This window comes from Lactuca sativa, chromosome 1, assembly GCF_002870075.4.
Source record: "Lactuca sativa cultivar Salinas chromosome 1, Lsat_Salinas_v11, whole genome shotgun sequence".
In the NCBI taxonomy this organism is placed as follows: Eukaryota; Viridiplantae; Streptophyta; class Magnoliopsida; order Asterales; family Asteraceae; genus Lactuca; species Lactuca sativa.
The window spans coordinates 52,933,268-53,005,356 of record NC_056623.2 but is presented as its reverse complement, the minus strand read 5'-3'; the positions used below and the strand labels follow the sequence as shown (position 1 = coordinate 53,005,356).

Below are 72,089 nucleotides of genomic sequence, written 5' to 3'. Positions count from 1 at the left end.
ATTTACTGAAGTTATTGAGGAAAGCCCAAAATCAGAAATTTTTGCTTTCCAATCCTCACCTAATAGAATGTTTGGACTCTTGATATCCCTATGCATCAGCACCTCTTGTGTTGCACCACCCCCATGAAGGAAATCCAAACCACATGCAATATCAATGCATATTTCAAGCCGTTTCCTCCATGTAAGATCCTTGTTGCCCAAATGCCAGTCGAGACTTCCTTTTGACGCATACTCATAAACAATGATTTTTTCACCAGGTTGGTTGCAATAACCTACAAGACCAATCACATTTCTATGTTTGTACTCTAAAAGAATTTCAAGTTCTGTTAAAAATTCAGTTTCTCCTTGACCACCAGCTGTATCCAATCGCTTTGCAGCTATATTGGTTTGACGTCCATCAATGCTTGTAACTTCTCCTCTGTAAACCCTCCCGAATCCTCCTCTTCCAATGCGATTGTTATTACTGAAGTCATTTGTGGACAATTTAATGTCTTCAAGTGAAATTTGGAGGTTATCCTTTTGGTTTTTCTGTGAATCATGAGACACCCCAATCAATATGAAAAACTCAAAGATAAAGTGAAAGTAATTCTTATCTAAAACTGATTTGATTAGCTATCTTGAATTTTAGGTTCTCAATTTTGTGTCTATCGACGTGTTCAATGACCATTGAAATGTCCAAGTTAATTTTTTTTTCTAACAATGCATGAAGGATCAAGTATATATGAAGAGAAAATTGACTTACTTGAAGTTGTAATGCATTCTTGAGTTTCTCGACGACAATTCCAATTTTTGGACGCTTTTTATGAGTTTCTGCCAAACATCGATATGCGATATCTAGAAATGTCTCCAGAGAATCTTGATTCGGCCCTTTACTTAAAGTAAAAATGTTTTCATCAAATTCTTCCATTATTTTAGAATCTAGCATATCCTTTTGTGCTCCTTTCTGAAAGTGTTGTCGGACAAAGGGTGCGAGCCCCTTGTCATTTTTATTCGTGTAAGCTTGAGCATATGCCAAACTCCCAGACAAGATCTCAAAGAAAACTACCCCCAATGAATAGATATCTGATGCTTTTTTCAGCTTACGCGTCTTCTCATATTCTGGATCCAAGTACACATTTGTACCTGCAACATTTGTCTCGAGATAACTAGCCTGTTGAGACAAGGGACTGATTTTGGAGAGCCCAAAGTCAGCAATCTTTGCCACAAGATTATCAATGTTGTCACTCTTTATGTCTCGGTGTATTATGCTTTGTTCGGTGTGAAGGTAATTTAGTCCTTGTGCAATATCAAGACAAATCTGTAGACGTTGCTCCCATTTAAGACTATTCATTTTATCATAACTTCTTAAATGGTCATCAAGGCTTCCATTAGAGACATACTCATAGACAAGGATCAGGTCAGAACCTTCTTCATCACAAAAGCCAAGAAGAGAGACTATGTTGGGATGCTTACAACTCGTAAGTGTGTGAATCTCTGCAGAGAACCCTTCTTCTGCTTGTGTGTCGTTTCTTTTGAAGAGGCATTTTATAGCTACGGTGCTGCGTATCTTTGGCAGATCACACTTATTATTCCCATCTATCTCCAAGGAATTTTTTCCATCAAAATGTTCGAGTTCTGCTTTGTACACTTTACCATATCCACCTTCCCCAATGCATTGTGTCTGAGAAAAATTATCGGTGGCCACCCCTATATCATGAGAGCTGATCTTCAAGTGTTCCAAGTTTTTCCACTGCAAGACAACATTGTGTGTTATTAATGGATATATTGTGTCACCGACTATGATTATTCTTTTTTTTTTATTTAATCTTGATTTATTTCCAAAAAGTTGAAATATCAACTCTCATTCAATTTTGTCAAATCATTTTTGCAATGAATCTTAAACATCAATCCAATTTCAAAAAAAAAATCGAAAATGCTTCCTACTAATATATCAATAGCTGAAAAAAAAAAGTAAATTGATTGAATAAAATAAAATAGGAGTGTACTTTCATATAATAAGTTAATAAAATAGTGGGAGTAAGGCTTTCAATATTTGCAAATTAAAGGATATTGAAGACCTGTGTAGATACTCAAACTTGCTTGCGGATTTCAGTTTTGACGCAAACTATATCGGATTCCCATGCGTTGGTGTTAATTTATTAATCATACATAACTTCATTTAAGGGATAATGACTTAAAAGGGTAATATATTCTTCGATTTGTACACATTTGGTCACTGGGTTTATTTTTTGTTCACATTTACCCCTTCAACTTGTTAAACTGTACACATTCAATTCTTATGACCGGTTATTTCAGGTTAGCCAGTAAAAATGTCTTAATAAGGTAATATATTTCTCATTTTGTACACATTTAGTCCTTAATATTTTTGTACACATTTAGTCCTTAATGTTTTTTGTTGCAAAATAATTTATTTTTGTTTTTGTACTCATTCAATACTTATGAATGTTTTTTTTAAGTTTTTCTCACAACATCTTACATGAAACAATCATTAACGAGGTGTTTTAGGCTTTTGATGCTTATGTCCATCGCGATCTTGACTACTTGGTTGCTTAGGTCATGTGTTTTGAACGTCATAACTTTTTCATACTATCTCGGATTTTAACAATCTTTATATCTATGCGTTTGTATTTCAGTCTACTACAACTTTCGTTTATGTTACTCCTGTTAAAAAATAATATATTTTTAATTACGATCTTTATATCCATACATTTTTTATGAATGCATGTATGGATGTTTTTTTTTCATAAAATCGTAAGTAAAAACATATTATATTTTAACGGGAGTAATCTGAACGAAAGTTATAGCAGACTTAAAAAACGAACACGTAGATATAAAGATCGTTAAAATCAGATATCGTATGAAGAAGTTACGACGCTCGGAATACAAAACCTAAGCCAAACCACAAGACCTATACAACCAATCAGTCGAGACTAGAATGAACATAAGCATCAACAGCCTCAAACACCTCATCAATCAGGGACGGGCCCAAGATTTGGTAGTAGGTGTTGCCGGTCCGTAGTAGGTGTTGCCGGTAAGTAGAAGAAAGAAAAAAATATCGAAAAATATTGAAAATTTTACACTGCGTATAGAGAAAGCAGGGGTTGTCAGTGCCACTGCGGGCACCCAAAGAGAACCGTCTCTATCATCAATGATAGTATCATGTTAGATGTCGTGAGAAAAACCATAAATAAATCATTTATAAGTACTGAATTTGTACAAAAACAAAAAATGACTTATTTTGAAACAAAAAAAAAAAATATTAAGGACTAAATGTGTACAAAAATATTAAAGACTAAATGTGTACAAAATGAGAAATATATTACCCTAATAAGACATTTTTCCCGGCTAACCTGGAGTAACCGGTCATAAGGACTGGATGTGTACAGTTTAACAAGTTAAAGGGGTAAATGTGGACGAAAAAAACTCAGTGACCAAATGTGTACAAATCGAAAAATATATTACCCTTTTAAGTCATTATCCCCTTCATTTAACTAATGATCTCTTACACATAGACAATTTTTTTGTATATTTTGTATTACACCGAGTCTATTACTGTAAATATCTTATATTAATATGAACCACTATAATTAATATAAATTAAATGGGAAACAAAAATGTAATTAACTCATATATTTATAAAGTACATATAAAAAAATGTTACGTGTCTTTAAGTAAAAATAAGACAAATTTTAGATAAAAATCCTCACCTCATAACCTTGTGTAGAATTGAAAACAACTTACTTACAGTCTTAGAGTTAATACAAGAGAAAATGTATAAAATAGCAATTTTCTTTAATATATTTTTTAAAAAATAGCCAAAAACAAGGTAATCGTCTCGTCTACTCTAATAAATGAAGCTTTTTTTGTCATATGTCTTGTTCTTCTTTATTTTGACACATGTCATTTTGTAAGAGTTTTAAAATTATTATTTTCCACTTGTCATTTTTTGGGAATTTGAATTTTTTTAAAATAAAATTCCATAAAATTCTAAAGAGTTTATAAGAAAAGAGAATCATTCTATTAATTTGATAATAAAGTTTCGTAAATGCTTCAAAGAATTTTTGATTTCTTTTATAAATGTTCCAAGAGATTACATTATCTTATATAAAAGTATTATTTTATAAAATATTTAATGTTTAAATATTGATATTAAATTTTTATTTTTAATAAACTTATGTAATGCATAGGTTTTTTAGCTACTTTAGATAAATCATTGAAACTTGCCTGCCAATAGAGGTTTCTTGTTTTGTAGTGTTAATGGGATGTAGTTTCGGCTCAATTACCAGGCCCAAATGTGAAGTATCTAAGTCAAAAAAAAAAAAATTATAACTTTTTATTTAAACGGATTTTTTGTTGAGCAAAGCATAGATAGAGAAACATATCTAGAGATGGCAAAAAAACCCGTACCCGATGGGTACCCAAAACCCTAACCCGAGTTGACCGGGTAAATTCCCGAGTTGACCGGGGATGGGGACGGGGATGGGTATTACCCGAATACAAAAGACAGGGATGGGGATGGGGATTGTTCTACATGTCGGGTACCCATACCCGTACCCGAAACCGGCCCCGATGGGTACCCGATATTATATATATATATATATATATATATATATATATATATATATATATATATATATATATATATATATATATATATATATATATATATATATATATAGTGTTACTTATGTTTTTATTTTTAATAATGTATAAGCAAATGTTCAGTAGACAAAGTAAGCTTTTTTAATAATCAAACGTATAGTTTTGGGAAGACTTTTAATGTCTTTTTTTGCAAAAAATGATTTAATTTATAACCTTGAATGTTATTATTCGTGTTTGAAGACATTCAGTGATTATAGCGTTTTATATTAGGTCTGATAGTTTTTGTTTTGTTGGTTAATATATAATTATGAGTTATTTTTCATAAAATTTCAAAAATTTGTAATGGGGAAAAATCCCGGATTACCCATTGGGGATCTCCGATACCCATTAGGGATGGGGATGGGGATAGATTTCTAATCCCCGATGGGGATGGGGTCGGGTATGGGGATGGGGAACACGAAACCCGATATACCCGTACCCATTGTCATCCCTAAACATATCTACGGTTTCCTCTCTCATCTATGGTTTGTTCTTCAATTTTTGGATTTAATAAAAAACAAATTCAAGTTTTTTTTTTTAATTATTTATTTGTTTGTATTAAATGGAACAAACAACACGTACAATTTACCTTTATTGATTCAATGATTTGTTTATTACATAAATTTTACTTTGTTTTATTTTCATTAGAATGTATTTGGAAAGAATGATTTATTATAATTAACGCAATCCTAAAATAAAACAGTTTTAATTTACTGGTATAAAAACAAATAAATAATTAACCATCTCAAAACATCATTTTGCTATATAAGTTTCCTACAAACAAATAAATAATTAAAAAACTAAAAAAACGAAACTGAACAGAAAACTATATATGAAAAGGAAACTGTATATGCATTTCTCCATCAAAAAAAAAAAAAAAAAAAAAAAAAAAAAAAAATTCAGAAAAAATTCAGAAAAAATGCTTTAAATATTACATATATATACATTGGCATGAGCTTTGGGCCGAAACCACAGCCCATTAACACCACAAAGAGAAACCCTACTTGGAGGCTAGGTGAGGCCGTGAGGGGTTTAAAACTTTAAAAGGCTATTTTTAAAGAAAAATCATAATTGAATGTTTAATGGGATATCCTCTTTAATATAAATGAATAAATGAAGATTTTTTTGTCACATATTATTTTCTTTTTTATTTTGACACTTGTCATTTTGTGATATTTTTAGAAATTTTATTTTTCATTTGTCATTTTTTAGGGATTTTCATTTTCTTAAAAACAAAATTCCATAAAATTGTAATGGGTTCTATAAGGAAATAAAATCAACTTATTAATTTGGTAATAAATTATCATAAATAATTCAAACAATTTAGTTTCTTTTGCAGATTTATTACATTGTGTTATGTAAAGTATTACATTATAAAATATTTCATATTTATATTAAAATTTTATTTTTAATAAACCCGTGTAATACACGGGTCTTACTCATAGTGTGTGTGAATATACGTGTGGGGTTATATACAGAACCAAAATGGATGGTTTTGCCTCATTTACACATATCCCATCATTAAGGGGTTTTTTTTATAGCAACATCCTTTTTAAGTTATCCTACGTTAGCTATTTTTAAAAAAAGTAATTAATTGAAATGGATGTTTTATGCATTTTCTCTTACTATCGCATAGTTTGAGAAGATGCTTTTTCTGTAATAAATAATTTATATTTCCGGTCTTCATTAGCAAAGGCATTGAGAATTTGACATGAATCATATATCATATGTTTTAAAATTAGTGTACGATAACAAAATAACCTGAAAATGAATCAGTTAATTACCTCCAATCGATTGGTTGATGTCCCTTCAACTTCACCAGCAGCTTGAGAGTGTTGATTCAGTATACCCTGCAACCGATCCAATTAATGGGAATTCGATATATAACTATATCGACAGATGAAAGAAAACAAAACAAAAAGCGGGGAAGGGAAAGAATATAATTAGAATAATGGGCTTACAGGATTTTCATGTTTCCATTGAAGATCCAGCGCTTGTCGAAGTCTAATGAGAATATGATCTATATCTGGGCGATCTGACCGTTGATCCTTCAAGCAGTCATATGCTATTTTTGAAAAGACTTCAAGTGATAGTGGGTCCATGTTTTTCCGTAGATCAGGATCGATGAGATCATGTAGTTTTTTCTGTTTATAAAGAGATATGGCCAATGGAGCTAATAAACGTTCTTCTGGAATACACAGGTGCACAAGCCTCTGTTCATAATGGAATCTGGCAGACGGAGCTAAGGTAAACATGCACATGTCAAGGGGATTTAGTGCAGGACGTCGTTGTTGCGTATGGACGTTAGAATCAGATTCTTTCTCTCGGTAGTATGCATCAGGGTCGTTAAACTTCTTGAACTTCTTTCCCACCAGACTCATTCCTGCAAACTCCATTTGGTCTGGAAAGCTGTTTGATGATTCGTTTGTATTTGATCGGTTTCCAGGTGCTAAGTCGACGAATGATGTGGTGCGTGATGCTACTGAAAAGTTCCTTATAACGTCGGTCAGGGATGGTGGCGCATCTGGACTTCAAATAATACAACCCCTAAAGAGTACACGTCGGACTTGTGTGTGACGCCTCCGGTCTTTTCATATCTTGGGTCGATATACCCTATTGTGCCACTCAGACGATCAAGGAAAAGCCGGTGTCTTCGAGCTGTTGTATTCTTCATGGATAGTTCAAAACCTGATAACTTGGGCTTCCAGTTGTCATCTAGTAAGATTTTTGAACTCTTGATATTACGATGTATCACGCTAAAATCGCGTTGCTCATCGTAATGGACGAACTTCAATGCACATGCAACACCAACACATATCTCCAGTCTGCGCATCCATGTCAAGGTCGGGTCTGCCAGATATCTGTCGAGACTTCCATGGGTCTCATACTTGTTTATTATGATCTTCTCACCCTTCTCATCACAATACCCAATGAGAGAGACAAGATTGTCATGCTTGAGAGCAGAAAGCAATGTAACCTCCATTAAAAACTCTTTCTTTCCTTGCCTGTACTCTGGATCTAACCTTCGTGCAACAATGTCGATTGGTTGACCGGATCGAAGGAGTTGTCCTTTGTAAGCCTTTCCGAATCCACCTCGTCTGATGAGATTTTCATCAGAAAAGTTGTTGGTGGCGGATTCTATATCTTCAAATGGGATTTTTAAGTCACCGTTTATTTTGGAAGATGAAGAAGACATGATGTTTGTGTGTTATCATCAAGTAAAAAGGAGAGAGGGCAACAAATGCATTATGTGAAGGGGAAGACCACTTTCGATGTGTATATATATTAAGTCCAGCGAACCTAATCCATCCCTAGTTTTTGTATTTTAGTCCAAATAGTAGATCCACAAGTTGCAGTATACTGTAAAAAATATAAATTATCAGTCTATAAAACAAGATTAAAAACTAAAAGTATAAATGCAAGCAGGGCATGCGATTAAGATACTTGAAAGTTGCTTATTCAACTCTGACATCTTCTACCTATCACAAATACAAACAAGTCAACAACTATTAACAAATAACAAACGTTAATAAACCAAATTTAGTAGACTGTGTTTTATTATATTCCCTCATCTTAGATTAGATGTTGTTTATACTATTTATTAGTATACATCGATCTTTAAATCATTAAATAGATCGAATCAAATATAAATATATGCTGAATTAGGTTAGGATGACTATGGCCTGGTACCTGCTGGCTGCTACTACGTACCAATGTGAAGTTTGACACGTCAACTTATACTCTTATACAAACAATTTTGAATATTAATAAACTATTAACTAAAAAAAATAAACTATTAACTAACATTGATTCTTAATGTTCAAATCTATTGCCCAAAAATGACCTCCATCTGGGGTTGTATAAAGTTGACCATTCATTTCCCACTAAAATGCTTTACGAAATTCCACACTTCCAAAATATCATTTCCGTTTTTAAGATACTTTCAGATTTTTCTCAGGGTAATATTTATATTCATTTTCACGATGTATTATGAAATTTGAAAAAAAAAATATTGTTATTGAAAAAATAATTATTTTAAATTTCATTCAATTTGATCTGTATAAATCTTGGCAAAATCACAGCCTTTTTATGATAACCATGTTTTCCTTAAAATGGTGGCCGGTCTCCTAATCCTTTTCTCTCTTAAAACACATGACTCTCTCCTATCATCAACTCTCATCTTCATCAGCCATCAACGCCACCACATGCATACTACCATATCACGCAAAACTGTGTCTAAGAAAAGAAAAGAATTCTTGAAACTTCATAATTCGAAGTAAGTCATGTTCACCTTTGAATCTTGATTCCATGAAATCTTCATCTCCAAAAAAACCCTATTCTTCAAATATGGAAGACATGTATTTTAATTTTCTCCCGACAGCAACATAGTTTTTTTAATAGTTAGCCATAAAAGCCTATAAACAATGACTATTTCTATTTAGGGCTTTCTGAAGGTTGTTGATTTAGTTACTAACAATATTTGTGTGTGGATTTTGGGTTCTTAGCTCGTTAGATTATTTAAGGCATGAGACATTGGAACAATAGTACTTATTGGTTGGTATTAGGGCTTCTTTTCCATTACTTGATTTAATCTCAATTAATGGCTTTTTGAGGGATCATGAGTGTAACATCTCAAAATACGACCCAAAAAATTTTGTTTAATCATTACTAAAATCATTAGATCAATCCCATAAAATAAAACCCATAAGTCAATGTATCCAAAACCATAACAAAGTATCACAAGAAAACTGTATCAAATCATGTCAATGGAAATCTAATCAACTCCCAGGACAAAAACTGTAGCTGTGATGTGTGCAATGTCATCATCCCGAGCTCTTCCCTTTACTTGCGGAAGTACCTGAAACCAAAACTGAAACTGTAAGCACGAAGCTTAGTGAGCTCCCCCAAACTACCACATACCATACAATAACATATAAAGCACATACTGGGCCTTGCCCACTGCATCGGACCGAAGTCCGGAAACTGCATCGGACCGGAGTCCGGAAACTAACCAGGGCCCTGCCCACTGCATCGGACCGAAGCCCGGAAACTGCATCGGACTGAAGTCCGGAACTAATCAGGGCCTTGCCCTCTGCATCGGACCGAAGTCCGGAAACTGCATCGGACCGAAGTCCGAAGCTGACTGCACATAACATAGCATAAACATATCAACTAGCATGAACACATATACTGCATACTGCATCGGACCAGGGTCCGAAACACATAACACAAAACATGCTTGAATCACAAAGACATCAAGCAATCTAACTACTGCATCGGACTGAGGTCCGAAACTACTGCTAACTAAACGGGTCGGCATTGTGGCCGTAGACCCGTTCCTACTGGAAGGAAGACTCACCTCGTAGTCTAGCTGCTGAATGAACTGCTCTGGAATCTGTCTGATGCGGCTCCGGTTTCACCCTGGCTACAATTTCCATAAGTACACTTAATCAATTACTGATAACCATACTGAGGGTAAAATGACTATTTTACCCCTAGTCAAAGTCAACCCTCTGGTCTAAGTCAACATACAGTTGTCCTGACTCGTCGAGTTGGGCCGCCAACTCGTCGAGTCCCTATTCTCTACTCTTAATCCTGCCCGCTACTACTCGTCGAGTTGGGCATAGAATCGACGAGTTCCTCTTCGATACTAACATTCAGTCAATCTGCATCCAACTCGCCGAGTTGTATGAACAACTCGTCGAGTTCTCCTTCATCAGATGGACACTCTGGCTGTGACTCGTCGAGTTGTATGAACAACTCGCCGAGTCTGTTCTTGAGATATGAAGATTGTCTTAGACTCCCCGAGTCAGGGCATTGACTCGCCGAGTCCCTCCATGAATGAGTCTGGTCTCCGACTCACTGAGTCCATCTACAATCCACTGGTTCCACTCGGCATAACTCACAAAGAGAAACATCAGGGACTTGCGACTCGACTTGCCGAGTCCGAAGAACGACTCGCCGAGTCGGTTGCATGCAACTTTTATACAATCGATTCTGTTCGAATCCTGTGCATCCAACTTATAGATCTGGGTACCTAAGGCTTGATTAACACGTAAAGTTTCCAACTTTATGTGTACATAGGCATCCATAAAGGTTTAAAGGCTCAAAATGCACTAAAAGGGGTAGATCTAGGGTCCTCATGCAAAATGGTTCCATAAAGGCAATAGATCTGAGCTTCTAGAGCTCCAATCTGGGTAGATCTGAAGGCTGTTCGACACCACATGCTCTCCATAACACTATTAAGCCAAAATGGAAAAAACAAGCTACTTATGGGATCTACTTGAAGAAGGATAAGGGTTTAGGGCTAATACCTCAATGAAGACTATGATATCACCAAGAACTCAGATCTACTTGCTTCTCCCATGATTCCTCCTCTTCTCTTCTCTTCTTATAATCCACCAATCAATCACAACTTCACAAAGTGAGAAAAATCACACCAAAATGATAAGGGAGGCTAGGGTTTTTGTGTGAGGCTTTTCTGTGGGTGAGGGTGTAACGCCCGTAGATCAGGGCTAGTCAATTTAGAGACGATAAGCATCAAAAATGACTTTTTGATGGGATATTATTTAGAAGGATTAATCTTAACTAAGTTGTAGTATATGTTACAAGGATTCCATACATATAAAGAACGCCAAAATCCGAGTTATAACGAAGAAGTTATGACCTGTCGAAGTTTCGCGACAGAACCGGCACGACCCAGCGCGACGTAAATAGTGAATTTACGTTAGAGCGATATTTAGACGAAAGAATCTAAATGAGAATTGAAAATCTCATCGATAGTAGTCCAACGATAAAAAGACAAACGAAAACGGAGTTCAGATGAAGGAGTTATGAATTTCGAAAGGACTTTTCCTGTCCTGGCTTACTAAAAATAATATATAAGTAATATATTTGTAATATATTAAAAATAAAGTCAAAATTAGCCAACGGATTCTAAACGAGAGTTGTAGAGCATAATCTCACCTTTGCGTCGATATAAAGAACGTCGAAAACGGAGTTCGTATGTGACAGTTATGAATTTCTAAAGTTCGGGGCGCGAAACCCCAAAATTGTCAGATACCACGGTGTGGCAAGCAGTGCCATGATGTGGCCAGTCTTCTGACACCTTCGGGAGTCCCCCAGATGCAACTTGCGATGACGCATGCAGTGATGACCAAGCCCACGACGTGGAAAAAGGTGTCACGACATGGCAAGGGCCAATTTTGCCCTATAAATAGGTTTGAAGGGCCAGCCGAGTTTGGTTGCTCATTCTCTCATCTCTCACCCATATTACCTCGATTTACATGCAAAGAAGTAACCCTGAAGCCCTAGTATCATCCCGAGACCCGAATCGAGTCCTGAAGCCCGAAGATCCCGAGAAGTGCAATTCACGAGCCGAAGCTCTGCCCGCGAGGAGCCCGGTTTTTGTGAAGATCTTCCAGATCTACCGAAGAATACTACTTCTGCAAGTCGTAGTGCTGTCCGATCATCTTCTAATCAAGTGAGTGTATAGTCACTTTCATCTTACACATAGATATGAAGTATTTTATAAACTACGTGCTATGTGTACATATAGTGTTGTTTATATGTGTGAGTGTATAGTTACTTTCTTCTAACACATAAATATTAAGTATTTGCTACGATATACATGTTATGTGTATATATATTGTCGTTTATTTGAGATAAGTGTAAAATGGATGTTTTATATAGGTTTTAAATGAGTTAAATTGTATATGTATGTTATGTCTACAAATATGTTAGGTAGAACATGGGTAGACGAATTAGTTGGTGTGTGATGACGGATGAGTTTGAGTATGAGACGAATGATGAACCTTGGTAGCTATGGATTTAGTACTGTATAGATGAACCTTGGTAGCTATGGATTTAGTACTGTATAGATGAACCTTGGTAGTTATGGATTTAGTACCGTATAGACAAACGTTGGTAGCTATGGATTTAGTACTGTTAGATAGACGATGGTAGCTATAGATTTAGTACTGTTAGATAAACATTGGTAGCTATGGACTTAGTACCTATACCGGTAGCTATGGATTTAGTATTGTTAGATAAACGTTGGTAGCTATGGACTTAGTACCTACACTGGTAGCTATGGATTTAGTACCCGATGAATGAACCATAGCAGCTATGGAATTAGTGCTTTACGAAGGAACCTTGGCAGCTATTGTCTTAGTGCCTAATAAAGAATCCTGGCAGCTATTAACTTAGTGCCTAATACGGAGTGAACGAATAGATGATTCTTAGGGTAGACCCTTAAGAGTAAGGAAGATAATGGGGATGGGTAATTGGGTTGATTGTTTGATAATTAAATATAATAATTATATTATTGTGGGTTGAAAACCCTATATGCTCACCAGGCTCCAAAGCCTGACCCACTCAGTTTAATTGTATCACAGGTATCGATACGAAGCTGCTTTGCACTGAGAGATTAAAGGAGATGTAAATCCCTAGAGTAAATAAATGTATGTTCTGTTTATGTTTATGTGTCTGTATCGGAACATCACATCCCGAGGTTTTATTATTTAATGAAAATACATTCTCTTTGAGAAATGTTTTGATAAGTTTTTATCATATCTTGTTTTGGGAACAAATTCCGCAACCGTTTTCGTTAAACGATTACTCTGATTTTAAAAACAAAGCATAAACAAATCGGTCTTTTCTGGCCGTGAAATTGGTGATGTCACAGAGGGGGGCTAATGAATGCCCAAAAAGTTGTTTAAATAGGGTACAAACCCGTGGATTTAGGGTTTCTTCCAGATTGGCGGACTCACCGAGTCCCGAATATGGACTCGTCGAGTCGCCTAACTACACGTGCTCGGAAACCCGTCTCTACTCGACGAGTCAAACTACTGACTCGTCGAGTTCCTCTTGAAAATTGACTAAAAACATAATTAAATAACATATCAGAATTTGGGGCGTTACAACTCTCCCCCACTTGTCTCAGACTTCGTCCTCGAAGACTGCTGCTGATGCATCTGGAAACAACTCTGGGTAGTGCTCCCTCATCTCCTCCTCTGCCTTCCACGTCCTCTCAGACCCCTTCCGGTGCTACCACTGCACCTTCACCAACTGAACCACCTTGTTCCTCAAGGTCTTCGTCTTCCGATCTAAGATCGCTACGGGTCTCTCAATATAATTCAGGTTGTTATCAACCTGAATGTCCTCTAAGGGTACAACTGCTGACTCGTCCACCAAAAACTTCCGCAACTGAGAAACATGGAAAGTGTTGTGGATCTGACTGAGTTCTGTCAGGAGATCCAATCGATAAGCAACCCGACCCACCCGGGCCAAAACCCTAAAAGGTCCAATGAACCTGGCGCCCAGCTTGCCCCTTTTCCAAAACCTGATGACACCCTTCCAGGGTGATACCTTCAGGAGGACCATGTCGCCCACCTGAAACTCCAAGTCTGAACGCCTCCTGTCGGCGTAACTCTTCTGCCGACTCTACGCAGTCTACAGTCTACTACGAACCTGCTGGATCAACTCAGTCGTCTTGAGCACCACTTTGGTGCTCCCAATGACACGCTGACCGACCTCACCCCAACAAATCGGGGTCCTGCACTTCCTCCCGTAGAGCATCTCGAAGGGAGGTCGATCAATACTCACACGGTAACTGTTGTTATACGAAAATTCCGCTAACGGGAGATACGTATCCCAACTGCCACCGAAGTCTAGGACACATGCCCGAAGCATGTCCTCGAGAGTCTGAATCGTTCTCTCGCTTTGCCCGTCTGTCTGAGGGTGGAAAGCGGTGCTTAAATGGAGACGAGTACCCATCTCGTCATGAAACCGCTTCCAGAATCTGGAAGTAAAATGGACATCTCGGTCTGACACTACTGAAACAGGCACTCCATGCCGTGCCACCACCTCTCGCACGTAAATATCGGCTAGCTTCTCATCTGATATGCTCTCCTAGATCGGTATAAAATGAGCACTCTTTGTCAACCAATCCACTATAACCCATATAGAATCCACTCCATGTGTGGTCCTGGGAAGCTTAGTGATGAAATCCATGGTGATATCCTCCCATTTCCACACTGGAATGTCTAACGGCTGCATCTTGCCGTGGGGCCTCTGGTGCTCTGCCTTAACCTTCCTGCAGGTCAGGCATCTCTCTACATACCAGGCGACATCCCGCTTCATGCAGGGCCACCAGTAATCGGGTCGAAGATCTCTATACATCTTCTTCGCCCCAGGGTGGATGAAAAATCGAGACTTATGAGCCTCGTCCATCAGCACTTGTTGTACTCCGCCCCAGTACGGTACCCAAACCCTCCCATGAAGGGTCAACAATCCTCGACTGTCATAGTCAAAGGAAGCTACTCGGCCCACAATCCTCTCACACTTTTGCCTCTCCTCCTTGAGGCCTTCGACCTATGCCTCCCTGATCTGCTCCAACAATGGAGTAATCACTGTCATCCTCAAACAAATATCTCTGATCGGGGCCGTTTCCGCCTAGCGGCTCAGGGCGTCGGCCACTACGTTGGCCTTTCCTGGATGATAAAGGATCTCACAGTCGTAATCCTTCAACACATCTAACCATCGCCTCTGCCTCATGTTCAGATTCGGCTGATCAATGAGGTACCTCAAGCTCTTGTGATCCATGTAAATTGTACATCGACCCCATAGAGGTAATGTCTCCAAATCTTGAGGCCAAACACCACTGCCCCCAGCTCTAAATCATGTGTAGGATAGTTAGCCTCATGAGGCTTCAACTATCTCGAGGCGTAAGCTATCACACGGCCTCGCTGCATCAACACTGCTCCCATACATGTGATCGAAGCATCACAGTAGACTACAAAATCCTCTACCCCTTCTGGCAGGGTAAGGATCGGTGCCTCGCATAATCTCTGCCTAAGGGTCTCAAATGCTACCTGCTGCTCAGACCCCCAGCAAAACACCACCGACTTCTTAGTCAGTCGAGTGAGCGGTACTTCTATCTTGGAGAAATCCTGAATGAATCTCCTCTAGTACCCTGCCAAACCTAGGAAGCTCCGAATCTCAGATGGAGACCTCGGGACCTCCCACTGCATCATGGCCTCTATCTTGGCTAGATCTACCCGAATTCCCTTCTGGTTGACGAGGTGCCCAAGGAACTGCACCTCACGCAACCAGAACTCGCACTTGGAGAACTTCGCGAAAAGTCTCTCCCTCCTCAAAATCTCTAGCACCTCTCTCAGGTGCTCCTCGTGCTGCTCCTGAGTCTTGGAGTACACCAAGATATCATCTATGAATAGTATCACAGATCAATCCAGGATCAGCCTGCATACGCGGTTCATGAGGTCCATGAACGCGGCTGGAGCGTTGGTGAGTCCAAACGGCATCACCACAAACTCATAATGACCATACCGGGTCCTGAAAGCAGTCTTCTGCACATCCTCATCTATGACTCGCATCTGATGATACCCGAAGCGTAAATCGATCTTGGAAAACCAAGACGCTCCCTGCAGTTGATCAAACAAATCATATATCCTCGGAAGTGGGTAACGATTCTTCACCGTTACCTTATTCAACTCCCGGTAATCTATACACATACGGTGCGACCTGTCCTTCTTCCTCACAAACAAAATCGACGCTCCCCAGGGCAAACTGCTTGGCCTGATAAAACCCTTGTCTAGCAGCTCCTGCAGCTGCGTAGACAACTCCTGCATCTCTGGGGGAACCAACCGATACGTTGTCTTGGCTATCTGAGTCGCACCAGGAATTAGGTCAATCTTGAACTCGACCTGTCTCTCGGGAGGTATTCCAGGAAAACCCTCTGGAATTACATCCGGGTAGTCTCGCACCACCAGAACATTATCAACTATCGTCTTGCCCTTCTCCCGGGCATCTAAAACATAGGCTATATAACCTGCGCAACCCTGCTGGAAGTAACGCTTCGCTCTCGCTGCTGAACAAAGAACTGGTCCGCGTTGTGGCCTCTCGCCCTGAATCACTAACTCTCCCCCACTGGGAGTGCGAACCCTCACTAACTGCAGTTCACAATCTATCATCGCCCCATTGGGGCTCATCCAATCCATGCCTATTATGACTTTATTCCCTCGCAGGGGAATAGGGACCAAGTCCACTAAAAACTGCTCATCGAATAACTGTAGAGAACATCCTCTGTGTACTCTCGCGACCCTGACGGTCCTGTCATCTGCTATCTCGACCTCAAGTGGACAATCCAGCTCCCCCGGAGCTCTACTAAACCTCTTGCTAAGCGCAAGTGAAACAAACGATCGGGTAGCCCTCGAATCAAACAATACTGTAGCTGAAATGCCGTTCACTGAGAACGACCCTATACAAAACATATAACCATAAGTAACAATCAATAATAAAAGCAGAGATAAGGGAAAAATACATACCCGTCACCACATTAGGAGTCGCTCGTGCCTCCTCTGCTGTCAGCTGAAAAGCCCTAATCTTCGCCACCGACGTCTCACCCCGGCCCTGACGGCCGACTGTAATCCTCAAAGTAGCAGGGGCAGGTGCTGCCACCTTCCCTGCTGCAGCTAAACCCGAACACCGGGACTTTTTATTTCCCATCTGATTGCACTGGAAGCAAATCAGATCTGATGTCGCAATGGCGGTATTAGTGGCTGTACAATCTCTACTCATATGCCCAGTCCGGCTGCACTTGTAGCAGCCGGCACTCCCTGCCTTGCACGCCCCATCGTGCAATCTCCCACACTTGCCACACTGACAATGGCTCTGCTGACTCCTAGCTCTATGATTTGAAACCTTGGGCTTTTTGCCCAAACTCCCTGTACCTAAAGCCGCCTCCGACTTCCTCTTTCTCTCCATCTCAAGGTCAATCTCTCTCTCTCTCTCTCTCGCCCTAGAAATCATGTCATCCAGCGTTTTACAGCTGGACCGGCTCATAAACTGGCAGATATCACTCTGCAGCATCTCATGATAACGGGCCTTCTTTATTTCCTCATCAGCTGCGTACTGAGGAACGAGAAGTGCCCTCTCCCTGAACTTGGCGGTGATCTCCGCCACTGTCTCTGTCGTCTAGGTGAGGTCCTGAAACTCCCTGGCTAACTGTTGCACCTCAATAACCGGTGCAAACTCAGCCCTGAACCTGGTAGTAAAATCAGCCCAGGTCATGGTATCCAAAGCTACGTCATCCCCGATGACATGTCCGACCTCCTCCCACCAATCTCGTGCCCTGACCTTCAGGAGATAGGATGCCAATTTGACCTTGTCCCCCTCGGGGCACCTGCTAGTGCGGAAAGCGTTGGCCACATCTGCCAACCATATAGTGCTCGCTATGGGGTCCCGCGCCCCGTGATAATCTGGATCTCCACATGCCCGAAACTCCTTGAACGTAAGCATGCGCGACCCCATCATGGCCGCCACCTCGGCACGGAAAGTGCCCAACCTCTCATCCATCAACTCTAAGATCCCCTCCTTGATCGAACCGAAGATCACAGGAGTCTGCTCAAGTATGATACGAGTGATCTCTGAAGAAAGAAACTCCCTAGTCTGCTCATCTAGATGCTCGGCTCCCGAGCCTGATCCCGATCCCTCTCCGGCGCCTGAACTGCCGGCTACTAGTCTAGGTCACAAAACCACCATTCTGAAAACACATCATGGCAAACGTCATAACACTGAAACATCTCAAGGGATCACTACTACTACAAGTTTCCCGGTCTCATCTCATCCTTCCTTGATTCGAGTACGGATCCTCTGCTTTTCGTAGTACGGGCCCATACTACCTTCCACATCTATCCGTACTTTCCTCAATAGCTACCTTGACTCCACCTAGTCACTCTACTGCTACTGATATCTGCTACTCTCATTCTAGGCTTGCCTTAGGGTAATCACCATCCCATTCTCCGCCATCAGTTGCATAAGAAGTCCCTGCTTTCTTCCCCTAACTAGCTCGCGAATACTATTACATATCACTCAGACTAGATAATTCTTCGAATGAGAGATCCTACCCTATAACGGTTGGACTCAAACGAGAGCTGCGAAATAGAGCTAGACCTAACCTTCTAAAATTATTTAGTCCTTGCAATATGTAACTTAACATATTCATTTACTAGTTAGTGAAAGACAACTAGAACCCCTAAAAGCACAAAGCAAGCAGCATTCGGGCATTGAGTACATAATCAAGCATATACCACTCTGGCTATCATACTGACTAATCTACACTAGCATACAATGCTAAGCTCATACTATCAGGCATAACCTACCCAGGCTATCTTACTACTGTCTACTTAATAATAGCATGCAATTCTCATAAAGCTGAAACACATAAAGCAGGCACATAAGGCATCCTCCTAGATCCTTAGTCCTATACTAGCATGCTGTTCTACTAAAATTGAAACTGAACTGAAACTGATAACATAAACTTGTATGGGTAATTTGGGAGTACTTACTTGAGCTCGACTAATCGCATGCACTACACCCTTTTCTCGTTTCAAAGTTCCTTTTCTTTCAAAAAACTCTTTTCACTTTTCTAAAACTCTTTTCTTTTGAAAATGTTTTACCACTTCCTTAGTTTGAGTTCAGACACACCCGAAAGTGTGCCCGAATCCTTCAAACCAAGGCTCTGATACCAACTTGTAACATCTCAAAATATGACCCAAAAAATTTTCTTTAATCGTTACTAAAATCATTAGATCAATCCCATAAAATAAAACCCATAAGTCAATGTATCCAAAACCATAACAAAGTATCACAAGAAAACTGTATCAAGACTGTATCAAATCATGTCAATGGAAATCTAATCAACTCCCAGGACAAAAATTGTAGTTGTGGTGTGTGCGATGCCATCATCCTAAACTCTTCCCTTTACTTTCAGAAGTACCTGACACCAAAACTGAAACTGTAAGCACGAAGCTTAGTGAGCTCCCCCAAACTACCACATACCATAAAATAACATATAAAGCACATATTGGGCCTTGCCTAGTACATCGGACGGAAGTCCGGAAACTGCATCGGACCGGAGTCTGGAAACTAACTAGGGCCCTGCCCACTGCATCGGACCGAAGCCCGGAAACTGCATCGGACCAAAGTCCGGAACTAACCAGGGACTTGCCCTCTGCATCGGGCCGAAGTCCGGAAACTGCATCGGACCGAAGTCCGGAACTAACTACATCGTGTAACAACGAAATTTTCAATACAAATTTTTGATTTCTTTAAAACATGATTTCATTCCAAACCAACCATAAAAATCCAATGTAACATAGTCATGATACAAAACATGTCAAATCCCAAGATCAACTAAATCCAAATCCGCCTGTGGGAGTGTGTACGAGTCATTCTGGCGCCTTCCCACGGTCCTCGCTAGTACCTGAAACACATAACACAACAACTGTAAGCATAAATGCTTAGTGAGTTCCCCAATATACCACTTACACACATACACCCTTCCAGGCCATGACCTTCCGGTCCATGTGTCTCAGGTGACTTCCGTCCCAACCCGGTAAACCTTCCGGTCTTACCCGTGTCGACCTTCCGGTCCATAACTCTCTGACCATCCGGTCCACATCATAATGCCTTCCGGCCCATATCAACATAGCATACAAATCACATACATAGCGCATACGAAAAAGGCAACTCATACGATGCATATATCACATAGCATACCAGACCTTCCGGTTACACATAGGTACCCTTCCAGGTACAGTATAGTGAGAAAACTCACCTCGTATGATGTCTAAGTCTCACGTTCTCGATATCTCTGAATCTCGTAACCTCGACCTAGCCTCACCTAATCACATCAAATAATCATTCTAAATCATTAACGGCTCGCAAGGCTATACTATATTCCTTCTAAAATTCCACAGAAGGGTAAAAAACCTTTTTACCCCTCCCTGACCCAATAGTCCACATGTTGACTAAAACCCTAAAAGTCAAAAAAGTCAACAGCAAGCAGTACACGGGGCGTACCAGCTCCTGTACGCGGGGCGTACTCTTGCATTCCAGAAACGGGGTACGCAACCCCTTACGCGGCGCGTACTGGGATTACGCCCGGTGTAATGCCCAGTTTCCTTGTTCAGCACATTCAGCTCTTAAACGGTTAAGACTTGCATCCAAACTTCAGATCTGACTCCTCTAATATGTCTTAAACCATAAATTTGGAACCTTTAAGCGTTTGCAAGGCTGTAAAGGTCACATTGTGCTCAAAACACCTTTCCTCTTTCCATAATGACACTATAACTCATGCATGCCACAAGATCCATGTCCAAGACTCGATTTTTATGACTCCTCAACACATATTACACTAGAAAAAGGTCAGATCTAAGCTTATGGAGACTCTTTGCACATAAAGTCTCCAACTTTGAACCAAAAACCCTAAAAATGGTCCAACAAGCAAAACTTATGAAGAACAAGGAAAGCTTTGAGCTTTTTACCTTAGGAAGGATCTCCAACCACTGTAGAACTCGGATCTACACTTGTTCTTCAACTTCTAGCTCCAACAATGGCTCCTTCTTCTCCTTCTTCACCTTGAAAAGACAACTTCAAGCTCAAAAACTCACACACAAGCTAAAGCATGAATCTCATCTCTTCAAGGGCTCTCTCAAGGGTGTATGGTGGCTAGGGTAAAGGACTACATGTTCCTTTTATAGCGCAAGGCCACAAATTAGGGTTTTGCATCTGGGCCGGTTATGCCCAGCGTAACCTTGGGTACGCCCAACGTACCCGGATGACCCACGTACAAATTAAGCGTGCGACTACGCGCGGCGTACACCCTAGTACGCCCAACGTACTCACCCATTACATCATAACTTTAACGGACTAACTAGCCAATTCTCCAAAATAGAAAGGTTATAAAGCTAACCTGGATTTTGTGCTGTTACACATCGGACCGAAGTCCGGAGCTGACTGCATATAACATAGCATAAACATATCAACTAGCATGAACACATATATTGCATACTGCATCAGACCAGGGTCCGGAACACATAACACAAAACATGCTTGAATCACAAAGACATCAAGCAATCTAACTACTGCATCGGACCGAGGTCCGGAACTACTGCTAACTAAACGGGTCGGCATTGTGGCCGTAGACCCGTTCCTACTAGAAGGAAGACTCACCTCGTAGTCTAGCTGCTGAATGAACTGCTCTGGAATCTGTCTGATGCGGCTCTGGTTTCACCCCGGCTACAATTTCCATAAGTACACTTAATCAATTACTGATAACCATAATGAGGGTAAAATGACTATTTTACCCCTAGTCAAAGTCAACCCTCTGGTCTAAGTCAACATACAGTTGTCCTGACTCGTCGAGTTGGGCCGCCAACTCATCGAGTCCCTATTCTCTACTCTCAATCCTGCCCGCTACTACTCATCGAGTTGGGCATAGACTCGACGAGTTCCTCTTCGATACTAACATTCATTCAATCTGCATCAGACTCGCCGAGTTGTATGAACAACTCGTCGAGTTCTCCTTCATCAGATGGACACTCTGGCTGTGACTCGTCGAGTTGTATGAACAACTCGCCGAGTCTGTTCTTGAGATATGAAGATTGTCTTAGACTCCCCGAGTCAGGGCATTGACTCGCCGAGTCCCTCCATGAATGAGTCTGGTCTCCGACTCACTGAGTCCATCTACAATCCATTGGTTCCACTCGGCATAACTCACAAAGAGAAACATCAGGGACTTACGACTCGACTTGTCGAGTCCGAAGAACGACTCGCCAAGTCGGTTGCATGCAACTTCTATACAATCGATTATGTTCGAATCCTGTGCATCCAACTTATAGATCTGGGTTCCTAAGGCTTGATTAACACGTAAAGTTTCCAACTTTATGTGTACATAGGCATCCATAAAGGTTTAAAGGCTCAAAATGCACTAAAAGGGGTAGATCTAGGGTCCTCATGCAAAATGGTTCCATAAAGGCAATAGATCTGAGCTTCTAGAGCTCCAATCTTGGTAGATCTGAAGGCTATTCGACACCACATGCTCTCCATAACACTATTAAGCCAAAATGGAAAAAACAAGCTACTTATGGGATCTACTTGAAGAAGGATAAGGGTTTGGGGCTAATACCTCAATGAAGACTATGATATCACCAAGAACTCAGATCCACTTGCTTCTCCCTTGATTCCTCCTCTTCTCTTCTCTTCTTCTAATCACCAATGAATCACAACTTCACAAAGTGTTAAAAATCACACCAAACTGATAAGGGAGGCTAGGGTTTTCGTGTGAGGCTTTTCTGTGGGTGAGGGGGGCTAATGAATGCCCAAAAAGTTGTTTAAATAGGGTACAAACCCATGGATTTAGGGTTTCTTCCAGACTAGCGGACTCGCTGAGTCCCGAATATGGACTCGTCGAGTTGCCTAACTACACGTGCTCGGAAACCCGTCTCTAATCGATGAGTCGGACTACTGACTCGTCGAGTTCCTCTTGAAAACTGACTAAAAACATAATTAAATAACACACCAGAATTTGGGGCGTTACAATGAGGAGACATCTCAGCCAAATTTAGGATTGGGAAAACTCACAACTTATGTAAACTTTTTTTGGGCAATGGTTAAATAAATAATTTTGCCGAATTTATTCGATTTGGTAATTAAGAAGCATATGTCATAAAAGTTTTACAAAGACGTAGCGGATAAATGAGTAAAAAGCTGATTCAGAACCTTTTTTGGGTGGTTTATGGGTTTTGAACCTCAATTAAGGAAGATTGTAAATGAGATACCTCCTCACAGGAAAACTCTCATGTATACTGCATTATACACTTTATGATTTTATGAACTATAGAAAATTTTAACAAGGGTTTGACCAAAAACCTATGGTTAAAATAGAAAAGTCAGTAACTTTATTGTGTGAGAATGTATATGATGATCATTCATTTATAGATACTTGGTAATCATTATCATTGGTGTAAATTTAATATTCAAATATTGCATAATTTGAACCGAACACTGATTTTCAGGAATATTAGTTTACTTGACCACTACAATTAATAATCTGTTAAAATCAAAGGATTAGTTAACTTATCATGATACTAGTCATATTAGAAATCTATAACCAACGAACTTGAATCCATTTCACTATTAACGAAATCAACCATAGGAGAGAAGTGAATCAAATTTTAACAGAAATACACTTTATTATATTGTTTTAAAAACGTCATTTGTTTTGTTCTGCTTAGTTTAATATAATTGTTTGCTATAAGTTGTTTTAAGTGAATGTTAGAAGTTTCTGAACGTTAAAATCAGGAAAAAAAAAACCTTATTTTTATAGATTTTTTTTAGTTTAATTAGTAGTAGACATTTTTAGTTGAATCATATATGTTCCCCAAGTGTTCGACAACTTGTTCTTACCATCTCTATACTGTCAAACAAATATGTACACTTTCCTAGTATAGTAGTCCCTAGTTGTGATTAAGTCCATTTTTATAAGTATAAAACTAGTATAAAAGACACATCAGAACAATAGATATCGACTAAGGAGTTAATCGAGAGAGAAAAGAAACTCTAAAATCAATAGAATGGGAGAAAATTATGAGTGTCTATGAGAAGGTATTTATAGCTTCTAGTTGCTTGCAAAGAAAATGGATTTTAATAATTAAGTAATCCAATTTAGGGGCCGTTTGATAGATGCTAACTGAGTTAGTGTGGTGGTGAATGATGGAAAATGATCATATTACCTTTATGTTGTCTTTTGTATATGTAACATCCCGATTCTTAGGTATGAGAATTTTTATTAAAAAAATAGGCAACTTTCCGTGGAACTCGTCGAGTTGACGACCTCAACTTGACGTGTTGAAAGTCTTTGGGTCACGGATCTTTTTAGACCAACTCGACGAGTTGGAGAGGAAAACTCGACGAGTTGGTGGCTGATTAATAAACCCTAATTTTTAGGGTGTTGCACCCTATTTAAAGGCCTTATACCCTTTAGGTGGCCTCCTTACCCGTCTCCCCTGTCTAGAAACCCTAGTCTCATGTTTTCTCTCCCATATTTGAGTGTGTGTGTGTATGTGTGAGTTTGAAGAGTGTTTTCATGGTGTTCTTTTGATGAGCTTGAAGTTGGTGGTGCATGGCTTGAAGGGGGGAGTTTTAGATCCAAAATCTTCTTGAGTTTAGCTACTCTTTTGAGGTAAAAAGTCAAAAACTTGCTCATCTATTGCTTAGATCTCTTCCTTGGAAGATCATTGTCATTTTTGGCTCATTTTGGGATCATTCTTGGGTTTGGGCATTTCATGAAGTTATTACTTTAGATTTGGATGTTTGGTGGCCTCTTTGGGCTTAAAGTTTCAAGCTTTATCAAGTTCTAAGCCCCCTTCATGCTTTAGGTCCCTTATTAAGCCTTCTTTGAGCTTTGAAGCCTCTTGGTGACATGTATGGACGTAAAGTTAGCAACTTTACGTGGTTTTCCAGCTCTTGGGTATTAGATCTACATTCTTAAGCATTAGAAGGGATGAAAAAGGACTGAATGAGTTAAGCTGGGAAAACTCGACAAGTTTTCCTGACAACTTGGCAAGTTCGCTTGGGTTTTCCATTTCTCTGGATACTATAGGAACTTGACGAGTTTTCCTGACAACTCGGCGAGTTTGCTCGGGTTTTTACCACTTCTCTGAGTACTGCAGTAACGCAACGAGTTGGTATGTGCACTCAACGAGTTTGGTCAACATGGACTGTTGACTTTGACCTTGACCATGGTTGATCAAGTTTGACTTTTAGGGCATTTTGGGTATGTAGGGGTTTTGCTAGAAATGGTCGCATGCTGTTTGTAGGCTTTAGAGTCTAGAGCTGAGTTTCGGAGTTGGATTTTATCGGTTCAGTGCTACTTGTGACGTGAGTTTTCCTCACTATACTTATGGTTCGAAGGCACCAATGTCGGCCCCTTTTGATTTTTATATTGGTTATCATAGGATTGAATGTTGTTATGATCTGTTAGATCAGTATCCTGGTAGATAAGATGTTGCTATGTTTTTAGATTTGTTAGATCGGTATCCTGGTAGATAGGATGATGTTATGCTTATTGATATGTATGATTTGTGCTTGCCTGTTGATTGATTATGTGTTTATGAGTTATGTATATATCAACATGTATGGGTGTGGTTAGGTTGAGGCGATCCTGCTTTGTGCTGAAGGCCAACAAACCCAGGGTGGCTCGGATAAACTGAAGGCCTACAAGGCGGTCTAGCTAGGCCGAAGGCCCGACGAGCGGTCTGGATAATTTGTAGGCCCTTCGAGGCGGTCCAGTCATGCCGAAGGCTCGGGAGCAATCCAGATAGGCTGAAAGCCCTGCGAAGTGGTCAAGTCAGGCTGAAGGCTCATTTATGCATGATGTAACATCCCAAGTTTTTTCATTCGTAGTCCCTGCGGATGGAAGGGTAAAGCCATTGAGAGCCTAAGGGCTAAATTGTAATTTTGTGACCAAGAGAAAGTATGTTGCGCATACATAAGGGTATGCTGAGAGCACTAGGGCGCGCCCTAGTACGCTGGGCGTACACTTGTGAGGTGAGTTTTCATCACTATATCAATCAGGTTTTTTGGTATGAGACAACGATCAGAGGTTTTGGTGCAGCAACACTACTTTCGAGGTGAGTTTTCCTTACTATATCAACAGAGTCTAAGGAACCAAGGCCGGCCCTTTCTCGGATTGTATACTGGTATTTGTTTGATATGCTTATTGATCTGTTAGATCGGCGTCCTGGTAATTAGGACGGTATTATGTTTAGTGACCTAGTTTAGGTCGGTATCCTGGTATATAGGATGATGCTATGTTGGTGACCAGTTAGGTCGGTATCCTGGTTAGGATGTTGCTATGATATATGATCTGCTAGATTGGTTTGTTTGTCTATGGACTGTTATGTGATTATCTGTAATATGTGTACATGGTTGGTTGATTGGGATTGGGTTGAGGTGGGTCCTGCTTTGTGTTGTAGGCAACATACCCAGGGCGGACCAGATAGACTGCAGACCCAGGAGGGCACATAGTCAGGCCAAAGGCCCGACGAGCGGTCCGGATAGGCTGAAGGCCCCCAGAGGGCGGTCCAGATGTGCCGAGGCTCGGAGAGTGGGCCAGATAGATTGAAGGCCCGGCATGGGCCGTCCAGTCAGACTGTAAACTCATAGAGTGGACCAGGTGGACTGACGGCCCAGTACGGGCGGACCAGTCACACTGTAGACTCGAGATGCATGGTTGTTTTGTTTGTTTATATGATATGATTATGATTTTATGGCGTTGGTATTTTGGGGGAAACTCACTAAGCTTCGGGCTTACAGTTGTTGACTTTGGTTCAGGTACTTCTGATGATCGTGGGAAGGCGAAGGCGTGACCATACACTTTCTCATATTTTGATTTGGATTTCTGGGATACTTTGATATAAATTATTTTGGAAACCTTTGTGTAATAACTTTGAGTATTTGAAAGTTTCAATTTGGCATGAACTTTATGGATGTTACAAGTTGGTATCAGAGCCTTGGTTTGAGTGAATTGTAGGAACACTCGTGTGACTCCAGTCTCAAATAAAGGAAAAGATTTTAAAATGATTTTCAAATGGTTTTCAAAATAATAAAGGAGGATGCAAGTGTACGATCAGTCAGAGCCAGTAAGTAGAACCCAAAATACCATACAAGTTATTTGATATTATATGATATGTTAGAACAACATGCTAGTACTAAGATAGGGATCCTCAGGAAACGTATGATAGAATTGCCTGATCTTTGATGCCTTATCTTATGTAGAGTACCTCATTGATTGTATGTGGCTCTTTCATGTGTGAACTAACTATTGGATGAATACTCCAAGTCACATGCTGCAGGGGTTAAATGGTCTTAGGGTGAGGGATTTGGTCCTGCTGCGCAGCTCTTGTCTGAGTCCAACCGTTGTGGGATTAAATCTTTTAGCCTAAGATTGTTTAAGCTGTGCGGCATGTGATTTTTTTCATGCAATATAGTTAACTAGCACCAATGGAAGGTCGTGTGACAGTTGGTGGTAGGGTGGGTTATGAGAGGCTGGGAGGTCAGACAGGAGATACTTAGCATTCCTCTAGGAGTGAGGATTGAGCGCTCGCTATGTTTATGTATAGTTCTAGGGCGTTGTGATGATACTTGGGAAAAATATGGGTAGGTGTGGAAGGTAGTATGGGCCCATACTACTAAAAGCACAAGACCCATACACGTGACAAGGAAGTCACAACCCCTAGGGTTTTTGGTTGGGAGTTGGTTCCTGGATTGTTATGAGGAGAATCTGATATATTTTCGTAATGTTTTTCAGCATGGTGGTTACACGACGATTCGTGACTGGATCCGGGTCAGGATCAGGAAAGGGTGGACAGGAGGCGCTGACAGCACCCGAGACTATCGGCCAGATGAGGCCAGATAAGATGGATGACAGGATCCGGGAGATCCTGGAAGATGAGGTTGATGTTATGTTCTAGGCTCAGTTTCCAGAGATGTTTGGGTTTATCAAGACCGCTATGGTAGAGTATTTCGATGATCATTATGCAGCCCTCACTGAGGCGGCTGCCTCCGCAGCCACAGCAGTTGTATCGGCGGCAAGGTTGGGAGCCAGTCAAGGCTTCCAGTACCGAGACTTCGATAATACAAAGCCCCTGACCTTCGATGGAATTCAGGACCCTATCATAGCCATGAGTTGGCTGTCGGACATCGAGGGATGCTTTTTCACATGTTCCTTCCCGGGTCAGGTGTGCCCTGAACATGCTGAGGTCCGGGGTGAAGGACTGGTGGAGCTTGATAATGGGGTCTTATTCGGATGAGCAGAGAGTTGTAGTTTCTTGGGATCAGTTTAGGGAGATGTTTTGCTCCCACTACATTCTGTGGATCGAGCGTGAGCGGCTAGCTTAGGAGTTCCTGGAGTTGAAGCATGATTCAGAGTCGGTGACATAGATCGCCCGTATGTTCACTGAGAGGGTGATGTTCTACCTGGAGTTTGCTTCTGAGAAAGCTCAGATGACGTGCTACCTGATCATGATCAAGACTGACATTAGACAGTTTGTTGCTACCCAACGATGTGATACATTGCTGGACTTACAGGATGCCGCTAGGTAGCGTGAGATGGAGATTGAGTTACAGTTGCGAGATTAGAGACAGGCCCCGGTGTAGTCGCAGCCGGCGCCGAAGCGGTCCAAGACTGTTGATTCTAGGGTTGGAGGTCAGAGCGGTCGCACTTGTGAGAAGTGTGGGAAGGGTCATACTAGAGTTTGTAAGACTGGTGGTGTGTGCCACAAGTGCGGAAAGGAGGGGCACTATACGAGGGATTGCCTCCAGTTGGCCCCGGTTCAGGATGTGAGGATTTGTTATCACTGCCATCAGGTTGGTCACGTGAAGGCCAACTTTCCACAGCTTGCTACCTTGAGGACTACTGTCGCGGGTCAGGGTAGAGCAGAGCCTCCGAGGGCTCAGGGACGTGCCTTGCAGCTTACATCAGAGGAGGTCAGGGCAGCGCCAGATGCAGCTGCTGGTATGTTTCTATCTTTTATCTTATTGTTTATGATTATATAGTTAATATTTCCATCCCTTTCTGCATGTGTCATAGGGACATAGGAGAGTTTGAGGAATTTAGTATCGAGGGGTTGTAGACGGTTAGTATCTAGGGGTGTTGGTGATCAGAATTTAGGATATAGGATCTCTGTTCCAGGACTAGTAGCTGTGAATCGGAGATGCAGAAGTGTTCAGTTGGGATTCAGGTTTCTTTTGAAGTTCAGTTGCACCATGACGGAAGGGTTGTTCTACGGAGGTTGTTCACTCCAGGGTTAATCGATCCATAGTTAAGGATGATAATACGTAGTAGGGACGGTTAAGCTATGTTGGTTTCGCCGCCATCAGGTAGTAGCTAGTGTCCTAGGTGGGGGATAATTGGAAATTCTTAGATGAAGCATCGGACATTGAGGTTTCTGTTAGCTGCCAGGGTTAGACAGTACTTTCATCACAGGTATGCGGGTATTGAGTAGGTTGTTATGCTATAGCAATCAGTAGGGTTGTCTCAGGTATTGAGCATGTTGCTGGAGTGGACTGAAGACTCCGGTGTATTTTTGGTTTGATCGGAAGTTGTTATTAGAGATCAGATGGAGTACAAAGGATCTTGGTGATCTCATCAGTTCGGAGTGTCTCCGAGGTTTCATCTTCTTAGATCAGGTAATACTCCAGTTGGGGACTGGGAGTAGATTCGGATGGGTATTCATCACCTTTAGGAAGGCTTGGAATTAGAATGTCCTGTCAATCAGGTTCTGGGAACCGGGTAAGATCTTTCTCCTGATCGTCTATGGACACATTGCATGTGGTTATGGTTGAGGCGGTCCTGCTCTATACAGTAGGCTAAGATACCCGGTGTGGGCCGACTAAAAGTCGTAGGCACGGAGGCTCAAGGGGAGCGGTAAGGTTGAGGCGGTAGGCCAACAAACCATGAGAATTTCAACTTGATGGTTGAATTTACTTGGCATATTGGTATTCCAACCCGAAGGGGTGATATGGACTAGTTTAAGTGTTGTATTGGTTGACCGGTAAAGGTAGGTATGTTTTTGGTGGTAACCGCTTGCGGGACTATATTCTATGGAAGTGGTGGGAGACGAGGGGTGGCATGGTGGATTATTGTCGGTATAATCTGAACATCTTATCTTGATGGTCTATTAGATGGCAAGTTGTGCTTGATTGGGCTGAGGCGGTCCTGCTCTATGCAGTAGGCCAAGATACCCGATGCGGGCAAACGGTAAGTTGTAGGCACATAGGGTCAGCAGAATATAACACATTGTTCTATATATGGTTAGAAATCTCAGGTTCCCAGGGATGACTAGTTCGTTAGTAGTAATCGGAAGGGAACTAGCGAGGGTTGGTATGTGTGGTCTGTTAGGGAGACGGAACGAGTTCAAGTTTCCAGATGGCGGATTTTAGGAGGAGGTGGGTTGTGTGCCGCATGGGTTTATGGATTCGTTTTCTCTGGAAGGAAAAATTCCCATTGGGTTTAGTCTCCTTCGAAAGTCGTCGGATGTCATGGTTGTGGTGGTGCCCCTCAGGATGTCGGGTTACCACGGATGGTAAGGAATGATTTCGAGGACGAAATCAAATTTAAGTGGGGGAGAGTTGTGACATCCCAAGTTTTGTCATTCATAGTCCCTGTGGATGGAAGGGTAAAGCCATGAAGAGCCTAAGGGCTAAATTGTAATTTTGGGAACAAGAGGAGTACATTGCGCGTACATAAGGGTACGCTAAGCGCACTAGGGCGCGCCCTAGTACGATGGGCATACACTTGTGTACGCTGGGCGTACTCATAACAAAAGGAAAACCCTAATATCTCGGGTTGGGGGCTATATAAACATCCTTATGGATCATTTTCTCTCCTCCTTCTCAGCCTCCATCTTCCAAAAACGTCCCCAAACCCTAGTTCTTATGTGTGAGAGTGAGTTGGTGGTTATTTGAGCTCTTAAAGGTGAATCCATTGCAAAAAATAGCTGAAGAAGGAGATTGGCTTGTAGATCTAAAGTTGTGTCGTGACCTAGAAGCTCTAGAAGGTAAAAAGCTTCAAACTTTATACTTGTAGGTCATAGATATAGCCTTTCTAGAATTATGGAACCATTTCATGTCCCAAAAACCCCAATATGGTGCATGATGCATTTTGGATGAGATAAGTTGTCCTTTCTGGACCTTGAAGAGGTCTTAAGTGATAAAAATGAGGTCCCAATGGCTTAAGATATCTCATGCATGTAGTAGAAGGGTCTTAATGGATTAAGACCTTCGATTAAGAGCTTTATGGACGTCCAAAGTGATAAAGTTCGAGACTTTATGAGTCCTGGGCACATTTGGTCACTAGATCTGGAGTTTGGGCTTAAGTGCTTAAGCCATTAAGCACTTATTAGGGTTTTGGTGAAACCCTGCATATGCCCAACATAAGGTTCTGTACGCCCAGCGTACTGAGTCAATGACCCCATTTTTCAGTCAATGTGGGACTCGTGTATGCCCCGCGTAGCCTTGGTGTACGCTCAGCATACGCCTTATGTGGACTTTTGGTGTTTTGGGCTTTAGGTTTGGGCTACTTTTTGGGTTAGTAGGGTTTGGGCCTTGCTGGACTTTATGAGTAGATATGTCTCGAACCAGTTTTGGTGATAGTGGATCATGGGGTTAAGCCGAATAAGAAAGTTGGGCCCAATTTAGTAAATTGGGCCAATAATGGGCCTTACATAAAGACTTTCAAGGTTATGGACTTGGAATTGGGCCTTGGCCCAATAAAAGAGAATGGACATGATGGACAGAATGGACCCTTAGCCAAGACTGTTATGTTGTGTATTGACTCGACATTAATTATGTGATAGTTCGGGTTTTTCCGATGAGACAAAGATCAGAGGTTTCGATGCAGCAACACTACTTGCGAGGTGAGTTATCCTCACTATATCAACAGGGTCTAAGGCACCAAGGCCGGCCCTTTCTCGGATTGTATACTGGTATTTGTTTGATATGCTTATTGATCTGTTAGATTGGCGTCATGGTAATTAGGACGATATTATGTTTAGTGACCTGGTTTAGGTCAGTATCCTGGTATATAGGATGATGCTATGTTGGTGACCAGTTAGGTCGGTATCCTGGTTAGGATGTTGTTATGCTATATGATCTGCTAGATCGGTTTGTTTGTCCATGGACTATTATGTGACTATCTGTTATATGTGTACATGGTTGGTTGATTGGGGTTTAGTTGAGGTGGGTACTGCTTTGTGTTGTAGGCCAACCTACCAAGGGCGGGTCGGATAGACTGCAGACCCGGGAGGGCACACAGTTAGGTCGAAGGCGCGGCGAGTGGTCCGGATAGGCTGAAGGTCCTGAGAGGGCGGTTCAGGCGTGCTGAGGCTCGGAGAGTGGGCCAGATATACTGAAGGCCCGGCGCGGGTGGTCCAGTCAGACTGTAGACTCAGAGAGTGCACCAGGTGGACTGAAGGCCCAGTGCGGGCGGACCAGTTACATTGTAGAATGAAGATGCATGGTTGTTCTGTTTGTTTATATGATATGATTATGATTTTATGGGGTTGGTATTTTGGGGGAAACTCACTAAGCTTCGGGCTTACAATTGTTGACTTTGTTTCAGGTACTTCTGATGATCGTGGGAAGGCGAAGGCGTACCCATACGCTTCTTCAAATTTTGATTTGGATTTCTGGGATACTCTGATATAAACTATTTTGGAAACCTTTTTGCAATAACTTTGAGTATTTGAAATGTTTTGAAAGTTTAAATTTGGCATGAATTTTATGGATGTTACAATAAAATCGTTTGCTTTAAGCCTTTTCATGGCTAAGAAGAACCCAATGCAAAAAAAAAAAAAAAAAAAAAAAAAATAGCTTCTAACACAATTTAAGCTACTTTATTCATGCATGAGCCAAAGGGAATGATCAAGCAACCATTTTTATGAATCTATAGGTCCTAAAATGCATGAAAGGACCGCTACAATTTCTTGGAGCGCTCCAAACTCATAAAGGTCTAATCTTGGGGGAAAAAGTTCATAAACATCAACCATAAAGATCTAATGAAAAGTTTACCAATGTATAGACTTTATTAAGTTCTTAAATGGTTAAGCCACTAAGTTCACTTCTCAAATCTGATCCTAATAAAAGTCTTAACATGTAAAGTTGGTAGCTTTACTCCTTTGCATGCCTTAATGGGACCCAAACTAGTTTTTATCCAAACTAAGAATCACCAACTTTAGCATGCTGCAACAAAAACCTTCAAGATGACATCTTTGTAACTTAATAACCTCAACAAAGGCCAAATATGGGGCTTAAAGGTTTTGGAGTAGCTTCTACTCACATGAACCACAACCTTGGTACCAAAACACGATAAAATACCACCCAAAACTAGATCTATACAAATAAGCTACCAAGATTGAGACTTTATACCTCCATAGGACAAATCAAGATGCATAAAGTCTAGATCCAAAAGCTTCAAGCCATCCAATACTCCTTGAAGAAGCTCCTTCTTCTTGAATAAGCACCAAAACACAAGAAATCACCCCAAGAACTTAAGAACCACTCAAATATGGGCTAGGGTTTAATGGGATGGAGTACGAAGGTAGGAAGGTTTGGATTTAAGTTAAGGACATTAAATAGGGTCTAAGACCCTAAATTAGGGGTTGCATCTGACTGGACGCCCTGTGTACTCCTGGTATGCCCAGCGTACTCAAGAGGGCATCCACGATCATCCTGTCTAGTACGCCCCGCGTACTAGGCATAGCCGTAAACGACCAAGATTCTGAAGGTTGTAACATCTTCATTCTAAGTCTGTTTTCGACGATCCTTATATCCACGGAAAGGTAATGGGAAGCTCTACACTTTTACCAACTCTCCGTTGCCTTAAAACTTCATGACTTGAACCCAAAATTCATAAAATGGCCGAACTGTCACTTTACCGATATACCCTTGGGCTTCGAAACACAAACCGAACTCCCGGGTCATCCAATCTACATTTCCCACACCCAAAGGGGGGTCTAAGACTCTCATCCACAATGGCCCTAAGCCTTATGATAATTGTTCATCGGGTCACATCCCTGAATTAGGAAATGATTCGAAACAAGGTGTTATAATTCTCCCCCATTTAAATCAAACTTCGTCCTCGAAGTCCACTGATGCAACGAACCCAAAGGTGTTCACACATCTACACCTCGGTCCACTCAGACGGTCCTCCCCGGAACCTGATCTGAACTAAAAGTCGGCTCATTCAAGCTACTACATTCTTGTACTATCCTTAACCCAATCTTAATGAAACTCATGCACCCCGACCAATAATGAATCCTTGAGCCGCTAACTCTCACCAATAAAGAAACCCATCACAATTCTCCCAACCTTTGGAAATCTAATACCTCGACTGAATCTCAAGAAGACAAAACTATCTCGGAACGTAGTTATTATGACTTCTATTTATAATTAGAATCATACATAACCCTTCCGACCCTGAATTACCTTGCTAATGCCACTGGGAAACAGGACTCCTGACCATTCACTGTTGTTGAACCATCCGAAAACAAGGCGACACCCAACTCAAGCCTCAGCTAGATAACCATTGTAGAAAAATACATACAACGCCAGCATATTCCACAACTTCTTTGGTATAAGACCTAACTTCTAGCGAGAACCACAGAGTTGGGGTCTCTTAAAACTACAATCACCGAATGAACACTATCAATATGCTTCTCGAGACCGGAAACCCATCAGATCTACACTTCAGAACCCATATTCCATGATTGATATTAATCCATTCGTTGAACCCACCCCTTTTCTATGACTAATAACACCACAAAACACGCATAATGAAGTACTCAAAACATATCGATCACAAATTTCAACCAATTCCAAGTCCAAAAGATGTACCAAAAACCTTAAATAAACCCTTGACTCCCTAACATGCCATTACCAACCACTGCTCCTACAATCAAAGATAATCAATCCAAGAATTCTCACATTGCACCCAAACCTTATCAGTTCGGGTGTACTCCCAACCTAGAAAATCACTGGAGGCATTCACAGTGAACTTCATGACTCGAGACTCCATAACTGATACCTAACCTTGGTAACCAATCCCCTAATAACAGCTCACAAACAAACGGTATTTCTATTGCAAACACTCTGCAATAGACCTTTTAAGTCATGATTGATACTCCCAACAACCTTTAACTGCTCACTTTATCCAAACCAGCTGGTTTGTGAGTCTCCCGACTTCCAAAAATGCACCAACATTGAAAGTACCATAGGCAGAAGAAATAAACAATCATGATTACTAGGTTTACACCCTATGTCTGAAATGCTCCCAGTATCATGTCGGTCTCATAAACATTCCATCTCTCGCCTGAAAACTCACGACCAACGACGCGGGGCCTAAAGATACTCAACCACAATCCACCGTCTTGCAAGAACCCGATCAACATCCCTCACAATGGTAACCGAGCACAAAAATGCCTTACTCTTTTACCATGCATAATTCCTTTCATTTTACAAGCCGCTACCAACGCAAAATCTGATGAAAACATGGTCTCACACGAACTGAAAATGGGATAGACAGTCGCACTCTTATTCCAATTCAAAGGCTATAACCCAAATATGCATATAATTCAAACCAAGTGCTCCATTGCTATCTTGCCCAGCCCTCATACACCCTCACGAAAATATCTAATGAACTCACCATAATACACACCCTTAGGGAACCCATAACCTGACCCAAAAGGGGCGAGCTACCAAAGTTCTAACGAAATGATGAACCTCGGTCATTGACATAATACATCCTCATGAATGATCGCAATGAAACCCCATACCTTGATTGAGACTGAACAGACCCCATCAATACATAACTATTTTGATAAAACTTTTATGGTTATCCAGAAATGTTGCTAAGACTCTAGTCGGATCCATCCAAATACTAACTCTGCCAGCATGACATGCCAAAATTAGATTACACGCAGATCTAATGTCCCGTCCGGAAAACTGAGCATCACTATCCCAAATTCTAGACTCCCAATAACCATGGGCATCTTCCAACTTGAACCGAAATTGAAGATAGGTTGATGAATCCATTGGACTTCAACTGATATAGCTCAAAGCTTTTGAAAAATCTCCACTTTGATGATGCATGAAATGACCAATGATCAAGAATGAATTGACACCTAATCCAGTGAACCAAGACACATGCGGAGTTAAAAAAAAAGCTCCTTGACCAACTAGTTCCTTCTACGAGACAGCTCGTGTATTTCCTGAACACATACACCCGATAGCCACTTGCTCTACACCCCTGAGTTGACCAAATCTCGAATAGAAATCCCGCATACCCACATCGCAGATCCCTATGAACCATTCTTCGGGCACCACAAGCTTGAACAGATCAATGATCCTTCAAGCAAAATGCCTAGTTCTCCCCCACTTAGGGTTCAAACTACCACCCACTGGTGTTGCAACCAAACCATATCTCAAACCGGATCAACCATGTACAATCCATCCCTGACTCTTGGAATGTATAATACATGTAGGATGATCTTCCAGATAAGGACCAAGCAAACCCTAAAAGATTCTAAATCTCAGATGAAGACCTCAGATATTTCCAATCATAACCACCTTTAACATTAAGTATTTCATGAAAATGCTTAAGCAAAACACTAACTTGCCATCCAAAAACATACACTCCTCACCTACAATCCCAACCATCAATTCTTCATAAAATCGTTCATAAATACCAAAAGGCAACATTCTCATAGTCGTGATACATCAGAGACAAGAAAAGTTGTCGCTCCCGATTCACCTAAAACCCTCAACTAACGCCTGACCTGCCTATATCCCAGGAAGCAGACCCTTGGTCTCATCACTAGGCATCCATACGATAGTAATCCTTCTACGCACTCCCACACTGTCATACAACCGCCAAACACCGTAGCCAACTAGCCCAATGTTGAGTTTACATCCCAACTCTAAAAGTCACAAGTCTTCCCACTCCTTCTCCGAACTTGGAAAACTGGAAGGTCATAACCTTTTCCATAGATAGTGGTATTCCAATCCATTTACCAATCACACGTCCTCCAGTCGAAGTTCTCGTTCCACTCCTGACAATCACTTTCTTCTTGAGTCCTGCGGCCCAACTGGCATTACTTGAGCAAGGCTCTAGAGACCTCAAAATCAACTAACTCTCTTAGGTTTGCACCATTCAAACCCAAACTGACATGGCCACTAAAGCACAATAATCACCAGACTCATCATCAACCTGAACAACCATAACCAAAAGATTGACAGATACAGAACCACTGCCACCAGTCATGGTTACCCAACCATGCTATCTACCCTCAACCAGCTCCTTAGAATCCTCATGACTTACTTGATTTGAGTATGGATCATGTGCTTCCATAGTACGGGCCCAATACTACCTTCCACACATGTCCTTACTTTCCTCAAGAATCATCCCGAGTCCTCTAAGTTACCTACTCATAATAGTACTTCCAAAACCCGCTAAACAGCGTAGTAACTGCACTAAAGCACTTCCTAGGCTCTCCTAGGATCCACACCTCACCCTACCATCAACTGCCAAACGATCCTCATTGGTTCCAGTTAACTACTGCATCAATACAATCACATGCAACATAACTTAAATAATTTTAGATTAAAAGATTCAAACCTACAACGGTTGGACTCAGACAAGAGTTGCGTAGTAGAACCAAATCCTTTACCCTAAAATTATTTAACCCATGCAACATGTGACTTCAATTAATAGTTAGTTCACACCCAAAAGAGTCATACAACAATTAGCAAGAAAACTCTATCGGAAATAAGGCATCATGTATCATGAAATTCCTAAAGATCCTTATCCTACAACTAGCATACTATTCTAACAAAAACTTGATATCAAATAATAGTGTGGGTAACTTGGGGTATACTTTCTTGCTCTGGTTAATCGTACACATCGCATCCTTCGTTGGTTGTTTTTGAAAACAATTCTGAAAACCATTTAAAAACTTTTGCAGTTCCCTAGTTGGAGTCTGGATTCACATAAATTTTCATCCAATTCTCTCAAACCAAGGCTCTGATGCCAACTTCTAACACTCCAAAAATCAAGGAAATTTAAAATTTTCAAAATAAACCATTTAACAACATTGTTTACAAAATAATTCATTGTTTCAAAAACATTATTCAAAATTAGGATTTTCCCAAGACCTAGTGACATAAAACAGGAAGCTATGTACGACCACACCTTCACTTTTCACACGATCCTCTGAAATACCTGAAACCATAAACTAAAATTGTAAGCCAAAGCTTAGTGAGATCCCCCAGAGTACCACCACACAAACATATAATCAAACAAATAACGGGTCCACAACCTCCTGGTTGGATTACCCCTAGCCCATAACCTTTTGGTTGGAATGCCCTGGCCCACAACCTTTCGGTTGGATTGCCCTATACATAATGGGTCCATAACCTCCTGTTTGGATTACCCCCGGCCCACAACCTTTCGATTGGAATGCCCTAGCCCACAACCATTTAGTTAAAGTGTGTAACGCCCGTAGATCAGGCTAGTCAATTTAGAGACGATAAGCGTCAAAAATGACTTTTTTGGGAAATATTATTTAGAAGGAGTAATCTTAACTAAGATGTAGTTTATGTTACGAGGTTTCCGAATATATAAAGAACGTCGAAATCCGAGTTATAACGAAGAAGTTATGACCTGTCGAAGTTTCGCGACAGAACCGGCACGACACAGCGTGACGTAAATAGTGAATTTATGTTAGAGCGATATTTATCCAAAACAATATAAATGATAATTGAAGATCTCATCGATAGTAGTGCAACGACGGAAAGACAGATGAAAACAGACGTGAGACGAAGGAGTTATGATTTTCTAATGGAGTTTTCCTATCCCGGCCTACTAAAAATAATATAATAAAAATAAAGTCAAAATTAGCCAATGGAGTCTAAATGAAAGTTGTAGATCATGTTTTTAGCTACGCGTGCATATAAGTAACGTCGAAAACGGAGTTCATATGCGAAAGTTATGAATTTCTGAAGTTCGGGGCGCGAACCCCAACAATGTGTCAGAGTTCACGACGTGAAAACAGTGTTCACGACGTGAACTCTGACGCCTTCTGAAGCCTTCTAGAGCAAGTGGACTGATGACGAACGCAATGACGATTGCCTGACTGAACTCACGACGTGAATTTTGAGATTTCACGACGTGAATTCAGTATTTCAGCCCTATAAATAGAAATCGAAGGGCAGCCGATTTTGGTTGCTATTCTCTTACTCTCCCACTCCCAATACCCTCTCTAAGACCTATTTTAACCCCCCGAAGCCCCGGTATCAACCCTGAGTCCCGAAGCCCCGAAAATCCTGAGAAGAAAAGAATTTTCGAGCCGAAACTCTGCCCGCGAGAAGCCCGGTGTGCGAAGTGATCCCGATTTCACCGAAGGATACTACTCTTAGAGCTGTAGTCTTGTACGAGCATCGCCTAACCAATTGAGTGTGTGGTTACTTCTTTCTAACGCATAAATACGAAGTATTTTATACAAAATACGTGTTATGTGTATATTATGTTGTTATATGTGTGAATGTATATTCACTTTCTTCTGCCGCATCGATATGAAGTATTTGCTATGAAGTACGTGCTATGTGTTTATACATTGTTTGTTTACTTGAGATAGATGTTGAAATAATGTTTTATACATGTTTTAAAAGATTTAAACTGTATTTGTGTTTGCATCTACAAATATGTTGGGTAGAACATGGGTAGATGAAATAGTTGATGTGAGACGAAATAATAAGTATTTTTGAACTCAATATGTTCATTAGGTATTTTTGAACTCTATGTGTTCACTTGGTGTTTGAACTCAATGTGTTCATTAGGTATTTTTGAACTCTATGTGTTCACTTGGTGTTTGAACTCATTGTGTTCATTAGGTATTTTTGAACTCTATGTGTTCACTTGGTGTTTGAACTCATTGTGTTCATTAGGTATTTCCGAACTCTATGTGTTCACTTGGTATTTTTGGACTCAATGTGTTCATTAAGTATTTTTTAACTATATGTGTTCACTTGGTGTTGTTGAACTGAGTGTGTTCACTAAGTGTTTTAGAACTAAGTACTCACCAAATGTTTTGAATTAATTGTTCACTAGGAGTGTTAGAACTAGGTGTTTGTTAAGTGTGTTGAACTAAGTGTTTACCAGCCGTAATTTGTGGACCTTAGCAGTGGTGGACTTTGTGTCAATTCCTTAGGTCAATCCTTAGGAATAAATGGATAAAGGATAGTTGATTCTTAGGGTAAATCCTTAAGAAATAAAGGAGACAATGGGAATGAGTATTTGGGTTGATTGTTTGATAATCGAATATAATAAATGTATTATTGTAGGTTGAAAACCCTATATGCTCACCAGGCTCCCAAGCCTGACCCACTCAGTTTATTCGTATTACAGGTAGTGGCGCGAGGGCATAAGATGGTTGAATCATCAAGTTGTTTTGTTTACAAGTCTGTATATGTATATATTTGTTGAATGACTTGTAATGTTATCATTTATGCTTTATGGCCTGTATCGGAACATGACATCCCAAATATTGTTAATTAATGAAAACGCATCTCTTGATGAAATGCTTTGATAAACTTTATTTTATCATATTTTGTTTTGGGAACAAATTCCACAACTCTTTTAAATCAAAAGGATTTACTCTGAAATTATTTTAAAAGCATAAATGAAACCGGTCTTTTCTGGCCATGATTTTGGAGATGTCACAGAATGCCCCCGTCTATTGACTGACAGCACAAAGCAGTACAGTCTCAACCCCACCACACCATGTCGATATATACATAACAAATAACATATATCCAACAATAGATAATCATATAACCAGTTAACAGACTATCAGGCCGATCTACATATCACTACCGTATAGCAACATCCTATATACCAGGATACAAAACTAAAGGGGGCGACATTGGTGCCTTCGACCCACAGGCACAATGAGGAAAACTCACCTCAAGCTGCTGAATCTCTCAAATAAAATCTCGTCTGCAGATTCGGAAAAACTTCGCGCTAACACCATCAAATAATATCCAGTTGATAATTAGTCCACAACCCATAACTAAAATCCCGGTTTGATGTCCAACCCTCAGGGTAAAAGTTCATTTTACCCTCTCCACACTTGGCCCAAAATCCAAGGCCCAATCCAATATCCCCGAAAGCCTAATAAGGCTAAAACTCCCAATTGGGCCCAATACCCATCATGGGCCTAATCCAAGAAGGCCCTAAGCCTTACAATGCCCCAATGTCAAAAGACTATTGGCCCAACAAGGCCCAAACCCTAAAAGTCCAAAATATAGTCCTATACGGCGAAAGTCAACAAAATTCAACGAAAGTCAAACAACTGAGTACACCCTATGTGCTCAGTCTACGCCCAACGTACGCCATCCTTGATCTGTAGGTGCTTCATACAAGTTGGGTACGCCCAACGTACTCCCCAGCAGCCTATTCTCCTTATTAAGTGCTTAAATGGTTAAACCACTATGTCCACTTCTCAAATCCGATCCTAATCAAAGTCTTAACACGTAAAGTTGCCAACTTTACTCCTTTGCATGCCTTAATGGGACCCAAACTTGTTTTTATCCAAACTAAGAATCACCAACTTTAGCATGCTTCAACAAAAACCCTCAAGATGACATTTTTGTGACGTAATAACCTCAATAAAGGCCAAATCTGGGGCTCAAAGGTTCTGGAGTAACTTCTACTCACATGAACCACAACCTTGGGACCAAAACATGATAAGTACCACCCAAATCTAGATCTATAAAAATAAGCTACCAAAATTAAGACTTTATTCCTCCAGAAGATAGATCAAGATGCACAAAGTTAGGATCCAAAAGTTTCAAGCCATCTAACACTCCTTGAAGAGGCTTCTTCTTCTTGAATAAGCACCAAAACACAAGAAATCACCCCCAAGAACTGAAGAACCACTCAAATAGGGGCTAGGGTTTCGTATCTAGGGTTTAATGGGGTGGAGGCTGATGGTAGGAAGGTTTAGAGTTGAGTTAAGGTCATTAAATAGGGTCCAAGACCCTAAATTAGGGTTTGGATCTGATTGGAGTACGTCATGCGTACTCTTGCTACTCCCAACATAATCAATAGGACATCCACGATCATTATGCCTAGTACGCCCTGCGTACTCCATGTACGCCCCACGTACTAGGCTTAACCCTAAACCACCAAGATTCTAAAGTCCGTAACTTATTTGTTCTAAGTCCGTTTTTAATGATCCTTATATCATCAGAAAGGTAACGAGAAGATCTACACTTCTACCAGATCTCCCTTGCCTTAAAACTTCCCGAGTTGAACCCAAAATTCATAAAAGGCCCAAACTGTCACTTTACCCATATACCCTTGGGCTTCAAACACACAAACCGAACTCCCGGGTCATCCAATATACATTTCCCACACCAAAAGTGGTTCTAAGACTTTCGTCCCCAAGGGCCCTAAGACTTATGATAATCGTTCATCGAGCCACGAACCTGAATTAGGAAACGATTTGGAACAGGGTGTTACATTCATGCTGAGAGTTTGGAAGCTCTTTGGGACCTTAGTGTCAATGATTGCAGGAGAAAATCTTGATATCATGTGGATTGTTGGGGAGACTTCCAGTATAGGTTGGACTACTCGAGGTACGTTTAAGATCATCTTTCATAGCTGTTGAAGTTAATTGGCCATGATCGGGCTCATTCCTACATCAACATTCATAGAGTTAGTAGTAAAGATATTATTATTAATGAAGTTACCATGATTCTTGTTATTGGGAGTAACAAAGTTTTCTCTGGGATCCTGGATCGTGTGGGCTTGCTCTCTTGGAACCATGTCTCAGGCGGTAACACAGGCTGGTATTGAGAATCCTATCTCACGACGGTTAGTTGAGGATCCTATGTTGTCGAAATTCAGGATCTTGGGTTGCAAGATCGAGGGTGTTGCTTCCTGCGGCTTGCGGCTCTCTGTCCTCATTCTTTCCACTTCCCCGAGTATCGTCTTGTTGTCCTCCTGCTATTGAGTGACTTTTCGTTCCAGTCTCTTCATCATAGCTTGGATTTCGTTATTCAACATCATTACACGAGGATCCTAAAATCCTTGGGTAGTGACCAGAGAGGTGTTTTTCTTCGGTTCCTCAGAGGTTTTCTTGGGAGCTCCATCTGGGGTGGAGGAATATTTTTAAAGGAAATGGGAGGATTTGAGGAAGAGGATATGGTCGGTTGGGTAGACATGATTATCGAAGGATTATGAACACCACGGCCCCACGGTGGACGCCAAATTATTTTAGTCAAAAATTGATCAAGTGTAATTCGACCAAATTGTATGAGAGGTTGTGGTGTTAGTGTAATGTAAGTATCAAATGGTAATCAAAGTGAGACAAATGAGTTACCAAGAAAGCCCTTGATCCTTTGTAGGATCTCCGACATAAAACCTTGATAATAATCACCTGCCTTGATGTGTTTTATTGATTTTAATTTGAGTGTACAAAGATTATGAAAGTAATGCTAGGGCTAATCGTGTACGTTGTGTGCTAGATACATGTGTTATTTATAGTCTAGTGTAAGTAACAAGAAGTCCAATAATTCTGAGATCCTCCAGAATCAACATATGAACGTTATTTGACTTGGTATTCCGGGTCTTTTGGCTGGTTGAGATGAATCTCCGTTGAGAATAGGTCTTGTGTCGACTAGTTATACACATGTGAGAAAAATAAAGAAAATATAGTCATTACAAGTGTTAGAAATATTAGTGGTAATAGTCAGGATCCTGGGATATGTTTAAGGATCCTAAGGCTTCATAAATATTTGAGGATCCTAAATATGTGTAACACCCCGACTTCAGGTATACTTTGAGAACCTTGATCTTTTGAGCTATTGTCTAGTTTGGTCCTTATTATGGAAAAAGTGAAAAACGAGTACGCGGGGCGTACCTGAGGTGTATGCTTAGCGTACTCGTCAGCGTGCATGTGACACAGAGACCACCTAGTACGTTGGGCGTACCCTTGAGTACGTTGGGCGTACTAGGCCTAGAATGCAACCCTAATTTGGGGTGACTCCCCTATATAAGGAATATGATGGCCTCATTTCTGGCCACCATTCCCAGAGAGAAAACCTTAAGAGTGCCCTTACCTCCATTCTAGAGCTTGTGTGTGTGTGTGTGTGTTTGAGCCTTGAGAAAGTGTTTGTGTGGTTTTGAAGAGAAGAAAAGGTCTTGAAGAAGGAGAGTTGGAGTCCAAGCTTTTAGATCTGAACAAATCAGAGTGCGAAGCTTCTTATTGAGGTATAAAGCTTCAGACTTTTCCTTTCCTTTCTTATGAGCATCTTATTTGAGCATTTTAGGGTTTTCTCCCATAAAGGTGGAGTCTTGATGAGATATTGAACTCCAGAGTCTAGGACCAACCCCTTTTGAGTGTATGAGTAATGTTGTGCCATAAAAATCCAATCTTGGTTGGTGAAACCACTCCATGCATGAGTTATGAGATCCTTGAGTCCAAAGAGTGTGTATTTTGGAGGATGGTGACTAATCAGCCATGCAAAGGCTTAAAGTTGATGACTTTATGGATTAAGAGACATTAGAGAGTCCAGATCTGAGATATGAGTTTATGTCTTAACTGTTTAAGACCAAAAATGTGAGAAGAGTGTAATTGGGGTGTACGCTGGGCGTAACCCCAGTACGCGCAACGTAGGGGTCGAGCACCCCCGATTATGTATAGCAGCCGAGTACGCCCAGCGTAGGGAGGTGGAACGCGCAGCGTACTCCCTGCTGTTGACTTTTAGGGTTTGGTCAAGATTGAGGACTTTTAAGCCTTGGAGGGGTAAAATGGTCTTTTACCCTACTGTGAGTTGTAGAAGGGTTTGTCTAGCTTCTTGAGGGCCAATATTAATTAGGTATAGTTATTATGTGTTAGGCGGAGGCTAGACCGGTGGGTAGAGTTCGAGATCCCGAGTACGAGATTTTCATTCATTAGCTTACGAGGTGAGTCTTCTCACTATGTCTTACCTAGAGTGGTGATTATGTGTGACCGGAAGGTCTTATGTGATATATATTCTATGTGATATGTATATGTTTGTATGGTTTGGACCGGAAGGTCAACAGGGATTGGACCGGAAGGTCAACAGAGTTAGGACTGGAAGGTTATCATGGGTAGGACCGGAAGGTCTACCCAAGTTGTGGGACCGGAAGGTCCCACTGAGGCATATTGACCGGAAGGTCTCGTAGAGTTATAGCCCGAGTGGCTATTTTTATGTGCGTGATATTTTGGGGAACTCACTAAGCTTTATGCTTACCGTGTTATGTGTTATGTGTTTCAGGTAGTTCCGAGGATCGTAGGAAGGCCCCGACATGATTGTATACACTGGCGAGAGATTGTTTTATGATTCTGGGATTTATGTTTTATTTGTTGGCATTTGAGACACATGTGATTTTAAGAATGATGAAATGGGATATATTTTGTTTTTAAAATGAGAAAAATTGTTTGAAAATTTTACGTCGTTATAATATGATTCAAGGATCTTGCCCCTAACACTAACACAGTTAGCTTCTTACCCATTCGATCAGTTCTAACCCACTCAGCAACTATCAAACGACCTATACGTCTCTTTAAGATCCAGCTAGTTCTTATTCAAATTAAAGAATCGTTCAAGTTGTATTTCTTTGTGTTTCTTTATACAAGTACCAATGATGTTAAATTCAACTTCATTACCTATTGAACTTAAAACGGAAAGCCCAATATCACTAATTCTTGCTTCCAATTCACCATCTAGTAGAATGCTAGAGATTATGATGCTCCTATGCACCACAACCTCTTGTGTTACGTCACCTCCATGAAGGAAATCAAACCTGCACGCAACATCCGTGCATATCTCAAGTTGTTTAGTCCATGTAAGATTGAGGTCTCTTAAATACCTAGCGAGACTTCCTTTAGATGTATTCTCATAAACCATTAATGACTCTTTCATTCTTTTCTTTGTAATATATCCTACCAGGCCAATGATATTTTTTTACTTATCCCCATGAAGATATTTAAGCTTGGTGAGAAAGTCATGTTCTAGAAAATCAAAACCATAATAATATTCTAGAGAATCAAAATCATAGTCATGCACCGTTGTTCTCAGATGTATCTCAAATCACAGTATTAATCAAAACTCTCTAAAAAAATTCTAAGCTAGCAACTATATCTGTAGAAAAAAAAACATAAATCTAAGTTATTTTATTTATGCTAGAAATCGTAATTGTCTAAGATGGAGAATTTAGCTAAAACAATAAAGGAAAATAGAAACTAAGGAAATCTATAAAACTTTATATATAAAAAAATAAAAAAGTTGCAAAAACTTCTGAAAAATGTCTTGTAGAAAAATAAATTTGTAAAGTTAATTAAATTTGTGAGGAATTCATAAAAAAAGAAAAATGTTCCTATGAAATTCGTAACAAATAATAAAATATGTGCCTAAAGTGTAATATTAAAAAGAGAAGTGACATGTGGAATTGTAAATATAAAGTATGGGTTGCTTACCCTTTTAATAAAACATATTTGTTGGAAACTTAAAAAACTTTTGAAAAGTTTATTATTCAAATTCAATGACAGCCCTTATTTGTTTTACAAGTTGGGAATGTTAGATGTATTTGAAGTTGGTGTAAAAAAGTTGTAATGCTTTTGATTATCCAAACTTGTAATATAGTGTTTGTTATAGAAATGTTCTAACTTGAAATGTTGGTTATGTAGGTAAATGTATCAAACATTAGTAAAAGTGGGCCTAAGTTGCTGTTAGCTGATCAATCAGGGGCTAATAGTGAAAGTGGAAGCAGCCTGAAGCCCTAAAGCGTGAAGCTGGTGCTGCTGAGGATTAATTTGCAATAAGAAAAGATAGAAGGGTCTGGTTGTAAATGTCCAAACTATATATTAATCGCATCAGGATATTCTCGGCTTATTCTTTAAATGCGGCTTCCTCACTGAGAAACCCTAATCGAGAGCTGTTTCGATCAAAGAGTTAATACTGAGTTTTCATCAACTTTAAATTTTGATGTCCATCCTAATTAAGGAAGAAATATACATCAGTTGATTTTTTGATATATTTTGACGAGATTAGGAGAAAGAGAAACGAGGCTTTAAAATTACAACGATGAACTTCTGAAAAAACGCGACATATGTGGAAAAGTACATCAAAGAAACACACAGTAGAACTCTCCAATTAAGATCGCAACAATGAAATTTAGAACATGTCACAGTTATTTATCGTCACAACGAATCAGATCTGAGAGCCCAGGTGGTGGCTTAGTAGTGGTTCCATCTTTGACTATCAAATCTTCGGTACCTGAAGTCTTTGCGTGAGGATTCACCTTACTACGTGAAGGAGGGTTAACATAGGGATCTTGTACATCTTCATCTTCGATAAAAGACTCAGGTCTTGGAGCCACATCTTCAAACGATCGGTTGTTTCTGGTATTACCGGAACCACCACGGTTTTGCCCGTCATCTTCCCCTGAAGCCTCAACCTTCCTAAACTCTGAGTGTGATGGTGGTTCAGACATTGTACGAGATGTTGAATATTATTCCAATATGGTCCTACTTATAGGAGGAATGTATACACATCTACGTAATATCATGACGAATAAGATGACCTTGTTTCTTACATTTTCCAATAAAATAACTTTTTAATAACTTGTATATTAATCAATAGTTTAGTTTAGGGGTGAGAGTTTGGACCAAATACTTAACTTAAACAGGAACCGAACCTAACCGAATTAGGACCCAATACCTGTTTAGACTTAGCTAAAAACCTATTTAGGTATTTCGGTCTGGATTACCCAAATAACTCTTTAATCAGTTTTAAAGGAACCGGACCGAATAAGTTATCCGGTTCGCTTCTTGGATGCATGCATATAATTTATAGTTACCTATAATCAATAGTGATATTTTTTTTATAGATGAATTGATGAGTTAGCATTTAACATTAACATCATAAAATATTAAAAAAAAAATAAAATAAAAATATTATTTAAAAAGTTGTGAAACCCAACAAACACAAAAAGTTTAATACATCCAAAAATATATCTTATTACATTTCTAATATCTTAACTAATTACAAAAACAATCCTCTAAGTTTAAAAAAAAAAGTACCAAACAATACAGTTTATTCGGTTCTTAGTCATATTGTAAATGTTATTGGGTTTATTCGGGTAAAAACCGAACCTTGTTGGATTAATCAATCTAGCTTTCGATTTCTCTAATTAGTCTTATTCGGTTTTCAGTTTATTCGGATCCGGTCCGGTTCCGGCTCCGGCTCCGGCTCGAATAACACCCTTAGTTTAATTTGTAAGATTACAAATCTTATAAAGATTGTTGCGATTATATTGCTACATGTTTATTTATTATATAAAAAATACAATATATACATAAGAATGCACAGATGTATTGTTGAGTGAGTTTGCATTCATCATTTCATTGTATATATTCTTACACTGCTCGAAATTCCAGACCACATAAGATAAGGCCTGACATAGTTCCTTCATAAATAATTAGTTTCAATTTGACATGAAAATGATCATTTTCAAGTCTGTGCTTTGAGTTCAATTTCCAAACCCTAACCTCCATCCATCCATCAGCCCGTTGTTTTGGAGCTTGAGTTGTATCATGTAAATTCCAAGGCCTTGGGCATCTAAAATAAAGAATTTCAGGCTTTTTGTTGTTTCCATGGAGTAAATTATGTACTTTCACAGGATAATGTAGCCCAATACATTTTTCTGAAATCTTAAACACAAGGTAGCACACATACTCCATATCTCCGGATAACCATTCACTTTTTATCCTGCAATTGATACAAAGTACTTGTTGTGGAAGGAGCTCGATCTCCTCCCCAAAACTGCAGATACATATAACAGCATGTCATTTCATATATACCTTTTATTGAAGTCTTTGAAATCACTTGGATAAAATATAACTTTTCTCAATAAGGTATTGATGCGTCATTGGTACTTTATTATCAAATACACAAGACTCTGACTTCCAATTATTACATCTTGGTTATCATGATCAATTTTTTAATATTTAGCTAAACAAAGCTAAGCATTTCTAAACTTTTATAGGCATAATTAAGTTGGATTCAAATCACAAACCTGGATTGAGTTGATGGTTTCATTTGAAATGGCATTGCATTAGGATATTCCAAAAGAGCCGCCTTCGCTGAAAGCATAAGATGTTTCTTTCCATTCACCAGCAAAAGAATCTTTTCACCATCATTAAATATTTCTTCACAATTAGTTGGCATTAATTTTTGCAACTGGTCCATGTTTAAGTCTGATTTCAAGACTTTTGGGACATTCTTTAATTCATCAATTTCTTCATCTTTCACCTGTACACAAGTTGTACGAGGATGTTATAAACATGTAACATAGAACATGAAAATGTTGTCCGTGAATCCTTTTTTACAGTATACAAACAAAGCATATAGAATGGGAACCAAAGAATATTTTGAAACTTGCATTGTCAATGGCTAGAAACTGAATGCCTTCGACATAGATGGCACGACTTCCACAATAGCATCGTGAAAAGCTCTCTAGTAGAAACTCAAAATCAATATCTTCCTTGTCATTTGAGAATCGACACAATTCAATCATCATCCACCCATCTTCTCTCCATGTTGCAAAATATGCATGTAAGGTCTCGATCCCCAATTTGTACTTCAAGTTCACGTACATCCCTTTAGCTAGAGATTTTCTTGGACCACAAAATTTAAAGAAGAGATGAACACTATAATTGACACCACGAGCTAAAAGTTGAGGTCTTATCTTTAATCGGATCTTTAGATTCGAAAGATCTGACATCTTCGCTACTTTAGGAAACCTGCATATTTCGTAACATATTAATTTTTATATCCGAATCCCTATCCAAAATTACAATGAAATTAAGGAGGGTGCATCTTTACACCCACACATAAAAACACATCGACACACACACACAGAGAGACCTTGATTCAGGAATAGATTGCCACTTATGTGACAGACGGTGTTTGTATGAAAACTTTCGTGCTGATATCATTTCATTTCTTTCTCCATTATCTCCTAGTGAAAACAACTGTTATACAAGACAAAACAAATCAAACTCAATTTCTATTATGTGTAAGTACATGTATGATTCTTATGGAGATATTCATTTAAATTAAAAGAATTGAAAATAGTGTAAATAAATGAATGCTATCTTTTGTAAAGGATGTCATGGAAAGCAATTGTGATTAAGGGTGAGCCTAAGCAGGTCCCCGCCTTAATTTCCTGGAAATAGAACCGGAACCACCGGTTCTTGGAATGTTCGAACCAGAACCGGTCGATTCCTTAGAATTTGTAACCCGTTCCGGTACTGGGTACCTGCTTCTTAAAGTTTTTTCAAATGTAGTCATAACAAACCATAAAAATAACATTAGAAACCATAAAAATAACATTGGAAACCATAAAACCAAAAAATAACTATTATAAACGATAAGCATTAATCATTTCAACCTATAAAACCTATAAGGAGGAGTTTGGTTCACACTTATAAATTTAATTAGTATTATAAATTGTATAACCATTTTCTATTTGCATGAGAAGTTGTATCATTATTAACAAGCAATATAAAGCCCAGCTTTGCAAATTGACAAGAGTGACTAAAGATATATCTATCACAAAATACAATGAAATGTCTTTAGATATTATATTATATAATAGGATTGAAAAGAATGACAGAAACATTATATAGATCTAGTATTTATTAGCAAGCATTATAAATTAGAGTATCCATTATTAGGAGATCACAAAATATCATTTTTAGTATTCAATATGAAGTCTCTTCAAAACCTACACATCAATATTGAGAAATAATTCAGAGGCTGCTGCACGTGTTTTATTTTAGTATGGAATACATAAAACTAGTGTTTGAAAGTCCTGGTCATTAGCTTAGTGGAGTTAGTTCCTATTTTTATGCAGTTATTTTTGTTTAAATAGTCTAGCCATGTACGTGACTTTTGTGTCACTTTCTCTGTTCTCAAGTTCAATAAGAAAAGCCTCTAAAGCTTTGGCATAATCTGTTTCCTGTTCTTCTTCTTTGTGTGAATATTACCATTTTGTGGTTTGTGAAAAACTAACACTTGGTATCAGAGCAAAAGACCTAGTGTATGCCAAAGTATCAACCACACAAAGAAATGACAGGAAACAATGGAAATGGTGAAAAGGAAGGCTTGGTCACTCTCCATTATCCGATGCTATCAAGAAGTTACTACTCCGTTTGGGCTATCAAGATGAGGGTCTTCATGCAAGCCCAGGGATTGTGGGATGCAGTGGAGCCTAGAACAGCCAATACTGTGGTGGAAGTAAAGAAGGATAAGATGGCACTTGCAGCCATCTATCAAGGGAGTCCAGAAGATCTTCTACTATCCGTGGCTGAGAAGAAAACAGCAAAAGAAGCTTGGGAAGCATTAAAAACAATGTTCGTAGGGGTAGATAAGGTAAAGGCTGCAAGAATTCAGACATTGAAAACTGAATTTGAGGCACTAAGTATGAAGGAATCGGAAGGTGTTGATGAGTTTGCAGTGAAGGTGATCAACACAGTAAGTACCATAGAAGAGTCCTATGTGGTGAAGAAACTGCTAAGGGCTGTGCTGACTAAGTTTCTTCAAATTGCCACTACACTGGAGCAATTTGGGGACTTAGAAACAATGATAGTCAAGGAGGTGATTGGAAGACTGAAAGCCCACAAAGAAAGGATGAAAGGTCACAGAGAGAGTGATGAAAGAAAACTCGTCTTGACTCACAAAGAATGGTCGAAGAGGAACAAGAAGAAAACGGGTGGAGAAACCAAGCAAAAGTCAAATAGGGGTAGTGTTGGAAACTCACGTGCTCGAGGGAGAGGCAGAGGTAGGACCGGTGGTCGTGGAGGTCGAGGTAGAGGGGGTTCATATCATCAAAAGGAGGGGAATCACCAAGCATCTGGTAGTCAAGACAAGAGTGGAATCCAATGTTATAATTGCTAGGAGTTCGGACACTATGCAGCTGAGTGTAAGAATCCCAGAAGAGAAAGAAATCAAGAAAACAATCTGATACATGACCACCATGACAATGAAACCGCTTTGCTTCTGTCAACCTTCGAACATGGTGAAGTGTTTCTCAATGAAGAAAATGTAATCCCACAGTTAAGATCACAAGGTAACACCTTCAACCAGTCAAGTATGTGGTATCTTGACTCAGGGGCTAGTAATCACATGACTGAAAATAAGTGCAAGTTCAGAACCTGAATGAGTCAATTCAAGGATATGTGAAGTGTGGAAATGAAGCAAAAGTTTGTATATAAGGGAAGGGCTCCATTGCATTTCAACGCAAGGATAGGAGTCAACGCAAGCTTGATGAGGTATATTACATCCCAGACTTATACAGTAATATAATAAGCCTAGGACAGTTAACAAAGGGTGGAGATGAAATAAGAATTAAGGATCCATTTTTATGGGTTCATGATTCCATTGAAAACTGATAATGAAGGTCCAAAGGTCACCCAATCGACTCTACGAGATAGAGCTGGAAGAGGCTAAAGAGTGTGCCTAACTACTCAAATCAATGACCCAACATGGCTGTGGCATATGAGATTGGGTCATATAAACTTCAATACAATGAAGCACATGGCAAACAAGAAGTTGATTGAAGGGATACCTAAGATAAACATTCCTTTACAACCTTGTGAAGGGTGTTTAGTGGGAAAGCAAACAAGGAATCATTTCCCCTCACACACGAATTACAAAACAAAGAAGAGGCTGGAACTTGTTCATGGGGATCTCTGTGGCCCAGTTTCACCTCCTACATCCTCAGGGAACAGGTATTTCATGTTACTGGTTGATGACTATAGCAGGGTGATGTGGGTCTATTTAATGAAAACGAAAGATGAATCTCTTCAAATCTTTAAGAATTTCAGGGGGAAGGTAGAAATCAAAACAGGGGAGAAAGTGAAGGTTCTTAGAATAGACCGTGGGGGTGAATTCCTGTCAAATGAATTCACTCAATACTGCAATGAAACAGGATTAGAGAGACATTACACAACACTATTCTCTTTGCAGCAAAATGGTGTGGTGGAGAGACGAAACCAAACGGTGCTTGAAATGGTTAGATGTAATTTGAAGACCATGAAGATGTCGGATGTTCTGTAGGGGGGGGGGGGGGGGGGGGGGGGAAGTTGTAACTCACTCAGTGTATGTTCTAAATAGGGCACATACGAAAGCCTTAAAAGATACAACGCCCTACGAGATGTAGACCGGAAGAAAGCCGAACGCTGAACACCTAAGGGTGTTTGGTTGTGCCGCTCATATGAGAATTGCAAAGAATCATCTGAAGAAGTTAGATGAGAGGAGTATATGACTGGTTCTTCTGGGAATTGAAAAGGGAACAAAGGCATATAGGTTGCTGGACCCAAATACCGAGAAGATGTACGTGAGCCGAGATGTAGTCTTTGATGAACAACACGGTTGGGTGTGGGAGAAGTGTACGAAGATTAAAGCGATACCAGGTATGAGTTTCACTGTCGAAGGTTTCAACCTAGACGAGGTTTATGATGATGAAGTCGGGTGGGAACCTAGTACACCACAACAAGAACATGGGTCATCGCAAATTGATAGTGAGCGGGCTGAAGGTTCCCAGCCCATTAATTCTCTCATTGACCCTCAGCCAAGCCCACAAAGTATGTCGATAAACACACCGGGTACGCCTAATTCACCCATCACTCCAAATTCCCCAATTCTGATTACGTCCCCAAGCACTGCTTCGAGCTCCATAGGCGGTGGTGCCCCAAAACATTACCGGTTACTCAGTGACTTGTACGAGAACACAGAAGAAATCCAAATACCCACAAAAGAACTCATGATCATACGCAATGATGAAGAACCAGCATCATATATCAAAGCTAGCAAGAAAAAGGAATGGATAAAAGTAATGAATGCAAAATTAGCGTCGATTGAAAAGAATAACACCTGGATTTTGGTCGACCTATCTAAAAATCGCAAGGCCATCAGATTAAAGTGGGTGTACAAGTTGAAGCAAGACCCAACTCGGAAAATCATAAAGCACAAGGCAAGAATTGTGGCAAAGGGGTATGTTCAAAAACAGAGAATCGACTATGATGAAGTTTTTGCTCCAGTGGCCAAAATTGAAACAGTACGCCTCATTCTAGCTTTAGCAGGATCTAATGGATGGTAGGTGCACCATCTTGATGTGAAATCGGCATTCCTTAACGGCGAGTTAGAGGAGGAGGTGTACATCTCACAACCAGAAGGTTACCAGAAGGAAGGGGAAACAAACAAGGTGTACAAAGTGACTAAGGCTCTGTATGGCTTAAAGCAGGCCCCAATGGCCTGGAATGCGTGCCTGGATCGATATCTAAAAAAATTGGGTTTTATACGTTGTGCTCATGAATATTCAGTATACACCAAGAAAAACAACGGTGACATATTGATCGTTAGGGTGTATGTAGACGACTTACTTGTAACCGGTAGCTGCTGCAAGCAGGTTCAAGATTTCAAAAGTGATATGAACACCAAGTTTGAGATGAGTGATCTTGGTCTTCTATCATATTACTTAGGCATTGAATTAGGTCAACAGGAAGGTGTGATTACACTAAAGCAAGAAGCCTATGCTAAGAACTTACTCATCAAGACTCATATGCTAGACTGTTACCCCACCAAGAGCCCAATGGAACACAAGTTGAAACTTCTTAGAGATGAAGGAGAGTTGGTAAATCCCACAGAGTACAGAAGTATTGTTGGAGGACTTAGGTATCTGACCCATACCCGTTCAGACATAACGTTTGCAGTTGGAGTGGTAAGCCGCTACATGGAAAGGGCAACTACAAAACATCTTCAGGATGTTAACGGAATACTCAGGTATGTGAAAGGCACCCTTGACTATGGTTTGAAGTACTCAAAGGAAGAAAAGAAGTCATGATTGCTGGATACACTGATAGTGATCTAGGGAATGATGTGAATGATAGAAAAAGCATAGGTGGAATGGCATTTTATGTGAATGGGAATTTGATTACATGGGCTTCACAAAAACAGAGATGTGTTGCCTTATCCTCCTGTAAAGCAGAGTTTATGGCAGCCACTCTAGCAGCTTGCTAAGGAATATGGCTTAGAAGGCTTCTTAGGGAAATAACAGGGCAAGCTGTGCCACCTGTAATTCTGTTGGTTGATCATCATTCATCACTGACCTCATGAAGAACCCAGTCTTTCATGGAAGGAGCAAGCACATAGATATAAGGTTCCACTTTATTCGTGAATGCATAGAGAATGGGGAGATAACAGTAAGTCATGTAAGCAGTAAAGAGCAGAAGGCAGACATACTCACCAAGACACTAGGAAGAGTCAAACATGAAGAGATGCGGAGTTATTGGAGTCAAGAAGGTTTAAGCCTCTGAATTAAGGGGGAAAATATTGAGAAATAATTCAAAGGCTGCTCTGTATGGAATAAATCAAACTAGTGTTTGAAAGTCCTGGTCATTAGCTTAGTGGAGTTAGTTCCAATTTTTATGCAGTTATTTTTGTTTAAATAGTCTAGCCATGTACGTGACTTTTGTGTCACTTTCTCTGTTCTCAAGTTCAATAAGAAAAGTCTCTAAAGCTTTGGCATAATCTGTTTCCTGTTCTTCTTCTTTGTATGAATATTACCATTTTGTGGTTTGTGAAAAAATAACATCAACCTATAGAGATCTTTATTAAATCAAAGTTTGCTACTAAGTCCTATTAACATTTAACAAAAATGATGTTTAGTTTAACAAGTATTTATGTATAAACATAATTAGTTTTTGTTTGAACAGTAATTAAAGAAAAAATGCAAAAGTTCAGTCAAGCTTTTAGATAATAAAACAATAAGAGAACATTATATATCTCGAAACCGGTTCCAAATAGTATCCAAGGGGTAGAAGTTCAAAATAGTAAGAACCAAAACCAGAATCAAAACAGGTCCCTATCACTTCCATATTTTAGGAACCGAAACCAGAACAATTTACATCGGTATGGTTCCGGTTCCAAAGATGGATACATGGCCCCGGGACTCACCAATAATTGTGAACAATCAGAAGCAAGAGTACTTTAGTTCTAAACTTGGAGGGTTTTATAGTACTTTAAGATATGGTCATTTGAAAGATCAAGTGAAATTACATAAACCGGAAAATCGAAAATGTCTATCGGCCTTCATGAATTTTAAAGAACAAAAAATGCTTGGATTGTACAGAAAAGAGAACACGGATATGAGAAGGAGCTAATTACCACTTTGTCATGTTGAAGAAGGATTCCTTTGCGGAGCATGTTGTAGAGTTCCTTTTTCTTTTCGGTAGAGTAGACATCACAAGAATTTGACATCTTGAATATTTCTTCATAGTCATTAGGCAATTTGGGCTTCCATATTACATAATCTTCCTGTATATTATTTATCAATAAGAAAATCAATATTTCAATTCTAGCACCATACAATTATCTGCATTTTAATAAGCAACTCAATTTCATTCATATATTCTTTTTCTTTTTTCACTTTACGATGAAAATAATAAATTCAACCAAATGGTCTTTATAATATTACTCATACCCTCTATTTATTTATTGCTTATGAAAAAATACTGTTTAATATTCATACAAACTTTTAATTTAGTTATGCCTTGATACCTATTTATTTACACATTGTCAACACAATAAATGAAAAGAAATTTCAAATAAAACGTAATCTTACTTGAAATTCCAATGCTTTCTTCAGTCGTAGTAGCACGTCATGTGTTGTTGGTCGCTTTTCTCTTTCATGATATAAGCATTCATAAGCAAGATTTTGAAATGTAATCAATGATTCTGGCACAGCTTGTTCCTTTATACCTCCAAACAGGATCTCATCTAGTGTTCCATTTTCATAATGATTTTTATACAAATCTGTTAGATCTGCAATTTGGATACTGTTGTCTTCATGTACTAATCTTCCACATAAGATCTCAATTAAAACTACACCAAACGAGTAGATGTCAGAGTGCGCTGTTAAGTAGCCCAGTTTCAAGTACACTGGGTCACGATAATTTATTGCGCCACAAGCATTGTCGGTGACAAAGTCCATTTCACTATTTATTGGACTTATTAATGAAAGCCCAAAATCACAAATTTTTGCTTTCCAATCATCAGTGAGTAGAATGCTTGAGCTTTTGATGTCTCTATGTATCACCACCTCTTGTCTATCGCCTCCAGATCCATGAAGGAAATCCAACCCGCTGGCAATATCAATGCTTATCTGAAGCCGTTTCATCCACGTAAGGGCATAGTCCTTCAAGTGCATATCTAGACTTCCTCTAGATGCAAATTCATAAACAATAATATTTTCGACAATTTCGTAGCAAAAGCCTACAAGACTAATGACACTCTCATGTTTATAATCCTGAAGAATTTCAAGTTCGGTCATAAATTCATTTTTGTGTTGACCACCATCGCTATTCAATCGTTTTGCAGCAACTGTATGACATCGGTTAGCGCGAGTAACTTCCCCTCTGTAAACTCTTGCAGATCCTCCTCTTCCGATGAGGTTGTTATCACTGAAGTTATTAGTGGCCAATTTTATGTCTTCAAGTGAAATCTTGAGATTATCCCTGTGGTTTTCCTGTAAATAATATCAGGACCCCAATTGGAATTAATTCATATCAAAATCTATTTTGGTTCTATATATGGTTATTGCTTGCACTAATGTGTTTAGATATGTTTCGTCCCAAACTGAAATATTTTGAAATCAAAGTAACTAAATTAGTTTAGCAACAAAAATTAAAGGATTCTTCTGCTTAATATTTGGTATATTTCCTTGAATCATGAATGTACATGATACAACTATATATATATATATATATATATATATATATATATATATATATATATATATATATATATATATAGACACCAAATACAAAGCTTGGGATATACATGGGCTAACCTATAAGAACTCGGACGGACTATAAGCTGTCTACTAAGATGCCCCGGCAGTTTGAGCAGGATAGGAAGTAACACTCAAACTGATACAAAAAGGGTGGGAAACTGGTTTTCCGGCTTATCAATCTGACAGCTGGATCAACCGGATTCTTGCACAGGCTACAATTTTCTATATTTGCTCGCCGAGATTCCAAGAAAATACTTCAATGGCCCCAAGTCCTTCATGGAAAACTCGGCACTAAGGTGTGAAATAATCATAACATGAGAGACTTGCCGGAATCCGTGAGGAACGTATCATCTACATATAAAAGTAGACATGCAAGCTCTTGCCCCCGGCGTAGAATGAAGAGAGAAGGGCCGGTTTTGTTTTGGCCAAAGCAGAGCATGTGGGGCCTGTTTTAGGCCTTTAGAGACTTTTGTAATTTGCAAACATGGTGTGGGAAAGCCGGATTTGTGAAACCGGGTTGTTGATGCATGAAAATGTCTCGAAGAGGTGGCCGTGAAGGAATGCATTTTTGACATTGGGCCGGTGAATTGGCCGTTTTTGGTAAGTGACAAAAACAAGCATGGTCCGCATAGTTGTGGTGAAGAGTTGTCAAACACTCCCCCATGGTCGAATTGGAAAGCACGGATTTCCTTGTCAAATTGTGTAAGGACAAAGGCTTGAAAATGTAAGAATTTTGATACGTCATCAACTTAGCATCCTAAGGGATATAGACCCACAAGTAATGTGAATTATAGTCTAGAAAAATGATGTATTTTAGGCCGCTTAATCTAGCAATGGAGGGTGTCCATAGATCGGAATGGATTAAGTCATTAAATCAAACGGAACATCAACAATAGTATATTTGAAGCGGAAAAAGGTAAAACGCGTGTTTGCTAATTTGGCATACATTTCATAATGAGTTTGACAAAGGTTTGATTATAGAGATTCCAGGAGATTTGATTATAGAGATTCTAGGAGATTTGACTGACCAGCTCTAATACCATAATAGTTGGTATATTTCCTTGAATCATGAATGTACATGATACAACAATATATATACACCAAATACGATGCTTGGGCTAACATATAAGAACCGGGTTGGACTATAACTTATCTACTAACACTACTTTCATAAGCCTTTAGCAAGCAAACCTGTGTCTTTGTTTTGTAGTTGCGGATTGTGAAGAAGAGAGAGACACACACACAGCTAAAAAAAGAAGAAGAAGAGAGGGCAGGGCCTCATTTTGGAAACATTGTTTATTTAGTTTTTATAATAGGGTTATTAGATAGTTTTTTTTTTTTTAATTATCTATTTCACACCCCTAGTCACAGCCAAATATGTTAACCCTGTAATCTTCTTATCATCGTGTTTTAATATTGTCTTCTTCCATTCGAAAAACTACTGAACTCTTACAACGCACTACACCTAATCACATACTGCAAGAGTCAATATTCTCTGATTCGATTTGCAAGCTTCAGTAGTTAAGCTTACATTCTATCTTTTTAGTGTAACACTACAGGAGCTGAGGAGCCTAATGCATGAAGGATCATATATTACTTTATATTAAGAGAAAATTTACTTACTTGAAGAATCATTGCATCCTTGATTTTACTTATGACATATCCAATTTTCGGACGGTCGACTTGAGTCTCTGCCAAACATTTATGTGCGATATTTAGGAATGTATTCAAAGAACCTTGATTGGGCCCTTTACTTAAAGTAAAATTGTTTTCATCAATCTCTTCCTTTAGAATAGGATCTAACATTGACGTTAGTGTTCCCTTATTGAAGTGTTGTCGGGCGAAGTGTGCAATCCCCATGGGATTTTCCTTGGTGTATCTTGTATCATAGGCCAAAGTTCCGGATACAATCTCAAATAGAACAACTCCCAAAGAATAGATATCTGATGCTGCTTTCAAAATCTTTGTGTTCTTATATTCTGGATCCAAATACGTTGGTGTACCTGAAACTTTTGTATGGAGATAACTGGCCTTTTGACTCTCGGGAATGATTTTGGAGAGCCCAAAGTCGGCAATCTTTGCCCTCCACTTATGGTCCAGCAGAATGTTGGCACTCTTTATGTCTCGGTGTATTATCCTTTTTTGGGTGTGAAGGTAATTTACTCCCTCTGCAATATCAAGACAGATTTGCAGACGCATTGCCCATTTAAGATTAATCATGTTATCTTTACTTCGCAAATTGTCATCAAGGCTTCCCTTGGGAACATACTCGTAGACCAGGAGCATCTTATTAGAATCTTCCTCACAAAATCCAAGAAGAGAGACTATGTTGGGATGCTTACAACTTGTAAGAGTCTTAATTTCTGCAGCAAACGATGTGTCTGCTTGTGTGCCTGTTCTTTTGAAGAGGCGTTTTACAGCTACAGTGCTGCATATCTTGGGCAGACTACTTAAATCCTTTTCTTCTACCGCCGAGGAATATTTTTCACTATCAAAATGTTCAAGCTCTGCTTTGTAGACATCACCAAATGCACCGTACCCAATGCGGTTTTCAGTAAATTTCTGTGTGGCCACCTCTATATCATTATATCCAATCATCAAGTGTTCCATGCCCTTCCACTGCAACATTATATATATGCCAAGGGAAATGAGTGTTACATCGATACATGTGCATGGTAAGGAAAAGGAGAGTAGTAAGGCTGAGAGTGAAATTTAAAAGAACATGCATGTGTTTTTATATACAAATTTGAAACCAAAACTTCAACATTGTATGCCAAGGGAAATGAGTGTCTTTATGGACTCCATGTCTCCTATTCTCTCTGTCATCTTTTCGTTTGTCTATTCTTTGCAGATTAAAAACAAAATTTCAGTGTTTCTCCTGCTGATGCAACTGATTATCATACTTCATTTCTTTTCTTGTCCCAGGTGTTTAATTGGGTTGATATTCTGATGATCACAGTGCTTCTTTTTCTCAACTTTAATTCAACTTTTCATAATAGACAAAATAAGGGGTTTATTGGTCATTTACTCATTTTACATGCATTTAACATTCAATGGAGTTTACTAATGGAATTAAACTGAAGGACCGGTCTTGAAAGAAAATAAAAGCATGAGGACGCATGGTGCATGATTTTTGAAACTTGGAATTATATTGTGAATTTCACTAAACCACTGGAATCATTTCTACAATTTACTCTTTTATGTTATTTAAACAATTAAAAATGTTTATTATTGTCTCAAAGGACAATAAGTTAATAAGCAATTTAAGTAATGCGTATGACATAATATGCTTTTTTTCATTCCCATAATAACTTTTGGGTCTTCACTAGCAACCAAATTGCATTTTGTACATAACTATTTTGAATTTCTTTTTTCCATATTATTATTATATATACTAATTTGAATTGTCAAATTAATAGTATAGTTTTACATTTTATACTTTCACACAATACTTTTACATATCATAATTTTGGCCACAACAGTTTCATATATTGGCAATTTGGTCCCTATGTAGAATTTTTTTTTAAAAGAAATGCCATTGTAATTTACAAAAAAGGTCACTGTGCAGATTTTTTTTAAAGAACAGGTCCCTATGCAGATTTTTTTACAGAAATGGAACATGTCTTTAAGACTTTCATATGTTGGCAGGTTTGGTCCCTGTGTAGAAAATAAATTACAAAATTGTCCCTGTAATTTACATAAAAGGTCCATGTGAAGATTTTTTTTTACAGAAACGGTCCATGTGTTTAAGACTTTCGTATGTTGACAGGATTGCTCCTTGTGTAGAAAATAATTTACAAAAGTTGTCCTTGTAACATTGTTTAAAAAAGCGGTTGAGGCGTACGCCTTGAGGCGCGATTCGGGGCTGAAACGAGTTTGAGGCGCCGATTCTAGGGTCTGGTTTAGGGCATACGCCTTAGATGTTTGAGGCGGAGAGAAGCGGAGGAAAGCAGATGAAGGAGGTGCGTTTTAAGTGGAGGCGTTCAAGAAATTTTTTTTGTCTTCTAGGCTTTTGTTTTTATGTTTTTTACCCAGCAGTTTTTCCACAGCTTTGTTTTTTAGTTTTACTTCTGCAAGAAAGTAAGTTGTAAGACTACCCAAAATATCAATTTCACACTTGACCTACTCTAGAATCGATATGTTTATATATCACATAAGTCTTCCTTACTTAGTTCAAGAAAATCTGAGGCCATTGTTTTTGGGATGAAGACGTTAATTCTCATCTGATCTATAATTATTTAAGTTTGGTTTGGACTTTTATATTGTTTTTTATAAGTTATATAATATTTTATAATTATTTTTATTATTCCGCCTCAAGATTACGCCTCGTGAAGCGGAGGGCAAACGCCTCGAGGCTCGTTCCCGTATTTTTAAACCTTGCCTTGTAACTTACAAAAGATGTCCTTGTGCAGATTTTTCTTTCAGAAACAGTCCGTGTGTTTAAAAAATTACAAAAATGATCCCTGTCTAATAGAAAATTTACAGATTACGACCCCACAAAGCGGGGGTAATATCACCCTAGCTGTAAATCATATTGAAATTATGTCAGGATATCGTCTAGTTACCAAAATAACTTCAATGAAAGTAATTACCTTGAATTTAGTGGTTGATGGACCTTCAACATCAGCATCAACCTCTGATTTTGCCTTTATTACTCTTAACTGCAACCAGTGAATTGGGATATAACAGAATGAATATGCAGATTGATCTGTAGACAGATGAAACAAAAAAGGAAGTAAAAGGGGGGGAAAGAGAAAGAAAAAACTACGTTCGTACACTATTTTCATGTTTCCTTTGCAGATCCAAGGCTTTCTCAAGTCTTATGATGATTTGATCTATGTGTGGGCGTTCTGCTCGTTCCTGCTTTAAGCAGCTATAGGCTGTTTCTGAAAAGATTTCTAATGAATCTTTTTCTATTTGCCTCCAGAGATCTGGATTGATCATATCCTCTAATTTTCCGTTTTCATAATGGGATATGGCCAATGGAGCTAACAACTCTTTCTCTTGACTTTCGAAGGGGTAAAACTTCTTAAACTTATGTCCCACAAGTGAAATCCCGACAAAATCTGATGAGTCTGGCCTGAAGTGCACCATTTCCCCAAACGAAATCCCCATTTGTGATCTTCCTCGCCTCCAGTCAAGATCCTCCAACGACAGCATCTGCATAGGAAAGTTGTCTGATGTATCTTGGACCGACCCCGCCTCCACAGCATCCTGCTTTGTCACAATGGAATGGTGTTTGGCCAATGATGGCGATTCCGCTGTGCACTGAGATGAGCCCCTGTCTTCCTCTACAATCTCCTCTAGTTTTCCCACATTAATGTCCTCTTGCCAATCTTGTTGCCAAGGAACATATGCTCTCCTTCCACAGAGGACCTCAAATAATACAACCCCGAACGAGTACACGTCCGTTTTGTGAGATACGAATCCAGTCTTTATATAACTAGGGTCTATATACCCTTTCGTGCCATTAAAATTTGCAAATTTAAGTCGGTTTCTTCGAGCTGCTGTTACTATCTTGGCAAATTCAAAATCTGATAACTTGGTATTCCAGTTGACATCTAGTAAAACCTTGGAGCTCGTGATGTTACAATGTATGAGGCTAAAATTGCGTTCCTTATCATAATGGATGTAACTTAATGCACGTGCAACGCCAACACATATTTCCAATCTTTGTATCCATGTAAGACACGGGTCTTTCAGATGTTTCTCAAGACTTCCATTGGCCTCATGCTTGTATATGATGATCTTCTCATCTTTCTCATCACAGAACCCAACAACAGAGACCAGATTTTCATGCTTAAGACTAGAAAGAGTCGAAATCTCCGCCTGCAATATAGCCTTCTTGTATTCATCTTTACCAAGTAGCCTCTTGGCGACGATATCAATCTGTTGTTTAGATCGCGAGAGTTTTCCTTTGTAGGTCTTTCTCAATGCATTTTCTCCAATCAGATTTGTATCAGAAAAGTTGTTGGTGGCGGATGCTATATCTTTCAGTGGGATTTGTAAGCGGGCAAAGTGTTTGGAAAAAGATGAAGACATGGTGCTTGTGTTTATCAAATGAATTTGGAGGGAGGAGAATTTTTGAATGACACAAATTAAGATGTTTTAGTGATGGTTGGCACTTGGCAGGTCCAAACATATTTTGGATTCGGGCCAGGAAAAAAGAAAAAAAAAGGCTGACGCAAATTTCATAAAAATCCCCCGATTTATGAAAAAAAATACTTATTCCAGCTTTTTTGGTACAAGAGTCAATCCCTTCATTTCTGTACTCCTCAACATATTTCGCTGCCACTGTCTCACATATAAAACAAATGACAAATACCAAATTAGCAAATAGCAGAGTGTAAATGCCGGAAATTGGAAAAAATTACTCCATTGCAAATTTCAATTTGAAATTAACAAAATTCAATGGTGTTGGGCTTGACGTGTACACAGTACAGGCATACTCCCAGATTATTTTCAATTACAAACAAAATTCTATATTTCCATTTCAAAAAAGTTACCGCAACTCATGTGAACTCTGAACTGTCACCCATACAAGCATAAAATACACTTGAAATCTTAAACCTTATCAAAATAGTAAGCCCTAGATTAATCTTATTATTCTGTTAATTCAAAATTGAAATGTAAGACAAAAAATATTATATATTCGAGTTCATCTTACCTTACGTAAACCGAGAAGTGAGAATTTTGGGATGATTCAACCCTTTCGAGTTTCGAGTTCATCACAGTATTATGCTTTGTGCAAACGATTGCTGCTATAATGTCACAGCCCCTTTAAACGATTGCGATGGGCAGCCGGCGACGATACACACCATATGGGACCGTATGCTCCACTACTCCAGTCAGTTCCACTTACTTTGGTTTTTCAATGCTAAAGGAATCTTATTTTGACTAAAAACGACTTTTATGGATTATATCATAAGAACTTTTTTTTTCCTGCTAGGTACAAGGTTTTTTTTTTTTTTTTGAGAAAATTCGACAAAAAAAATAACTAGGAAAAACACATTTCAGAAAACGACCGAAGGATTTGCAGAGCATTTTCTGCAGATCTATTAAGTCCTTTGTGGATTTGCTTCACCTCTATGGAATTGAGTTTTTTAATTTTTTTCATTTTTTTGCGTTAATTTTAGTTTATTAATATTAATCTTTTTAAATATATTAATACGTTACGTGATTATTATGTAAAAAAATTGAGAAAAAAAATTTTTCGTTTTGTTTTGCGTTAATTTTAGTTTATTAATATAATTGTTTTTTTTTTAAATACACTAATACGTTATGTGATTATTATGTAAAAACTTTGACAAAAAAAAAATTAAAATAATGAATTGTTTTATATAATACGTTTGCTACGGATGTATGTTTTCAATGTATTTGTATTGTTTTGTATTTTATGTTTTATGGAATAAAGTAGAAGTTAACTCAACTGTTTCATAAATAACCTAATACAAACCAAATACATAATAATGTAATACAAATCGGTGCATATAAATAACCTAATTAAAATTATACAAATATTTCATATTTTTTATAGGTTACAAAATATACCTTAGAAAACATAAACATACAACTTTCATAATAAACATACTTTGAAATAAATTCCATTCATTCAAATCGAACCACGGAAACTTTGATATGTTTTCGTATTCCGTCCATGGGTTATCTGTTGCTTGCGTCCATTAGTTATTTGGCTCTTGCTGCCATTGGTAATCGCTGCAACCATGCCATTGGTTATGTGGGTCTTCCTGCGGTTGGTATTCGGTCTCTTGCGTCCATTGGTTATGTGGCTCCTGTTGTCATTGATGTTCGGTCTGTTGTGTCCATTGGTTGTCTGGCTGCTGCTAGTTCAAAATCACGTGGGATATTATTTTCCTGCAAAATTAATAAATTAAATTTAAGTATATAAAAGTATTGTAATTTTCAACTATATATATTTAATATAAGGAATGTATAACTATACCACTAAAACGTCTAATATACGTAAACATTGATCGAGATACAATTGTGATTTTATTCTTCATGCCCTCGTTCTTGGAATTTCATTTTCTATGTGATGCGCAAACCTCAAAGCTTCAGAAAATGTCTCCAAAATCCATACCTAGTATTACGACAAAAAATTATGGTTTGTCCAAACTTATAAGCACTTTAGAAATATAAGTAATTGCACATAAAACTAACCTTAAACGGAAACTGAAAACCTAAAACCGTATACTTCATCAATCCACAGAACTGTTTGGGAATCCACAGAACTGTTATCAGTGGATCAGTGTACACCTCTGCAGATCAGTGTACACCTCTATGGATCAGTGTATAAATTGTCATACCGGTTAAATATTGTATCAACTCACCCCAGTATTGAAAAATATAGAAATGGCCTCCAATGCACCAACTTCTACGAATGCAACATCATCGTCCGATACTCCACGTCCATGGACGACAAGAGAGGTGATGGTTATAATACGATGTTGGTTGAACATTTTTTAAGGTGTAACAACAATGGTTACCCCTGATTACCTTGGAGGTGATGAATGGACCCGCATAACAGGTATGTTCAACCTCTCATTTGGACAAGGAGAATATCGGGTACAAGTAGATATTCTTAGTAAGTGGATGGAATTAAAGAACGAAATCACATGGTTCAATCGATGGTGTCATCATCTTAAAAATAGTAGTAATTATTATTACTCAAACGAGGAAACTCTTGTAGAAATGATTTTAGATCATTACATTTTCGAGCATGAGAGAAAAAACTTTGAGTATGTGGACGCTTGGAATCTGGTTAAGAACCACCGGTATTTCATGTAGAAGGGATTTTTTATGTGAAATGTTTTATGTAATATGTTTGCTACTGATGTATGTTTTCGATGTATTTGTATTTTTTTTGTGGACGCTTGAAATCTGGTTAAGAACCACCAGTATTTCATGTAGAAGAGTTTTTTATGTGAAATGTTTTATGTAATATGTTTGTTACTGATATATGTTTTCCATGTATTTGTACTGTTTTTTTTGGAAAGGGAACTTCCCTAACGAGGGTTTCCGGGCCAGCTTTCGCGCACCGACTAATCCCCCGCTGCAAACATAAAGCTTTGCTTCATGCCCTGGAGTCACTGCAGGCGAACCTCCATGGCCACAAGGGCTTAGTAGTGCCAGGATTTGAACATGGGTCAATAGGTTATCCACCATATCTTCCACATGCCTTACCAAGTCACCACAACCCAAGTGGTTGTACTGTTTTGTATTTTATATTCTATGGAATAAAGTAGAAGTTAACTCAACTGGTTTCGTAAATAACCTAATACAAACCAAATACATATAAATAACGTAATATAAACCGGTGCATATAAATAACCTAATAAAAACAAACTACATTAAAATATCCTTTTACAAACGCAATACAAATTAAAAATACAGGAGATCTTTTAATAGATTCCAAGGGCCTTCAAACTCGAATTCTAACTCGTCACTATTGGATATGTATTCCGCTTTAGCCGCATCCAGGATGACTTCCTCATCTTCATTCGGACGTGTGTCATCAATTTTGGTATAAAGATTGTTGAAAACCAAGACTTCCATTTTTAATTCATACCATTTTGCTGTGATGTCAACGGTGTTGGGTAGTTTTCTGGGGCAATTTGAGGGTCAGCGTTGAAGGCATAAGTCAAACGCATCCAATAACTTGGATCATTCACCCTGGTGGTCTCGTGGATATTAATATATGCACGAGTTAGACGGAGGTTATCCTCAGCGCTCCATGGTATGGAAGCCATTATGGCGGAAAATATGAGGGTTAATTTTATAAAAAGATGATTTTATATTACTTATTCCGCAGAGTTGTTTGGTAATCCGCAAAGGTGTGCAATGCTCCTTAGAGGTGTGCACTGATCCGCAGAGGTGTGCAATGATCCATAGAAAAACAGTTCTTAAGTGATGTGTCAAAAACCCCAATTTGGACCTCATTCATTTCTTTCTTACCACTTCGATTCTTCAACACAATGTCTATGAGCTCGTCCAATGCAAGAAACCGCCTCCAAGTTGCTCGTGTGTTTGTTAAAGACGATGTTAACAATTGTGATTGCGATGTTCCAGCTAAGGAATGAACATATTGGAAACTCACTAACCCTGGCAGATGTTTTTGGAACTGCAACAACAGCTTGGTAAGCTTCGTTTATAAAAATACACGTACAATCGCGATTGTTTAAAATACATCTTGGGTGATTAAACATTGTTTTTTGATGTTTTATTCATGTGGGATTGATACAGACAAGACTGAGGAAATGTGATTACTTTGAATGGAAAGATGTTGCACTTGATGATGGTTACTACAAAAACCTCATCTATTCCATAAAGCAACAGTTGGATTCCAAAGAGGATCTTGGTGTCATAAAAAACTTGAGGACTAAGAATGTTGAGTTGGAGTTTCTCCTGAGTAAGGAGAAGAGTCTAGTGGCAAGCATGGAGAAGGGGATGTGTGATTCCAATAAGAGCATACGTATGTACAAGCTGTTGGTAGTTGTTCTAATTATTGGGTATCTCATGTTTGTTTTGTTTTAATAGGTGTAGTTGTATGTAAATAACACAATTAAAAGCTAGTATTCCAAATAACACAATCAAAGTCTACTATTCCAAATAACGCAATCAAAGTCTATTATTCCGAATAACATAATCAAAGTCTACTATTCCAAATAATTTATGTCATCCGATTACGGTAAGTAAATCCCGTATCTCTAGGTGATTGACGTGTCTCCACTAGTACACCCGATGCAAGCATTTCCATGAACATGCACACAAAAACTCCACAATCTCCTCTTTCTCCTTCTTCTACTATTTTCTGCTGTGGCACATGTGTAGCTTTAACGAATTTCACCTCAGTAGGTTTCTGTCTATTGGGAAAATGGGCCCAATATGATATGTGGTCTAGTTCACTTAATACACTATCTCCCAACAATTTGAAACTACCGTCACCCGCATATTTTTTAAAGAAACCACATCATTCGGCTGAATCATATATGGTGACTTTCCATGTAAGGAGATCCAAATCAGTCAAATACCAATGCAGTTGCATTATGTTGATTGGAATTAAAACCTTCAAAAAAAATTATAAGTTATTAGATATATATCTAACATGGCATGGGGTACTTTTAAACATAAAAGAATTAGATGAGATTACATACCTTTTGATGATGAGTTTGAATCCTAAGGAGTTTGAGGGCCAAGCACCAATAGTGTGAATGCCTCAAATGGAATCACAAATCACCACAAACTCTTGGAAAACTTTGAGAGAGTGTATACACACTATAAAATCGGCCACACACAAGCACACACACTAGTGACACTAGTGGCTATTTCATGCAACATAAGCATGCTTATATAGTGTACATGATTAGGGTGAAACCCTAATAACCCATGACCTTTCCTTTTCCAAGGATCCATGGGTTAAAAGCTCCATGGATCATCCATGGACTTCCATACAAGCCTAGCCCATTAACAAATGAGTGTTAGCACACACTATATAAAACCAATAGCCCATAATCTAATTAGTCTTCCTTTTAATCTCTAAATTAATTCATAATTAATTTAAGACTAAGACTAATTAAATAACATGACTTCATATTAATATATTATAACTTATAATATATTAATAAACATATGTGTATAACTCTCATAAAATTATCCATAAATAGTTTGGATGAAATGCAACCCAAATGGACCATGCCGGGTCGGGTCAAGTATATACCAAATAAGTTATGGACTTAGACACCTTATCCAACAGAATTATCATGTCTTAATGATATGTAATGGTATTTGCAAGCTAGTTAGGTAAAGATAGCAGGGATTTCTTATGCAGCTGATGGCGGAGAGTAGGTCGGAGAGTTACCCTAGGGTAAGCCTAGGACGAGATCAGTACAATAATCAGTAGTAGTAGTGAAAGGGACTTAGTGAAGTTGAGGCAATCCTTGAGGAAAGTATGGATAGATGTGGAAGGTAGTATGGGCCCGTACTACTGAAAGCAAAGGATCCGTACTCAAATCAAGGAGGGCTGAGATAGAACCAGGGAACTTGTAGAGTGCGTGAGACCTCTCGAAATTATATATATGACCCTGAAGATTATGTTTTTTGTTTCAGAATGGTGGTGACAAGTTTCGGAGCAGGAGGTTCAGGGTCGGGATCAGGTTTAGGTTCGGGTGTAGGTTCCGAGCCGGTTGATGACGGAATACATGAGTTTATCACGTCAGAGATTACGAGACACATCCTTGAGGTGACCCCAGTGATTTTCGACGTCGATCAAGGAAGGGATCATCGAGTTGATAGAGGATCGCCTCAGAGCGTTCAGGAGCGACATGGCATTTGCCCAGGCAGGGATGCGCACACTCTCCTTCAAGGGTTTCTAGGGATGTGGTATGCCAGACTTTCATGGGGTGAAGGACCCCATTACGACCAGGAGGAGGATTGTAGACATGGAGTCTGCTTAGTTGACAAGCTTATGCCTTGAGGGGTCGAAGGTCTGGTATGCTGCGGGTTGTTTGAGAGACCGAGCTCGAGATTGGTGGGAGGCGGTCAGTGATTCATTAGGAGCCCCAACCATTGAGGCTATGACCTAGTCGGACTTTGTGACCAGGTTTAGGGATGAGTTTGCGTCAGCTGTGGAGCTTTAGCAGCTGGACAAAAAGTTTCTGGATATTAGGCAGATGACTGAGTCGGTGGCGGAGATTACCGCCAAGTTCAGGGAGAGGTCCTTATTGGTGCCTCAGTATGCAGGGGATGAGGAGATGTGTAAGACTCGGTACCACTACATGTTGAGGGCTGACATCTGGAAACATGTCAGCTACTTGGCATGTCCGACCTTGGAGGATATGATAGCCAGGGCGACGGAGAGAGAGATTGACATAAAGCACCTCTGGAAGAGGAAGGCGGAGGCTGGGCAGGTTACTAAGGTTTCAGGAGCTAGGGGCTCGGGCTGCTACAAGTACGGCAAGACCGGGCGCTTTAGCAAGGATTGTACAGCGCCTAGCCCTACCATTCAGATGTCATACCTGATCTGTTTTCATTGCGATCAAAGGGCCATAAAAGGCCAACTTCCCTCGACTGACATCAGGAGCGCCAGTGTTGGCGCCAGCTCCAGCGACCCTGCGGATCATGGATGGCCAACAGGGCAAGACGGATGCTCAAATAGTGAGGAGCCGAGCATTTCAGCTAACCGCCGAGGAGGCACATGCCGTACTGGATGTGGTGACGGGTATGTTTTCTTCTCCATAACTCTTATTTCATGTCGATTATGATATTTATGTACTATGTTATGTGTTTTGTTTAGGATCATTCCATGTGAACGGCATCCCAATACAAGTATTATTTGACTCGGGGGCTACCCGGTCATTTGTCTCTGTTGCTCTTAGCAAGAGGTTTTCTGAGTCTTCAGGCATGTTGGATTCCCCTTTAGAGGTCGAGATTGCTGACAACCTATCTGTCCGTGCATCAGAGGTTTTCAGAGATTACGTTTTGAGGTTGCATGACGAGCATTACCTCATGGATTTGGTTCCCATTCCATTGCGAAGGAACAAGGTTATCATCAGCATGGATTGGTTGAGCCCTAATGGGGCGGTGATCGATTGTGCGCAAGAGTTGGTATGTGTCAGGACCTTAAGTGGAGGAGAGCTGGTGATTTAGGGCGAGAGGCCGCAGCGTGTACCCGCTATGTGTTCGGCAGCGAGGGCTAGGTGCTACCTTCAGCAGGGTTGCGCAGGGTATGTCGCCTACGTTATGGATACCCGGTAGGCGGTTAAGGCGACTGTGAGTGATGTACCAGTGGTGCGAGAGGACCTGAACATATTCCAAGAGGAGATGCCCGGGATACCTTCGGAGAGACAGGTGGAGTTTCGGATCGACCTAGTCCCTAGTGTGGCTCTGATATCCAAGGCACCATATCAGTTGGCTCCTCCCGAGATGTAGGAGTTGTCTACATAGTTGCATGAACTATTAGACAAAGGGTTCATTAGACCGAGCAGTTCGCCCTGGGGAGCCCTAATCCTATTTGTGAAGAAGAAGGACGGGTCGCATCGGATGTGTATAGATTACATGGAGCTAAACAAGGTAACGGTGAAGAACCGTTACCCACTCCCGAGGATTGATGATCTCTTCA

The 72,089-nt window shown here is 39.5% G+C and overlaps 3 protein-coding genes across 4 annotated transcripts in view; all 3 read right to left on the bottom strand.

Annotated features, from left to right (window-relative positions):
- LOC111909953 (uncharacterized) overlaps positions 1-7,520 on the bottom strand; it is a 9,880-nt gene extending 2,360 nt beyond the window's left edge. For both annotated transcript variants that reach the window (XM_042900870.2, XM_052770401.1), the window contains exons 1-4: positions 6,603-7,520; positions 6,426-6,491; positions 743-1,729; positions 1-528 (exon numbers count right to left, since the gene is read on the bottom strand). The exon at positions 1-528 is cut by the window's left edge and continues 366 nt beyond it. In XM_042900870.2, the coding sequence (XP_042756804.1) occupies positions 1-528; positions 743-1,729; positions 6,426-6,491; positions 6,603-7,037 (2,016 nt within the window). In that variant the 5' untranslated portion in view covers positions 7,038-7,520. The remainder of the gene's footprint in view (positions 529-742; positions 1,730-6,425; positions 6,492-6,602) is intronic.
- LOC111909952 (putative receptor-like protein kinase At5g39000) lies at positions 7,148-7,837 on the bottom strand. Its single transcript, XM_023905744.1, has one exon. The coding sequence runs from the start codon at positions 7,835-7,837 to the stop codon at positions 7,148-7,150; it is 690 nt and encodes a 229-aa protein (XP_023761512.1).
- A 40,547-nt stretch (positions 7,838-48,384) lies between these two features.
- LOC111909936 (uncharacterized) lies at positions 48,385-64,835 on the bottom strand. The gene is made up of 10 exons (XM_023905723.3): positions 64,620-64,835; positions 62,729-64,246; positions 62,545-62,613; positions 59,576-60,571; positions 56,783-57,685; positions 56,326-56,475; positions 50,023-50,129; positions 49,538-49,898; positions 49,172-49,407; positions 48,385-48,918 (listed from the first exon to the last, which is right to left on the bottom strand). The coding sequence occupies exons 2-10, from the start codon at positions 63,992-63,994 to the stop codon at positions 48,513-48,515; spliced, it is 4,494 nt and encodes a 1,497-aa protein (XP_023761491.1). The 5' UTR covers positions 63,995-64,246; positions 64,620-64,835; the 3' UTR covers positions 48,385-48,512.
- Between the last annotated feature and the right edge of the window lie 7,254 nt (positions 64,836-72,089).

Bases quoted from the DNA above. Each gene is read 5' to 3' on its own strand.
- LOC111909936 (XM_023905723.3), bottom strand. From the start codon at position 63,994: ATGTCTTCATCTTTTTCCAAACACTTTGCCCGCTTACAAATCCCACTG. The intron at 62,614-62,728 runs GTACGAACGTAG...CACTGGTTGCAG, and splicing joins AAAGGAAACATGAAAATAGT to TTAAGAGTAATAAAGGCAAA. The intron at 56,476-56,782 runs GTAAGATTACGT...AATAATATACAG, and splicing joins AGAAAGCATTGGAATTTCAA to GAAGATTATGTAATATGGAA.
- LOC111909952 (XM_023905744.1), bottom strand. From the start codon at position 7,837: ATGTCTTCTTCATCTTCCAAAATAAACGGTGACTTAAAAATCCCATTT.